Raw genomic sequence first — 72,089 nt, forward strand, 5'->3', positions numbered from 1 at the left:
ACCAGAACAAACAGAATAAACAGAATAAACAGAACAACCAGAACAAACAGACTAAACAGAACAACCAGAACAACCAGAATAAACAGAACAACCAGAACAAACAGAACAACCAGAATAAACAGAACAAACGGAACAACCAGAACAACCAGAATAAACAGAACAACCAGAATAAACAGAACAACCAGAACAAACAGAACAACCAGAACAAACAGAATAAACAGAACAACCAGAACAACCAGAATAAACAGAACAACCAGAACAAACAGAACAAACAGAACAACCAGAACAACCAGAACAACCAGAATTAACAGAACAACCAGAACAAACAGAACAACCAGAATAAACAGAACAACCAGAACAAACAGAATAAACAGAACAACCAGAACAACCGGAATAAACAGAACAACCGGAACAAACAGAACAAATGGAACAAGCAGAATAAACAGAATAAACAGAACGAACAGAATAAACGGAACAATCAGAATAAACGGAACAAACAGAACAAACGGAACAAACAGAATAAACGGAACAAACAGAACAAACGGAACAAACAGAACAAACAGAATAAACAGAACAAACAGAATAAACAGAACGAACAGAATAAACGGAACAAACTGAATAAACGGAACAAACGGAACAATCAGAATAAACGGAACAAACAGAATAAACAGAACAAACAGAATAAACAGAACAAACAGAATAAACAGAACAACCAGAATAAACGGAACAAACAGAATAAACAGAACAACCGGAATAAACGGAACAAACGGAATAAACAGAACAAACGGAACAAACAGAACAAACAGAATAAACGGAACAAACAGAACAAATGGAACAAACGGAACAAACTGAACAAACGGAACAAACTGAACAGATTGGTTTTATGCAACAGTGCAGCTGTCAGTAAATAGAACATGTTTCTCTCTGAAACGCAGGACAGTAAAAGTGTAAAGAAGCACGAGAAGAGAAATAAAGTACTGAAGTAGAGAAGTGAGTAAAAGTATACTCAGTTACTTTGCACCAGAAACAAACACAGTTGTAATCCCACTACTGTTGAAGGGGAGGACAGAGGGAACGGCTGACATCACACCTGCTGCAGCAGGGCTCAGTCTGTCGCCATGGCAACACCCACCACATACCTGTTGCTGTTTGTGACTTCACAGACCAACACTGCCAGGAGGAGGAGGAGGAGGACGAGGAGGAGGAGGAGGAGGAGGTGCAAAGTGACAAACAAGGAATAAAGACAAGATGGAGAAACAGAGAAGGAGCTTTGTTATTTATTGAATCTTATCACACAGTGTGAACCCTGAAATACTGAAACCACTCAGAGTGTGTGTGTGTGTGTGTGTGTGTGTGTGTGTGTGTGTGTGTGTGTGTGTGTGGTGCTAAAAGGCTGCAGCACAGTGAGACAGAAACCTTGCTATAAGACAGAAGTGTCAGGCGTAGATCTGCTGGCTTTCATGACGTCACAGGATGTTTAACTTCTTTAACCCCGTCAGTTGCTGCAGGACCAACACATCCGTCAGCTGACGGCCTGAGCAGCGTCACAGTTTGTGTTTTTGTCAAACATTTCAATTCACATCAGATTTTTGTCTCTGTTTTCTTAGAAAGACGATGTAACGAGAGCCTGAAGTGGAAACAGAGAGGCCCGACCTCCTCTAATCTGTTTCTTCTGAGAAGAAACTTTCTTTTTTTTCTTCTGCATTGTGTGAAAGCAGCACATGTATTGTTCATGAAGTGGAGTCACTCTGAAGAATTAGATATTTTGATACTAACTGTGCTGAAGGTTCCACTTAAAGGAACATTTCACTGAAACAATCAGTGTTGCAGCTTCCTCCTGAACAACAGAAGTATGTGGGGACAGAAATAACACGTCTCCCTTCAGCGACCCTCGGACTGAAACATCACAGCGTCACACTCAGCGCTCACATTCAGGATGACAGCAATCATCCCTTCAGTCCACTCAGAGACAACAGGCAGTCATTTCAGGTTCAAGTGAAGGAGACGTGACTGAAGGACTCTGCAGCAGGAGGCAGACCGGTGACATCACACAGTCCTCAGAGGAGAACGGAGGGTTGGTGGATCTGATGAACGTACATGTAATGTCTTTAAATCTGCTGTTGTTTTCTTCTTGCAGGTAAAGATGGAAGGCCAATCGTTGGGTCCTCGTCATCATATTTTAATCACAAATAAAGCTAATTTTCCTACCTAACCCTAATTTTCCTACCTAATCCTAACCCTAGACCACACCCGACACCACAGTTACATTTTTGTGAACCTGAGCTGATGGAAGTATTGTCAGGAGTTGGAGGAGATGATGTCTCACTCTCCACGTCTTCTTGCTCTGGCTGCAACTTTTTTTTCAAAGAACTAAACAGCAGGCTAATTGACGGCTCTGGTAATATCAGTGACAGAGGGGGGAAAGAAGAACACTGATGTTGAATGTGCTACGCATGATTCCGACTCTGCCCATATATGGGCATATGCCATAAGGAACGCAGGTCAGCTTCTGGTGACAATGTTGCATTTGTGGCTGCAGGACGTTTGATATGCAACCACATAAACACCTCCGGGGCTGTTTTCATCATTAGGTAATTTGTTTGATTTTTAAGGCACAGAGATCCGGGACTATTCCCCAAACATGCTCAGGTGCCCAGGTCTAAAGACGCGCCTGGGAGAAGGTATCATCAGAATCTCCAAGTTCTCGTCTGTCATTTAACGGCCTGAGTCACATCGTCTGTCGTCCCTCGACTATAAAACAAGTTTACTCATCAGAGAAACCTTGGACCAGCATCCTGAATGAAAACACACATTCTGCGCATGTTACAATAAAGATATCATTCAAACTCTGTATATTAAAAACTATGAAGAGGCGGAAACCTGCTTCACGCTGAGGTCTTCACCTTTTGTTTGGTACTCGCAGGTTAGTCTGACACAACAACAATGAAGAGAGAATAAATTCTGCTCAGCATTGAAGAATTTCCTTTGACTTGCTTTTCTGTACGCAGAGAATGTGTGTGTGTTCAGCTGCAGTGTGATTCTCTCTTATTGATTTCTTCTTTCTTTCTCTGCATGGATCCATCGAATGTAGTGAAAATAAAATGCCATGAAATCCAATAGAGAGGAGGAACAATAAACTGATATCCTGTTTAAGGGATGCAGTGTGGCAGCCGAGCACGGCACTCTGGGTAATAAATCAATGTTAGTGACAACTGTCCACACTGTGGCTCTAAATGACACAAACACAGTGAAAGCAGTGAGATCAGCTGGTGCTTTGACCCGCAGCCAGATCTATCTGATGCAGGGCAGACACTCTGATACAGTCTGCTGACACTGCCATGTTCAATGAGCACACACACACACACACACACACACACACACACACACACACACACACACACACACACCTAAAGGCCATGTGGTCAAATGAGGGTTGTGCGCACACACAGGCGCAAATACACGAGTGGCCTGCGAAAGGCCAGCCACGCCGATTAGGACCCTCCCCAGGGGGCCATGCATCTTATCTCCACCTGCTCGTGCACCGCCTGTTAGCTAGCTAACAGATACGGGACAGCTCGCAGACACCTGGAGGTTCACTGGAGACCAGATAAGCTGTAAATTAGAGGCGAGCGGAGGAATGGCCTGTGTAACAGAGCCGGGGGTCAGTCTGCATCAGCGGTTATCTCAGGATATGAGGGTCGCTGGAGGAGTGTGACCACCTTTAAAAGGAGCTCCAGCTCTGAGCACCATCACACAGATGGAGGTTTATTACATCCCAGAAATGGCACGTTGTTGCTCAAGTTATGTTTGGAGTGAAGTGGCACTTCTTACTGCTGTTACGACCGGTGAGCAGTTCTCATATGACATCCACCAGAACCACCAGAACAGCAGCAGCTCAGATATTAGATCCAGTGTAAAGTCTTTTTCCACACTCAGTCAGACCAACTCCTCTGCTCCTGATCCAAATCTCACCTCCCCTGCTGATGTTTTTTAATTTTAACACCCACCTGAAAAGGGGAGGCCACCTGAGTTTTACTGTGAATTGTTGCACTTTGTGCAAGGAGTAAAGGAATCTATAATCAGACTGTAATCAGACTACATAATACACTCTAATCAACTTACACAATACTTTGTAATCAAACTCCTCATGAGCTCTTTTGACCGACGGCCCGTCAGGTGAACTATAATGTACTTCCTCTCACTCAGGCACACTCACGTATGATGTCAGAAGAAGATCTGATATTTCCTGGTTTCTTGTTCGGTCCAGAGGTGCCACAGTGCTTCAGGTGACCTTTACATCCTAATGGTGCGCCGTCAGGTATCCAGACACCTCCAAGGTGGTACAGCAGGTGGTGTTAGTGTGGACGTGAACATTTAATTCGTGACATTTAGCTGACACTCTTCAGCAGGTGACTGTAAGAGAGAAGGGAAGTGTTTAGTCTCTGAGTCGAGGACGGAGCGATTCATCATACAGCTGTGACGGCGGGCTGAAACTTTAACCTTTCAGCAAACGGTCTGTTCTCGTCTCTTAGACCAGCAGGGAGCTCCTCCTGCTGCAGAACCCGACGGAGGAACAAGCCCCGATTCACACAGGAAGTTATTAAATCTTAAAGTTAGAATGTTATAATTAGATAACACAGTCACACAGTCTTCAGCCGGACGGTTCATGTTCACTTCCAGGTGTTTCTGTTGACCTTCAGCAGTTTCCATCACTGACAGCTGCTTCACTCTCGCCTCTGGTTTTTACTTCTGTACACTGTGTTTCTATGTGTTGGACACAATCTCATAAACCCAGAGCGATACGACAAACAGCAGTCTGATGATGCAACATCTGATTCTGCCTGAATTTCTTGCACCCTGATCTCTCCTCTTTCATCACCTCGTCTGTCAGCTAATAAACACTAAACGACCAGGGAGACGAGGGTTTTAGGGAAAAGTTCAGCTCTGACGTTTCTCATGACACCCAGTGCTGTCTCCCTGTTCTATTTAGAACCTGGTCCTCTGTAAACCACAGTTCTGTTGATGTTTCATTTGTTCTGATTAGGTTCTTGTTAGGTTCTGGCACAAACATTTAAAGCATTTAAAACAAATATCAGCTGGACATTTTCCTGCACTGAAGATGGGAATCAAATATATATTTTTGATTTTTGATTAAGTCTAATTTGTGTTATTTTGTAAATTTGTTGCAGCTACCTGAAACATATTCTGCTCATGTTCAGGTTCTTCATTCATTTCGAACATCACATCACAATGTGAACAACAACAGAGCAGCTGTGCTGAATCTGAAACTGTTACTGACAAAACTGTCTGCTCAGCAGAAATCATGTAAACACGTGACTGTGTGATGTCGTGTGATGTCACAAAGTCACTGAAGTAACGGTGGGACTACTGATGAGGCGTTCAGGAGCTTCTCTTTCAGGATCATTCATATGCACATGAACATTCACAGCACACTGAAGGACAAGGCCTCCTTTAACAACAATAGGGAACCGTGTCAGCTCGTTCCTGATACCTGAAATATAACATAAAGCACCTTGTGGAGGATGTTTTAGACCCCGGGTCAGTGAACGCACCTATAGAGGAAATAAAGCACCACACTTCATCTGCTTTAAGAATCAAGAGAATGCGTTGAGCTGCAGACGTCCTCCTGAATGATAACCCAGTTATTTCTCTTCAGGCAGTGTGTAGGAATGAAAATTTCATGACTATTAGAAGAAGAGTTTGCGCGTGTGGGAAGGCAACATGTTGAGATAACAGCACACGCTGCTGCTGAAAAGACTCCTACAGAAAGACGGGGTTAACACTTAGAAATCACGAAATGGAAGAAGATGAAGATAAAACGAGGAGAAAAGGATGGAGGAAGGGTGGAGAAGACAGAGAAGCATGCAGGGAGAATGCCCTGTGCTTTTCCCATGATGCCTCTGATGATCTCTGCTCCCACGGCGTGTTCCTTTGCTCTCGGCTACATGACAGTCCCTTCCTACCCTCAGCGGGGTGTTAGCCGTGATGAGAGGAGGCCGGAGGCGGCAGCTGAGATAGCGAGCGAGGGGGAGAAAGAGTAAGGCGGGAGAAAATGAGGGAGGGATGGCAGCACGAATAGCATAACGGAGGAAGGTGCAGGGGCTGAGAGAAAGGATCAGAAGCCTGGGCAGGTGGAGGACTGACGAATGGATTGATGGAAGGTGTGACTTGTGAGGAAAAGGAGGATGCTGAGGGAGAGAGGAACAAAATCAAATTTGGAAAAAAGATGAATGGAAGGAAGGAGTGAAGGAAAAGCCAGAGGGAAAGTGACACCGATGGAGAGCGAAGGGAAGGAGAGAAGCTGTGGGAAGTGAGAAAAGACAGAGAGAGAGGAAGTGTAAGTGAGGAGGGAACGGACAATTTTGTGCTAACCAGCAAAGTGTGAGCTGTCAAGGTGTGAACGAGCGAGAGAAGACACGAGGGGAGAGGAGGAGAGAAGCAGCTTGCAGAGGGTGACGCATGAGAGAATCCTGAGGAGCCTCCAGGCAGACTTCCACTGATGGCGGGTGAATTCCTTCATCCTACCGCCCGATGCCATGGCAACGCCACGCACACACTGGCTGCAAGTGGAGTGTGAAGGCTGGATGTTAGCCTCGGGAGCCTGGAGGATGTGGAGGAAAGGCTCGTTCGTCTTTGCCTGCTGTGTTTCAGACTGACTGAAGTCGTGTGACCCAGCCAGCAGCTTCAACCTCCTGAAACTGTCACTCTCAGATTGTTACGCTGACTTTATTTAAGCGAGTATCATCACTATTTCTAGAAATAATGTATGAATGACAAAGTGGAAACAGTTTGTTGGTTGTCTGTGACGACGCTCCGGGGAGTTGTATTATTATTATTCTCAGCTGAATGTGCAGCTCCCTTCAGCTTCACGCAGCTCGCTGTCCATCTGTTCAGAGTTAACAGCACAGTCTTAGAGAGAGAAAGCTACTGAACACCAGACAGACAGTCAGAGACGAGCTGCTGAACAGAACCAGGTCCAACACCTGTTTCAGTAAAATCAGATCCTGATACATGATGCCGGTGTTGAATTAGCGTTAAGATAAGCCCGGTCCTCCCTGGAAGGAGAAGCCTGCTGGAGTCAGACTTTAAACTGAGGTTCTGACCCGGTGTCAGCAGGCATCTGCTCCACTCAGATGACCTTGGACTCGACACTGCACTGCAGCTCTGCCGGCTCCACGGTGCTGTGCCTGGCCCGGTCGAGGAATTTGCCCTGTGGGGATGAATAATTATCACATTAATATTCCTTACCTCTGCCCTACAGAAGGAGATCCAGCCATGGAGCCAGAGGCCATAAACAATACATCTGCTGATGCTTTCAGAGAGAATTCTACATTCTGAATATCAGAACTCATGGAGGATCAGAAAGAGTCTCGTCTGAACCAAGATCCAGTAACAAAGAAGTACTTTTTATAACTATGAAGTGAATTCATTCAGGTTCCTAAAAGCTTTCTCTCTCTTTTACTCTTCTGATCGAAATCATCAATCTGAAGCTCCATTCTGAGGTGGTTCTGCTTCCAGTTAGCCTCACTCCACCTCTGGTTTAAATCCCGTCAGTTACCAGGTACGAGACAAACACAGATCATTTAGCTGGTTGATCAGACGCTGAACTCTGAGACGCTCCTCAGGAGAAGATGGGACTGGTAATCATACAGGAGTCGACCTGGTTTCTAGAACCTGATGGGCAGAAGAGGCTGAGGTCAACCAATCAGATCAACGGCTGGTACAGGTGGAGCCAGTCGGAGCCTCAGGCTGAACTCTGAAGGATTCTCTCCATGAAAACATCTGGTCATGTAAACTGTGACAGAAGCGATGCTACAGCAGCTACGCTAACCTCTGGAGGAGCCGCCATGTTGTTTTCAAGCCAGCAGTAGCTGCCAGCAGCTCCTCACAGGATGCTGAATGATGTGCACGCCAAAGAACACTTCAAGCTTGAAGTGTGGCAAAAATGTATTCACAAGATCACCTGATCAGGTGAAGAGAACAATGTGAACGCACCAACACACTGATGATCGCGGTGTTACTGTGGTCAGAGTCAGATCTATGTATTCATACAGAGAGGTGATCACATGATCTTTACGTATCAACTGTCCAGCTTTATCAACACCACCAGCAGTGTGGATGCATGTTTGTGTGACGTGTTCTGGCTGCGGTTCTGTTCTTCAGCAGGTCCAGTTTGTGTTCCTCCTCCTCAGCTCCTCTCTCTCTGTGGAGGAAGACGTTCCCTCGGTTTCTCTCTTCATGCCACACTGCTAACGAGCTCTGCGGCTCCATCCAGACAGTCGCTGCCTTTTTCCTCTGCGGTAAACAATTCTTCCAGGATGATGGACCAGACTGCATGTCACGTCCCAGTGGTTCACTTGTAAAGCCTTGTTTGAATTATAAAAGAAATCAATAGGAATACCATGCAGAGGTAATTAGACGCCACTAAGCAGTTTACTGAAGCTGCCGACACAAAGACAATAACTTACAGCTTTACTTGTGTCACATTCTCATTGTCATAGTCGTTTCCACTGGTCAGTCCCACTTAAATCACCTCGACTCGGCTTTCATCTAAACGTAAGACCTGGATGAACACAATAAATCCTGCTGCACAGAGCGATGACGTGCTTCCAACACGCTGTGGTGACGTGTTAATAAAGAAAGGCTTTGGGATGCTGTTTATCAAAGAGGTCATCTGACTGGACACAGTGTTGGAGGTGGAGCACTTCCCAGCGATCCAAACACCTGGATTGCTGACGGTTTGGTGCCTGGCTGACTTGAATGGGGATTAAATTATTAAATCGTGACTCTCTTCTAGACTTTCCAAATGTTAGTGGACCCAATGGCTCAAATTCAGACAGTGAAGCGAGTCGTGGCGCGGGCTGAGGAGGTTATCCACCGTTTCACAGACGCGTCTTTCACAGCAGCTCTGTTGTTTTCTCTTCTGTTACAACCGTTTCTGTGACGTGAAACGTGACGTCAGGCGTACAAGTGACGCTTCAGATAAAAATCACAGCCTTGCCTGAGGGAAGTTGGAATGGGGTCAACAGTTAAAGAACCCTGTACACCTGCTAATTTAGGTGGAAAGGTGGTATTACTGTCGCTCCTTTCAGCCATGACAGCAACAAAGATCTCTGGGTGACAGAAGAGTCGGGACACCACTGAAATATCTTTACAACTCTGCATGAATTATTAGCAGTGTTGTAGAGAGATTCATGTTCCCTCATAATGAATCCTACAGATTCTTCTTTCCACATGTATACAAAAAACATCACTAACAGCAGCTGTGAGGCAGAAAACAAGCGACCTCCATCACATTGCATTTCACTGCCGACACAGTATGAATGTCGTCCGCGTCATGGCGACGCCCTTCAGAGCAGACGACACATTTATTCAGTTTCCACGGCTTTAATCCTGATGATATAGGAGGGATTTAAAGAGCTGACCCCAGATCAACGTTATGTGACACCTGAGCTTTTAAACTAATACCCATAATACCCTGAACCTGCAGTCTAATCTTGTCTTCATAATGACCCGATCATGCCACCGACAAACGCAGCGTGAAGCGCTCTGATGCAGCACGCGGTCGACGGTTAATTAGGTTCTAATGCAGAATTTAAACTGAAGCAGGAATTCATTTAAAAATAATCAAGTATTCATCTTCAGCTCTTTAACATGTAATTTATGGAAAATCTATGGAACATTAGTGTTCAGCCCTCCATCACAACCACCATGTGAGTGTTTAACAGCAATCTGAACATTCGACGTACAAATGAAAATCTGAGGCTTCATCCGAACATCTGAAGCAGATCTGTGACTGAATCTGACCCACAGTGTTGGAACGACTGAAGAGACTTTTCTCTTTTCATTTAGATAAAAGAAAGAAAGAAAGAAATTAAAGAGCACAGATCGCAGGAACATCAGAACGCTGACAACAGATCTGATAGTGTATCAGTGTATCTCTCTCCCATTTATCATGTGTGAGTGTTTGTAGACGCTGGCCTCAGGTCAGGATCCACTTCTGTAATATTACTGTCATGATAAGGACTGCTGCTGGTGATGCTTCTGTACTTTTACTTACATATGACTGAATCTGCAGAGATTTAACTTGTTATTATTTTAAATGTGAGTTTCCTGCTTTAATTTAAAACACTGACATTTCTACAGTGTGTGTCGTATCACATTCACGTTCCAGGTTCACAGTGTGACCGGACGCTCATGTCGGTGTGACGGTGTGACGGCTGCAGCTCAAGACAGAGTTTTTAAAGACGTCTTCAGACATTTTCCAGCCGTATTTTATTCATGTATTTTAAGCCAATAAGGGATTTTTTCCCAACTGGGTGCTTATTGTGCCTCAACCTAAACAATCCGTAAGCACAGCAACGATACGACATGAAATGAATCAAACCTGAATGTAAAGTAGCAGAAATGTATATTAATGACTGAGTTTGTTTTCAGGTGTAACGAAGGCTAACGCAGATGAAGTGATTCAACCTTTATATTCATAATGTCACAAATGCATCCAGCTCTTTTTAAAATGCTTCACATCCGACAGAAGAGGGTTTGGATTGGTTGCTGGCTCCACACACTCAGGAAGTCACAGCAGCATTTCAAAATAAGAGTGTGATCAGACTGCGCAGTGTTTGCGATGCAGCATGTAGCTGTTGCTGTAGCGTCAGTTGTAGGTGAAGCAGGAATGTTCTGTTCATGCAGAGGACGAGCTGGTTCTACAGTCCAGTACACACTAAAACATTTTATTCATGACAGATGGTTTATAATGAGTCCAACATCCAGGTCATCAAATACTGACAGCTTTGGGTTGACATGTCAGGACGCTGGTCAGTACACAGGGAAAGACACACACACACACACACACACACAAAACAATACTATAGCCAGTGACGTGCAGTCAGGTGAGGCAGGGTAGGCAGTGCCTCACCTAGACCAATGAGAAAAAAGAACGAAATAATTTTTTTTAAAATAATTTTTTTAACCCTAATTTTTTTTTTATTGTGTTTTGATTGTTGATTTTTTTGCTTTAAAAATGAAAAATAAAAAGGTATAATGTGTTGTTTTAACGATATAAGGAATGCCCATAAAGAAAAGCGCGCTTTCCAGGCTTGCCTGAAGTGAACACAGGGGACGGAGGCAGACTCTGCCTCTGCCTCTCTGTGCCGTGTGAAATGAACGCAAACGGTTTAGGAGGTTTGCGCATGCGTAGTCTGTTCTCACACTGTCTCTAATGGGCATCCCTGAGGCACAGTGCTTCTCTGCTTCTGTGGGTTTCGTGGGTTTCGCGGGTCACCCCCCTCCTCCCCCCCAAGGTTTCGCGCTGCTGTTGTGGCGCGCAGTGATTTGATTTCTGCTGCTAGCTATGGAGATTACTTCGCTAAAAAAAATGTCTAGTCTGACATTTGTGGAAAAAAAAAAAAAATATTAACCGGGAGACCAACACCTGACCTGGAGAATTTAACGCAAAGGAAGGGACAGAAAATTGTGAGGACTTTTCAGACAGAATGGTACAAAAAGAAAGAGTGGTTGTGTGGATGCAGCCAAGCTAGCAGGCTGTTCTGCTTTCCCTGTCTACTGTTCTCGGTGGGAAGTGAGAGCGTGTGGGTGAAGGAGGGTTATGGTGACCTGCTAATTTTGACACTGATAAACTCAATAGCTTGTCAAAATACGCAAGATTCTTTGATCAAGTTCGATTACAGTCTGATTTGGTGGGATTATATTGCTCACAACTGGTCCAGGGAATGTCACCTGCACAGCTGCTCTCATTCTTGAAAGACAATGACCTCCAGGAGACTGTACCAGAGGCCACAAAGTTATTAAAGCTGGTCTTAACGATACCTGCTACAACGGCATCCGTGGAGAGGACGTTTTCAGCTTTAAAGCGCATCAAGACGTATAACCGTAATAGGATGCACCAGGATAGACTTTCAGCATTGGCGCTGATTTCCATTGAAAAGGAGAGACTCATGACATTACAGAACGCTGCAAACAAGGATGACTTCTACAACAAAGTCATCAACAAGTTCGTGCAGAGGGACAGGCGCATGGACTTCATCTACAAATAAAGTAAGCCCCCCCCCCCCTCACACAGACACACACGCTGTATGGTGCGCCGACACCAAACTCTCTTTTTCTCAGTCCGTACCACGGACAGCGCCGCAGTCTCTCTCTCTCTCTCTCTCTCTCTCTCTCTCTCTCTCTCTCTCTCTCTCTCTGTGGTAATAATAATATTAACGTTGTGAGTGACGTTTTGATTTTTAGTTGTAATGTTATGTGACCAAGAGCGGACGGTGATGTTGTTGCTTTGTTAATATAGTGTATCGGAGCTGTAAGTCCTGTATTGAGATACAGGTTTTTTTGTGCGTTTGTCTTTGGATGATGTAAATCCTGTAGAAATACAGGTGAATGTATGTCTCTGAAATTAATTGGCAGTAATTGTGTGCGTGCTATAATCCGCCGACGTAAATAACTACAGTTTTGACAGCGGCAACTTAATTGGCTTTGCAGTTTTAATACTGAGCTCTACCTAGTATATATTTTTGTATGCACTATGCGATTTAAGGTCTTGCTGCCTACCCAGCCGTGGACCTCACCGCACGTTACTGACTATAGCATGTTATCCTGTTGATGCAATCAGGTTAATGATAATAATCCTTTGTTTCAGTTGATTACTCAGACGGCCACGCGACCCCGAGCGGAGCTTTAATAACTGGGCCTGTATGGATCTGCCGTGAGCACGTGAAGCATTATGATGATGATGATGTACAGCGAGGTCTCTCTCTCAGATTACACTCTCATTAAAGTGCGTACAGTCAGATCTGGTATCCGGATTGTAACTGCGGGACAAAAAATGGGGACAAGCTGTTCTAAAAACAGGAAGTCTTCAGGGGACGAAGCGCAGATACACGTCCAACTGAGACGCAGCTCTGTCAGCAAGAAAGTTCCTTTATTACAGTTTATCATCGTATACTCAACTAATGGTCCCCAGCATAATGAATAAATATAACAAGTAGGCCGGGCTGAGATGTTGATAACTCTCACATTGTTTCATTTCTTGTCTGTCTGTGTACGTCCTGTCCTCACAGCTGAAGTCTGACTCGTCCTCTCACTAAACTGTTTGTCTGTTCTGTTCAATCGACTGCAACAAGCATTTCTTCTTTAAAATGAACATAATAAAACAAAACACGTGAAAAATAACTAATATACAATCAGTCTCAGTACAACCGGACGTGGAAAAATACAAATTGAACAAGTCGGAATAATTAAAAATCAAGTGAAACTAATCAAGACAGAAACAGAAAAGACCCACCTTCAATTATTCTTGCAGGAAAGCAGGTGGTCTGATTAAACTGTACAGACGTTTTGATTATGAAATTACAGTGGAGTTACTCTGCTGCAAATGGAAACACAGCAACAAGGCAAATCCCCAGAAATGACTTTTTATTTCAGGCAGTTCTGCTGTAGAAACGTCCTGCGTCCTCTCGAGACTTTTTTTATTCAGCAGACTAAAGAACACATTTCCTTCATCACTCTGTTGTTTCTTATTATTCACCTGTTGCCTGTCCTCATAGAAATCACTATAATGCAATATGATAATGTACAATTAGTTCTCAAGAGAAATACTGTCAGAGCGAGTATATCTGACAGTTCAAAGTGAAGGAACACATCATCCACAGTGTTTCTGTTGCTGACACGTTTCACAAGAGTTTGTTCCAGAAGGCAAACAGCCGATTATATGGAGATACAGACGTTATGATGGATATTATCTCCTGCAGTGCTGCAGAGACTCAGTCGCTCTGAGGGTTCAGGTTCAGTTTGAGCTCACTGATGAGGTCACATGAGGCCTTTCTGAAAAAGGAACAGTTCACTAAAATTAAAAAATATAAACCTCAGTCCTGCTCTCCTCCTCCTGAAGATATAAAGTCCTCCTCTCCTCCTCCTGATGATATAAAGTCCTCCTCTCCTCCTCCTGATGATATAAAGTCCTCCTCTCCTCCTCCTGATGATATAAAGTCCTCCTCTCCTCCTCATGATGATATAAAGTCCTCCTCTCCTCCTCCTGATGATATAAAGTCCTCCTCTCCTCCTCCTGAAGATATAAAGTCCTCCTCTCCTCCTCCTGATGATATAAAGTCCTCCTCCTCTCCTCCTCCTGAGGATATAAAGTCCTCCTCTCCTCCTCCTGAGGATATAAAGTCCTCCTCTCCTCCTCCTGATGATGATATAAAGTCCTCCTCTCCTCCTCCTGATGATGATATAAAGTCCTCCTCTCCTCCTCCTGATGATATAAAGTCCTCCTCTCCTCCTCCTGATGATGATATAAAGTCCTCCTCTCCTCGTCCTGAGGATATACAGTCCTCCTCTCCTCCTCCTGAGGATATAAAGTCCTCCTCTCCTCCTCCTGATGATATAAAGTCCTTCTCTCCTCCTCCTGATGATATAAAGTCCTCCTCTCCTCCTCCTGAGGATATAAAGTCCTCCTCTCCTCCTCCTGATGATATAAAGTCCTACTCTCCTCCTCCTGATGATATAAAGTCCCCCTCTCCTCCTCCTGATGATATAAAGTCCTCCTCTCCTCCTCCTGAGGATATAAAGTCCTCCTCTCCTCCTCCTGAAGATATAAAGTCCTCCTCTCCTCCTCCTGATGATATAAAGTCCTCCTCTCCTCCTCCTGATGATATAAAGTCCTCCTCTCCTCCTCCTGAGGATGATATAAAGTCCTCCTCTCCTCCTCCTGAGGATATAAAGTCCTCCTCTCCTCCTCCTGATGATGATATAAAGTCCTCCTCTCCTCCTCCTGAGGATATAAAGTCCTCCTCTCCTCCTCCTGAGGATATAAAGTCCTCCTCTCCTCCTCCTGATGATGATATAAAGTCCTCCTCTCCTCCTCCTGAGGATATACAGTCCTCCTCTCCTCCTCCTGAGGATATAAAGTCCTCCTCTCCTCCTCCTGATGATATAAAGTCCTCCTCTCCTCCTCCTGAGGATGATATAAAGTCCTCCTCTCCTCCTCCTGAGGATATAAAGTCCTCCTCTCCTCCTCCTGATGATGATATAAAGTCCTCCTCTCCTCCTCCTGAGGATATAAAGTCCTCCTCTCCTCCTCCTGAGGATATAAAGTCCTCCTCTCCTCCTCCTGATGATGATATAAAGTCCTCCTCTCCTCCTCCTGAAGATATAAAGTCCTCCTCTCCTCCTCCTGATGATATAAAGTCCTCCTCTCCTCCTCCTGATGATATAAAGTCCTTCTCTCCTCGAGCTCGAGAGTTTTAAGTTTGGTTCTTTTCAGCTCAGCAGCTACAGTGAAAATTTGGGATCTCTGGTAAGATCAGTTGATTTGTTAGCTTCAGGCTAACGCTAAGCTACTTTTGTTTTATCTGATGTGTAGCAAATAGTCGAGTTGGAGAGAAAAATAATTCAGGGAGAAATCACAGACTCAGCTTCGATCTTGATGATCAAAATTGAAAATCTAGTTTCAAGTTTCGAGGTTGGCCAGAATAATCGTTGTCCTTATTTCTTTCCATCTGTGAAAAGAAGAGAATTTCTTTTTCAGGGTGTGAAACCAAGAATCTGAACCAAGTTGAAATTGAAGGTTTTTCTCTTGGAGAAAAAATATGTCATGAGTGGAACTGAGTGAACTCTGAACAAGAACAGATCAGAGAAAATGGATCACCAGAAAATAAAATCTCACTTGCCCCTCAGGTCTTCAGTAAGATCCTGAGAGGTGTTGTGATGTATAACTCAGCTCGACTGAAGGACACCAAGAGGTCATGAGGTCATGAGGTTATACAGTCATAGGTTCATGATGTCATAAGTTCATGAGGTCATGAGGTCATGGGGTCATGAGAGATGAGATGAGCCTCTCACTTGTGTCTCCTGCAGCCTCTCAGACACTCGATCACGGCTCTGGAGTATTAGTGTTTCATCATCGGTTGAAACTTTGAGGCTGTTTCTGGGCACATTCGGGGCGTCTACAGTAGGAAGAGGAACAAGAGGAGAGACGGAGGCCGTCATGCATCAGAGGGTCCTCCGCTCACTGATCACATCATCGGTGTTTTAAAGCCCGCGGGCCACCAGGACCGAGAGGTATTCTGCTCGGCTCATGTGATGTAACCACATTGCATCAGCGTTGCTCTCCCAGGAGCTAATTGTGTTGCCTTACAAAGTTTTGCTCTGGCATATTTTTTGTGGGATGATATTGTTTCTACACACAGTACAGAGCAATATTACCACGATTATGAATAAGCATTGTTATCCATGCGTGGACGTCAGTGAATTCCTCTCAGCCCTGCTCTCTGCCCCGCTGCCTCGCTGGCTTCTCTTGTAAAGACATATGAAATTAATTTCAGGCCTCAATGAATTGCAATGACTTCCCCAACTGGGAATGTGTGCGTCTGTATTGTAGATTTTTGAGGCGGAGTAGGGGATATGTATCTAACGAGGTGTCTGCCAGATCGCTGCCTTCAGCCCTCTGGCAAGACGGGGACCGAGGGACGGAGAGGAAGAAGCTCCAGAGCCACTAAACCAGAGGAGGCAAATGTGGATGTGGTGCAATAATTTCACATGAACTGCCGTCAAAACCTCTGTAATCATCTGTGTCACAGCTAACTGCAGGAGAGTGTCCGCTACAGGAGGAAGAGACGAAAATGAGCTGCGAAGAAGATGAAGCAAAGAAAAACTCATGAACAGAATTACATCCAGAGTGACGCAGAGCAATCAGGCTCTGAGAGTCTCACTGGATCTGTGGTCACAACCTGCATCTGTTTCACTCCTGATGTACTTAACGTACTTATCACATCCCCTCATTCAATTACAGGAAACACAGCAGACATGAAGGTACACATTCAGTCAGAATACTGTGTGACGAGAGCAGGACGGACGGGAGAAACTGGAGAGGATTTATTTTCAATATTCTCAACTTTATATTCTATTAAAAAATATTCAGGAGGGTGTAAAATAAAAGTCTGACACCACCGGTCCAAATAATTCTGATTTGTTTTTGATACAAATGATGTCATCAGAAAAATCAGATCTTTGAAAAATATCCATGAAAAATGTCCATGAGTGTCAGAAAATATCTCAGTTTTTGTTTTGTCCCCCCTTCATGAACTTGCTGCACAGACTCCACAAGTGAGTAAAACCTGCTGATGTCACAGTGTTCCACAGAGCACTTTGTGATGTCACAGTGTTCCACAGAGCACTTTGTGATGTCACAGTGTTCCACAGAGCACTTTGTGATGTCACGGTGTTCCACAGAGCACTTTGTGATGTCACAGTGTTCCACAGAGCACTTTGTGATGTCACAGTGTTCCACAGAGCACTTTGTGATGTCACGGTGTTCCACAGAGCACTTTGTGATGTCACGGTGTTCCACAGAGCACTTTGTGATGTCACAGTGTTCCACAGAGCACTTTGTGATGTCACAGTGTTCCACAGAGCACTTTGTGATGTCACGGTGTTCCACAGAGCACTTTGTGATGTCACAGTGTTCCACAGAGCACTTTGTGATGTCACAGTGTTCCACAGAGCACTTTGTGATGAGACTGTGGTCCAGGTCGGGGGACTGTGGTCCAGGTCGGGGGACTGTGGTCCAGGACCGTCAGGACTCGGTGGTCTTCTCTGGTGACTACATACACACCATGTTTGAGGCAGAATGCATCATTTCTGCGTCTAAAGAAAATAAAAACTCCCTCTGAGCAGTAAAACTGGTCGAGGATGTTTTGGTGAGAGCGAGCGGGGGAAAGTCGGAGATTGAGCGAGAAAATGTTGTAATTCCTGAGAGACGTGTTTCCAATCTTGAAGGTGAGACAACCATCTGAGAGAGAGATAACAGCAGCATCGAAGGAAGTGATGATGTGTTCCAGGTCCTGGACTGGTAATGGAAGAAAATGCTTTGTACCTGAGGGACCCGGTTCTGTCTGAGCTCCGGAGAGGTGTGGGTGGCAAACGGACGGCAGAAGAGAAATGAAAAGGAAGAGAAAAGAAAAGGAGAGAGTGAGACATGATGAGGGAGAGAGATAAAAAGGGGTCGTGGAAAACAACAGTTTACTCTTTTCACTCCCCGTCAGAGTCAGCTGCAGACCTGCAGGGTCCACCACAGTCTGATCAATCATCTGGGCTTTAGACCGCCACCAGACGAGAGAAGAGCGATAGCGTTATCGTGAAATAGATGGAAAGATAGAAGGAAAAGCGGAGTGATAGGAATCTGTTAAATCCTCCAGACAGAGAGAATTAGTGAGCGAGTAGAAACAGATCCAGAGACAGACTGAGGGCGGTGGCAGAGATGAGAACAGTACTCCACACAAGTCCAACCTGAGGTACTTCTACTGGACCGCTTCCTTCATATACAGAGCTGTGGTTACTTTACATAATGAGGCAGCAGGAGCTTAAATTCAGTGATTTTTCCCTTTAAGAAATAAACATCATCATCCTCTGTATCTATATGATCGAGCCACCAGGAGCATCATGGGGTTCTTGTCCAAAGTCACTTTCTTCAGACAGGATCCGGTTCAGCCCAGCAGTGTTTGGGTCCAGAACCACAGGAGTGTAGGAGACCATGTCCTTCATCTTGTTCCAGATGTTGAAGCTCAGGTTGCCCAGGTGTTTGGCCTGGTCTATCAGAGCTCCTGAGGGCAGCTGTGGATCCTCCAGCAGGGGGCGCTGCTGGACTCTTTCCACTGCAGCCTTGTAGTTGTGCAGGAATGAGACGTCTTCAGCTCTCAGCTGCTCCTCTGTGGCTCTGACTGTGTGTGAAAGAGCTGCTATCTCTCTGCTCAGAGCCTCCATCTTCTCCTTCATCATCTGACTCTTCTGCTCCTCTTCCTCCCTCAGTGCAGCCATCCTGGCCTCCTCTTCCTCTGCTAGAAACTGGTGCAGCTTCTTAAACTGATCCTTAATCTGCCTCTCTGTGTGTCGGGCCTGGACCTTCATGTGTTCTGCTGTCTGAACGAGCTTCACTGTAACTTCTTCAGGAACCTTTAACTTCTCCTTTAAAGGCTCCAGAGTTTCCTGAAGTTCCTTCTTGTGTTGTCGTGCAGCTCCATTGATGGGTCTGAATCTGTGGTTGGTGTGTTGTTCTGAGTCTCTGCAGACGAGACACACCGGCTGCTGATGGTCCAGACAGAAGAGTTGGAGTTCCTCAGAGTGCCGACAGCAGAGATCCTCTGAAGCTCTCTGGTCTTTCTCCAACAAGAAGGATTCACACAGGTTCTTCAGCACCAGACTGACAGGCGGTTCTGCTGTTGAAGATATTGTCTTACACACTGGACACTCACATGATTGTTTCTCTCTCCACCAGCTCTGCAGACAGTCTTTACAGAAGCTGTGGCTACAGGACAGAACAACAGGAACTCTGAAGACGTCCCGACACACCGGACAGTAGAGATCTGCCTCTGATCTGGAAGCCATTTTGTCTGAGTGAAGCTGAAAACACAGCAGACACAAAGAACAGTGAATCATGGCTCCTCTGTCATCTCTTCACTGACGTTTACTCTGAGTGCTGTTTGTCACCACAAACAGGTGGAGCGTCCGCAGGTGAAGCACGTCCTCTCTCCTGTAGCTGAACTCGCTCAGAGGAAGTTGTTGGTCTGAAGAGGATTCTGATCGTCTGCCAGTCTGAGTCTCATGTCAGTGAAAAGGTTTCCTGCTGCTTCACATGAAGAGCAGGGGTGTGTTTCACTCCAGAGTAATGAGTCATTGCTGGCAGTGTAAACTGATAATGTGCTGCAGGCAGCAACTATGTTTATGTTGAACGGTGTGAACCCAGTCGGATGTCATGGAGGAGTTCAAGTGGAAGAAGAACTCCCAGGAACAGTCTGGAAATGGGGGAGCAGGGCATGAAGAGGTGAACTTGAGTATTGTTGGAGGGGCAGTCGGTACCGTGAGGAGCAGCACCGGGTCACATGGAGGTGTGTGGGACACCTCAGGTGAGGGGCGGAGTTGGATGGAATCATCAGGAGGCACCCGCAAACATGTTCTGAGCAACAATAATCTTTTTTCATCTTCCATTAAAGCTTCAAAACATCAAGTCCATGAAACACTGACGCTCCTAACGAAGATCGCTTTTATAAAGCATTGACCAATCAGAACTCGTCCCTGTTCAACTTGTCTGTTCTCTCTGCTGGGACACGGGCCAGCCGTGGGTTCTGTTAGTTTAGATGTCAGAACAAAAGTTATCACACGCTTTGAACTGCTGGCTAGTTAAGAGGTTTCCCTTCAGTGTGACACACTGCAGGGCTCAGTGTCAGAGAGCTGGAGCTCCATGTGGATATCTGAGCCTGGTCAGCAGCAGCAGCAGCAGCAGCAGCAGAAGGTAATTTCCTCTGCCATGCTCAGTCATTAGCTAAAACCAGAGTCATTCATTTATTTAATCCAGTTATTAACATTATTTTCTTCCCATTTACTGAATATGCATAAGATTTCTAGTAAAGACAATAAACTGTCTTCTTCTTTGTTTCAGAAAGAACTTCCAGCTTGTCTGCGGTCGGCAGAGAAGTGTTATCAGATGAAGGTGCAACAACAGCAGGAGAAACTTCATTACTCATTAAGACGCTGCAAAATACATGTGGAGAAAAGAGACGAGATGGACTGAGGGAGTGAACGTCTGTGAGAAGCAGACTTGCAGATACATGGAGGAGAAGAATGAAAGAAATAAAAATGAAAGAAACGCAGTGTATGAAAAAGGGACTTAGTGGGAAGAATAGAGCGAGGAGGAGAATGAGTGGCAGAGGCAGGGCAGGAAGGTTAGACTTTAATGCCACAACATGAAGAGATCAGCCTGCTGCTTTTTGTTGGCTGTTTTCATTGGATAGATGATCCAGTAAATCCTTCCTCTGTTGCAGAAAAATCATTACCGCTGGGAGACATCGCTCTGACTCCTCTAACAAGCACACAATGACGGAGAGCCGCATGAAAAGGCGAAATGTTTTGAAGGCTTTCTCAAGCAGAAAGTGTTGTAGCAGAGCTGCTGCTGGAAGAAAATAAAGAATGAAAAGAGGTGTTTGAAGCTAAAACGAGTCCTTAAAGCTGAATTCACTTTCACAGTGTTGCACAAAATATATCGTCCTGGAAGTTTTCCTGAAGTTAGCTTGTTTTTAATCAGCAGGATCAACTTCAGTGTAGCTTTAAATGCTAGAATTGTTGATTGACTTTAAAAACATTAGCTGTATTTATTGCAGATCGTTCTTTCAGGGCCTCTTCAGAATAATTCCATTGACTGAAGTATCTCTCAGTATGAATGGTTCAATCTAAAGTGGAAACACTCTGAGAGCACGAGACACAACCGAGCGATCTGAGTCCTTTGAAAAATATCAAAGCTTTCACATCAGCATCGCTCCACTTCAGACTGACTTAATGATGAGTGTGTGGAGGAGATCCTGTGTACCTGCTCTACATCATGTGGAGCACTGAGGACAGGTGGGAGAGACCATTTAACGGACTGAACCACTCGTCAATAATCACAGAAGCTCTCCACACGGACACACTTCCACACGGACACACTTCCACCGGACGGTGATGAGATCAAGACATTCATTGAAGCTCACTTTCCATGGGGTCACGGGGTGTTGCTGCTGGAGCCAATCCCAGCCTTGTCTCAGGGCGAGGGCAGGGTGCTCCCTGGACAAGTCGCCAGCTCATCGCAGGGCCTCACTGATGAGCAATGTGGGGTTCAGTATCTTGCTCAAAGACACTTCGACATGCAGCTCAGCCCTGCCCTGAGCCGGGATTTGAACTAGCGACCTTTCGATCACTAGTCGACCTGCTCTACCCGCTGAGCTACAGCCGCCCCACTGAACAGACGTGACTATGTCAACTAAAGCACTGCTGTAAACACTGAGTTACAACTTATAACATATAAAAATATCAACACCCACAAATCCAAACCTCATGCCAGACATGAACAGTCCTGAGCTGACGTTTGTTTCACGTACCTCCGTGTGTGCAGTCGCTCTCCACCCGTCTGTCTGCAGGCCAGAAACTTCCTCCAGTGTGTTGAACATCGGTAATGTCGGACATCTTAGATGCCCTGTGAGGAAGGACGCATGCATTAGCTAACTGATCACAGTGCGGTACAGTGTGCATGTAGCCGGTCTGGCCTGCACATTGGCTTGCTACAGGCTCTGCGTTGGTTTTGAGGGTGAGGGAACAATTTCTGCCTTGCTGACCAGCGGAACTGATCAAAATGAGTTGAGCAACTTCTCGAACAGCTTTCCTTTAAGCACAGCTTTAAAAACAGGAGACCACATCCACCTGCAGGAGAAAATGCCACGAGGCTACTTTAGCTTAAATTAGCATGCTACAGAAAAGTGCTGCACACTCCAAAATAATAAGAATAAGTGTGTGACATTTACCAAGTCACATTTGCACGTCTGTTTAGGGATTTTTACATCATTTTAACAGGCTACAGGTGGAAACACTCGCAACTCTTACCTCTCCTCACAGAGAATCCACAGGAAGTGACATCACAGAAATGTCAAAGGTTACACGGCAAAATAAAACCAACCTACCAAAATAAATTAAATTACCAAAATAAAAGCTCCCAAAAATAAACACAGAATTAGATGTGGACACATAAAAGGAACAACATCAAAATATGAACAAACATGAAAAATGGATTTAGTGGAAAATAAACCTACTACAATTATAGATCGGTTACACAAAGTTCGATGGTAAATTTATAGCTTTAAAACATATAGAGTGCATGCACAACATTAGTAGTTCTTATGTCATTTGAACTCCTCACTCATCTGTTACCAGGCAGATTTGAGCCTGTGTTTGAAAATTAGCTTCTGTTGAATGTTAGCGGTGCAGTTTTCATCCAGACATAACAAAACGTCCGTCCCTGCGTTCGTCACTACGAGCGTACGTGAAGGTCAGAGAAGCAGCTGACTGCAGCTTCTGTCAGAATATTTTGCTTTGTGATGAATCTTCTGTTTTATTGTCAGACATCTGTTGAGTTCATCACCACACTTTGTCTTTCAGTTTGCAGCAGGTGTCTCTGAATCTGCAAACCTTGAAGACTTGAAGTCCTGACAGAAGGAGGCAGATCTGATATTCACTGTTTTAGAAACCATAACAGTTATTACAGATATGACCTCCCTGTGTCTGTGTGTCTGTTCCCTCAGCAGTCTGTTCTTCTGCAGGATAATTCACGGTCAGCAGGTCGGTGAGCACGACCTTTGAGACTGAGCCGATCCAGCCACGAATCTTCAGCCTTCCAGACAGAAGCCGTGCTGCTGCCTGTCGACCACCATGAAATGATTTCCTTGTTAAAGGTTGAAAAAAGATTTGACTGACTAAAATCCAAAGTGACGGCAACACAAACAAACTGACTGACTTCACTTTATTCCATTTGATTTATGGAACATTGTTTGTGCAGCCTTGTTCAGTCAGTGCACTGTGCACCTTGTGTAACTGGCTGTATGACGATCACATGAGACATCTGCTCAATCAGTCCATCTTCTAATAAAATGTGGATGACATCTTCTCCTTTATGATCCCTGAAATGTACGTCAGATCATCCTGAATCTCCTCGCTGACCTGCGTCAGCCAGCAGAGCTCCACAGCTGCAGCTGATTACAGACGGAGCTGCGGCTCTGATTTCACCCCCGACACTCAGAATCCCTGTTAATGCTTCTGATTTCAGCTTGTTTGTGCCGGAGAGACTTAATTAACACAATCACAGACGGAGGCAGTCAGCAAGGTCCAACTGATCATATCAGTACATCAAACCAACACAATCAATATCTCACCAAAGACAAGAGATCAGATACAGTTCAGCCTTCAATTACAAAGCAAACATCAACTGACATATCAAATGGAACTCACAACTGAGCCACAGTGCAGGCAGTGACCGAGCTGATCTGATCACTGATCTGATCACTGATCAGCTGTGAGCAGCTCAATTAACACACCTGAGGCTGCTGCCACAGGTGCAGACCAGACAGACTGATCAGCTGGGAAACAACATGTGATCACATTTTAAAGCCTTATGTGGTCAAACAAGTCAAAACTGATGATATATTTACACAATTTATAACATTTTTAGGCGCCTGGCTAAAAAAGGCCATCTGGTGACCTGAGATTAACGAAGCATGAACCTGTCACAGTTCTGCTTTTGTTTCAAGTCACTGATAAACTCACATATTTAAAATAGTCAACAACAGGAGCGAAGGTGCAAAACTCTGTTGGTGTTAATGTTCTCAGATCTACTGTGTTCTACTGTGAAGTTTTCTGTTTCAACACTTTATTGTTGTGTTGACTCGAGCTGAGCCGACTGTCAGGACTGACGGTTGATCGTTTTCACTCAAGTCACATATCAGAATCTACTGAATATGGAATCACATCACTCTGAGGCTCTAATGCTTGTAATCCGTTTCCTCCACACACGACCCGTCCAGCTCTTCACAACTATCCTCAGTGAAAGATGGTTCATTGACTCGCTGCAGCGGCCGCTCTGCCTCTGCACCAACAGGGACTTCTCAAGGCTCATGTGAGTCAATGTATTGATATCAGCGCTCTCCACTGGGAATGTGGTAAACTTTGAGGAGCTGATTGAAGCGCGATGTGAAGGTCAGCTGGATGTGATGCTGTCAGACCGGAGCCCTCGCTCACTCAACTCCAGTAATTGGGCTCTCCAGCAGGAGAGCGGACAGACTTCACCTCAGCTGTTACTGTGACTGAAATATTCTCCCAACCTAAAAAGATAATAAACTACATAAAACGACCCTTTATGTAATAAATGGAAGCATTGTGCCGAGTGTGCATACATTCTTTTTATTCATCCAGTTAAAACACTTTCACACTGAGAGAACGACCATTTTGATTTGCTGCATCTTTAAGAATATTGACATGTTTATAATGAGAGTCAGTGGAATACAACACGGGCCTCTGCAGAACTGAACCGACCTGAAACAGAGGCTGCTTTTTTAATGTTTCTTCTCCAGAAACAAACGGTATTTTGCTTTGGAGACTTTCTCACAGGAGACAAATCACCGAGCAGACGAGCTCGTGTTTCTGCAGAGCAACATGTTAGGAAGCTGTTGAATGACTTTGCTTTATTTCACCTCTTCAGACTCTTCAGGCAGCTGCGACTGCTCGTCTTCCTACGTCCTGCTGGACGGAACTGTTCTCAGTTCTGCCTGCAGGTCCTCTTTTTCATCAACAGCACCGCTGTGCTGTCAAATCCACGACTGACCGACGGCTGCTGCTGCACCGAACACACAGCGGCGAGGTCTGAATCACACTGTTGCCTGCAGTGTGTGAACAACTGGACGGATCATTTCATCATGACAGGTCAGCTTGAACTTTGACCCTCTCGGACTTAATACCTGCCCAACAACATTTTGCTGTACGAAGAAAATATCTGGCGTCGTGACGCACGCAACACCGTGACGTATGTGACATCTTTTCCACGGTGCAGAGGATTGTGGGTCAGACGAGCCACAATAGCACTCTGGCTTTATTCTGCAAAATGCAACTGAACGTAGTTACACATCCTGGTATTTTACTGCATTTCATGTAATTTGTATTGCGTCACATCACACTGAAACTTGTTCTGGTGGTGTGGGTACTGACTGGTGCTGATCATCTGTCTCAGAGGCCCATCAGGCTGCAAATGGTGCCGACAGCCTCAACAAAATGATAACATGAAACTAAAAAACATTTGCACTTTGGTAAGTGGATCAATCACTTTCCCAGTCTGCTGACCACTCAGAGAACTTCACGAGACTCGTCCAAGGATAACTCAACATGCAGGAGGAGGAGCCGGAGTTACTGAACGACCCACGGTTCCTCCTGAGCACAGCGTTCAGGCCTGACGAGGTAAAATGGTGCAACAGAGGATGTAAAATAAGTAAATCTAAGAAAAGTTTTACAATCACTTGTGTTTGTGAATTGATGGTGACCTGAACGCTGCAGGACAGCTGGAACAAAGTGTCCTGATCACTTGTTATCAAGTCTCCTCCCACGAGCGCGAGGCTCCCTCACGTCTGACTGCAGTGAACTCTTGTTTCCTGACACCTTCAGTCTGTTAATGAAGACGGAACACTTTCAGTTTCACTCTCGACTCCATCAGGAGCCTCAGCAGGGGGCAGCTTCATTGATATTCTGTCTGGAGAACACGTAGATGATCAATAATCAACAACTGTGCGAGTCCTAATGTCGACCAATATGTCCACATTATTCAGACAACCTATTGTAACACACCAGCGACAGTTATTGATAATTACTGCGGCGGGAGAATAATGGAATGATTTAAAAAACGCGGCCTTTGTCTGTGGCTGCTGAGACAATAGATCTGCTGTCACGTTAAATTAAGCGTCTGTCAGCAGAAACATTTGTCTGTCAGCTCGGGAGAATCTAGACCTGCTCCCCTGATAACAGTTCACAAATGAGTTTGAGGTTTTTACATGCAAATGAGCTTCATCTTCCTGCAGCTGTTGACAGAGAAACATGATCTGAGAACCGTCTCCCCGTCTCCCCCACGCCGCCGTCAGCGTTCACACAACCAGCTCCCATCCGACACTCATTTCTTTCTGTCTCTCTCGACGGCTGCCAAGGAAGTTTTGTTCTCGCGTTCAGAGAGACCGACCGATGTTCACAAGTCTTCACTGTCGATCTGTCAGAGGTTATTAGAACAGGATGAAAATGGGTTTTTAATAACAGGCTGCAGATCTGTCTCCAGAGTCAGAGGAGAACCAGTGATTTCACCGTTGTGGATTGTATTTGATCTAAAATGATAATGTAGCTACTGCTCATTGAGGCTTTTTAAAAGAAAGTGAAAAACATTTGTGACAGTGAACTAACCCAAACCCGGCTGATGTCGGCTGACGTGTCGTCGTCTTATATTTCAGTCACTTCGGATGAAAACTGAGTAGAAACAAACAAATATCAGATAAAAAGCTCCTGATAAGCTGCGTGAGGAGGATGGAACAAAAGAAACATTAACAAAATATATGAATTATCTGTGAAGCCAACTGAAAGAAGAAAATCCTGGATCTGTCCCTCGATCTGGATCAGAACCAAACGCTTCATGGAAATCTGTTGTGTAGGTTTGTGGAGTTCAGCAGACAAACCAACAAACCAACAAATCAGTGAAAACAGAACATTGATTGATGCAACTGAAAGTGTTTCAGACATCAGAACAGAGCCGCGTTCTGCTGATTTATATAAAATACTGTAAAATAACGACACACGGCCTGTTTCCTTACTGTGACGAGCACTTTACTGAACACTGAAGCAAAAACACACACCAGAGTTTGTTGCATGATGCTCACACACCTGGTGGACCCGGCTGGGTTCTGCAGTGACAGATTAACACTTCACTCTCCCTCCGTTTCTGACTGCAGTGACAGAGGACAGGACAGGTGTCTCTCAGAACAGTGTGTGTGTGTGTGTTAGAGTCAGAGGAAGTCACACAAAACAAGAAGAAGAAGAAGAAGAAGAAGCAGAAGAAGAAGAAGAAGATACAGTGGAACAAAAGAAAGAGGACACATCGAGGGTCTGTTAGTAGAACTGGCCGGTCCATAATCATTGAGAACTTCTTTGTTGGAACAGATGATTGTTATCCATTAAAGTTAATATGAAACTTACTTTTGACCCGACTGGAATTGAACTCTCAACCTTCGACACCAGAGACCAGTCACCATCTTATTGAGCCATCAGCTTGGTGAGGAGCTCTGACAGACTCCAGATGTGACGGAGATCAAACTCATCCAAAACTTCACTGTCTATTTACGTTGTAGACATTTAGTCCAAAGTGACTTAATGTTGTTTATCTGTTCAAATTCTTGCCCAAGGACACTTTGATGAGCACACAAGAAGAACTGAACCTGCAACTTCCCAATAACAAGTCACCAGCTCTCCACCAGCTCATCAGCGATAAGATGTGCAGTCAATGTCAAGCTCAGCTAAACAGATCTAACACCTGACTGACTTCCCTGGAAATAATTAATTATTAAATTAAAAACACATCTCTCATCATCCTGAGTGAGCATAAACAAGTTGTCTCTGCACAACCCTGGACTTGAACCCACAACCTCTAACACAAAGTCAGAGAGTTATTGTGTTGAGCTATCTGACAGGTAAGACCTCGCTGACGGCTGCACATGATGAATCAGACGATCGACATCTTTCAGTTCAACAACAACAGTTGCTGAGTCTCAGTTCAGGTCTGCGTCCTCTGAAGGACTCGGCCTCTGTGGTCAGCCGTCGTTGAATGAGACGGTCTGGCCTTTAGAGCATTTCCTGGTTGATGATCTACATCACGCGATGTCGCCATGTTCTGTTCTTCTCTCTTCTTTTTCGGGCGCACAGAGAATCTTGGGATATGTGAGGCCACGAAGGATCATAGCTGTGCATCCTCTGGAGGAGCCTTCAGACTGGGACAGACTTCAGATGCTCCTCTGAAGGATGCAGACCTGAACTGAGACTCAGCCAGTGTCGTGTGTAAACTCACACAGAGAATAATTTGTTGTCTGCAGTAGAAAATCTTCACACATCAGAGATCAGTTTGCTCAGCTGAGGCCTCTGAGCTCCATCAGCTGTCACATAGATTCAGTATGAATACGTTCACATGTGGTGTTCAGGACTCCAGCCTGCAGTCTGGGCTGTGTGGAGTCGGGTCGGTCCAGTGTCACGTGGACTTTCCTTCCTTCAGTCTGACCCTCTTTGTCTCCCTGGTTGTTGGCGGCTCTCAGCGCTGAAGATGGTCCAGTGGTTAAAGACGCCGACCTGCAACCAGGAGACGTGGGATCGATGCTCACCTGGGACAAGGTATGTGATGCAAGTATGAATGTGATGTGCATGTGTGTGGAGCTCAAAACTAAAAATAAAACATCCGTTGCGTCAATAAAACTTCGATCGCGTCAATAAAACTTCCGTCGTTCATGCGTGCGCTCGTCGTTGTCGTCATCATCTCACCATGAGGAAGAGGATCCTGGAGGAAACAGCAAGCAGGTAAGTCCAGGTGTGTCGAGCTCGCTGGCTTGAACAAAGCCAGCTAGCAAGACTGGGTTTTTTTTTATTCCACTATAAAATTAGTTTCAGTTTAAACTTGACCTCAGAATTTAAAGCGCTCAGTGTGACGTGGTGGACTCCTTTTTATCTGCTCAGGTGTGAATCATTGATGATGTGTTGAAGTCTCAGCAGGTGTGTGTGGTCAGCAGGTATCTGAGTGAGATATCTGGCAGAGTGAGATCTGATTCCTGCCTTCAGTCCCGTTCATCACTCCAACACTGAACCTCTCCTGCACTGTGAATCACACAGATTTCTCGTGTTTCACTCACTGCTGCTGTTTCTCCTCGTGTTTAATACGATCATTATTACTCATTCTGCTCAGACACACTCGCTCTCCTCCAAGATGTTCTCTCAGTATCTCGGTTTTCCTCCGGGGGAAGTGGGGTGAGCGGTGGCAGCTTTAACATTATGACATTAAAAATCAGTCTGAAGTAAATAAGAGCGCGGCTCAGAGTCTGAGGCTGAACACTGGCTGTTTAAATACATTATTAAATGCACACAGCCCATTTCAGTTAATTGAAGGGCTCTGGGCCACGTCTTGCTTAGTGCGCGGATCACTTTCGCCATTGTCAGTAACGACGGAAGCAATAGTTTATGATTTATTATTTCCATTTATTCAACGGATATTTTCTTTCTTAATCTACCATATCTGTTGCCCGGAGCACCCGAGTGAGAAAGGGTTTATTTTAGCAGTGACAGTATTAGCCCGAGTCACAAGACTGTGAGAAACAAACTAAATCACAGATCACAGTATGATTGCTGCTTTAAGCAATGTGGCTGCAAACGTGTGGAATCAGCCGCTGACGACGTGGACAGGCTGAAGGGCCAGTCAGCCAATGAGGGGACGACAGATCGCGTCCATGTAGCCAATCAAAACTCTCCTGCTGGATCGTATTAGGATGATACTCTGTAGTTTACAGTTTTATAAAATTAGTCAGTGTTGATGAATGAAATGTCTTCAGATTATTAAACTTCTGCTCTGTTAGACAAAAATCCGGTTTCAACACTTAAATGTCGTTTTTCAACCTAACTGAAGTTAACTGAAATATTTCAGGCAGTAATGAAACTTAAACTTTCAGCTTAAACAGTGTGAAGCTGAAGCAGCTGCTCAGGTAAAGTAAATACTGTTGTCACACTTTTCACTTTTAGCCAAGCTGTGATATTTTCCTGAACCTGACCAACAGCTTCAGTTCCTTTTGAAAGTGTAAGTGAAGCATTTTTATTATCTATAAGTGTGTTTTACAGGCAGCAGAGGCTGCAGGTCTATTTACTGATGGTGTGATTCAGGGTTTAACATTTAAACGTATGTATGATCATAATAGATAAAGATAGAGGCCTAAATATTAATATTTAGTCTTAAAGTCTGGACTGACGACCTTCATGTGAAGGAGTTTCTCTCTATGGCGTCTCGGGGTGAAAGTGTCCTCTGGACCTGATGAGCGGATGTATACCTGCACATGAATTTACCATCAGCATCACCAAACCTGATTAGTTCCATCAGCCTCCACACAAAAATCAATTTAGATTCTTTTATTTTTATGTCTGATGAGAAGAAGAAGGGAAAATAAAAATTGAGTTAGAAGTTGAGTCTAGCAGCTCCTCATATCTATTCAGGCAGCCGTCGGCATGTTGATTTTTATTTTGTTTAAATTTTTATGACTCAGAAGGTGCAATTCAATCCCGTCTGCTGCAGTGGATATTATTTTCATACACTCAATCGCTCAAATCATTCTGTGAGAGAGTGTTTCTGCTCACATGCGTCTGAACAGCTGGTTAGGAAGTGAAAAGGCTGTTTTATCTGAATGATGGTTTTTTATATGTTCACTCATCTTGTCAAGAAAAACACTGATAGATACAAACTCACCAACAAAATGTGATTCTTTTCAATTTTCCACAACACCTGAGTGATTCTGACTGAGGTGTTTTCACAAAGCTGACAGTTTATGTTAAAATACTGCAGCTCTGTCTCTGCAAACTCTGGTTAACATGTTAATATGAACACAAATCTACGAACATTATCACATTATGGTTTAATAAACTTTATATATCCACCAAGATGTGTGTAACAGCAGCCTAAGATTCAGAGCTGAGCGCTCTCAACCGTTAAAAGAAAACTGGAAGATTTAATTTCCACCAACGCGATTCTCAGTGAAGAGGAAGAAGAAACAGTAATTATTCCGATCCATTATATCAGCTGGACTTCTGCTTGATTTTTGCAGCTCCCATCTGTGACCATTTCACAGGCAACAATTTGCTTCCTTCCTAATTAACATTCAGCTGAGGTCCATCAGGGCTGCACGCCGTCCCTGTAAAGCAGGAAGCAGATGGCTGCTGAGCCCACAATAATTTCACATTGTCCACACAGTGGAGCCGAGCTGAAGGGAGGCGAGGACGCTCGCTCCAAACTGGGCTGTGAGTGATGTCACCTGACAGCGCCATGACAACATTAAAGGTTCAGTAGCAGAGAGTCCTTTTAATCAAAGTGTCTGATTGTGCCATAACTCCTTAGAAACTTTAGATTCCTGTGATTCTATTCATGCAAAACAATATGAGATAAAACCACATCAGCCAGGTACAATCATCAAGCTAACAAGCAAGCTAACAAACAAGCTAACAAACTAGCACGTACAGAGTTTTGCCAGCTCACCATATAAGTGTCTGTGTGTGTCTCAGCTGTTTTCACTGACAGCTCATATGATCTTCTATGCTCACCTGAGATCCTGAGTGACTGTGACCCACTTTCTCCTCTCTCCTGAACCATCTACATGCCATCCTGCAGATGACTGATACATCATGTAGCCGATGAGATTTCAGGTTCAGTACATGAGTCATTTTGTTTCGGGAACAGTGACAATCGACTGTTCGTCGTTCAGAATGTGTCTTCTTCTTACAAACACACCAAGAGTTGCTAATAAAATCAACAGGCTGACAGGTAGAAAAAGGAATATTAGATTCTGCCATGCTGAAGTCCCACATGCATGACATATCCATATATATATACATATACATACATAATTTTAAAGTCCTGCATTTCTTCTGTTTATCTTTCAGGGACTGATGACATCACAAACTGCTCTGTAATGCGTGGTTCAGGTGCGTCAGCATAATAAAGAAACATAGGAACAAACAACTGTTAGAAATTGGACTGAAAATAATCCATTCTTTGTTTTACTGCAGATGATATAACACATTAGCATAATTCCAAAAGAAGCTGTTTTTGGAGCCAGAAGTTATCGTTAGAGAAAACATGCTGGAAGATTCACAGACACATAAATCTCAACCTTCACACAGAAGACAGAAGAACAACTGTGGTCATAAATCAAATGTGAGTCTATTACATCCGTCTACACGGGGACGAATTAAAGCTCTGCTCATGTTTGTTTTTTAACCCTCCGGATCTGAATATGAAAATAATGTGAATGTGATGATTTTGTAAATGTGTTGGAACACACTGGACCTCTCAGAGTGATGCAGCACTGAACTTCACACAGCAGCTGTGCAGTCGATAGTGTTTGCACATCACGCAGAGCTTTATTACACCTGAACCGTTCTGACTTTCCTCGTGTTCTGATTTGGGGAAAGATGAAGAAAGATGAGGGATCCGTCTTCACAGTCAGGGAGGGAGGAGGGACGTCTGGACCACCGTTCTCAGCCCGCTGCAGAGGAACGCAGCGCTGCAAACAGTTGGGTCAGAGCAGGTCAGATATTTTCAGACTGTTTTGGCTGTTTGGACCTAAATATGCACTCAAAGTGACGGAAGTGTTGCCAGTTAAGTCTTTACAAGTGTGAGTGGAGACTTCCATGAGGCTGACTGGACTTCAGTACAACACTCTGGAAAGTGGGCTGCCTCGCAATCAGACCCCAGAGAGTTCAGATTGACAGTCACACCTCCTCTACGTTAGTGTTCAACACTGGAGCGCCCCAGGGCTGAGTGCTCACCCCCTGCTGTTCACACCAGACACCATGACTGCACTCCCAGACGCCAGGAGAGCCGTGCTGTGAAGCCTGAGGACGACACCGCCATCTTCAGCCGCAATATAAACAACAGTGACTGTTTGTATCAGGAGGATCAACCATCGTGCAGAGTGGTGCACTGAGAACAATCTGCTGCTCAACGTCAGCAAAACCAAAAGCTGATGAGGAAGAGACAAAGAAATACACACCGTCTACATCAGTGGAGCCCAAAGACACTAAAAGACAACACCAACCCCACCACAATCTGTTCACCTGCTGCCACCTGACAACAGGTACAGAAGTGTCTGCTGCTGCACCTCCACACTAGACAGCAGCTTCACTCCTGAGGCTGTGAGACGCCTGAACTCCTCATCAACATTTTGTCAGGTTGTAAATGTGAATCTCTAAATCTGACCACAGATTTGGAGACTGGGACACATGAGAGATTATTCATGTTTGTATTTCAGTGGTTTTGAGATACATTCAGAGCTTTTAAAAGGAGAAATTAATTAGTGGACGAACAATGATGAAATCATGGTTTCAAGATATATACGGTAACTCGAGGTAGTTGAAATGTGTTTTGTTCAAGATTTCTAGTCACTGTGTTCACTCTTCTCTAAGATCTTGCATCAGCGTTACATTAATAAATGTATTCCAGTCTGTACAACAGCACAAGAAAGCTTCACTGTTCATACGTCCGTAACATTCAGCTCTGATTCTGTCTTCAGTCAGCTGCTTCACACGGAGACATTCGGTTCAGGATCAATCTGCACAGACACAAGAGCTGTTCAGGAACATGAATATGTATGTGTGAACGTCACTTCATTATAGTTTACAGTCTTGTTATTTTCACCATCCATTCATATATCAGATATTCTCACCGCCTCACTCTCAGCTGTGATGCACCTGAAAGCAGGTCTGGCAGAGACACAGTCGAAGATTTAACTGCTCTGCCTTCTTCCCGAGTGTATCACACACCAACTTCTTCATCACAGTCAATCAATTACCAGCAGAGCAGCACCCAAACTCTTAATATTGACCGTATCAGCCTCTTTGGAGCTGACACAGGATTGCTTTCTTTGTTGCAGTCTTATCTTAAGAACAGGTCTGCAGGATTTACTGTCTCACTTGATGGCTGGTGCTATTTTAGAAACAGAGTATTTCCTCCAGCTCTGCCAATCCGTCAGAATCACCTGCTGAAAAACCGACTGCAGAGGAAAGTAATACATACAGTAATATATCGGGTGTCTAAATGTCTGTGTTACGGCAGAGATTGTCTCCAGCAGGGCTATTAAGCAGGTGATTGACCTGCATTTACATTCAGCACAGATCCGATCGCTCCTCTGGTTGGCTGTCTGAATGCAGGCCGTGACACCGGGCGGCTCGTTGGCTCTGGGCAACAGTCAATAATTTGGAAGCGGCACGGCTGAATGCACACGGATAATCTGCTGTGGAAATAAGAGATCATTTAAACTTGGTGAGAAAGTGAATTCAGTGAGAACGAAGCTGATTCGCTCAAACAAAAAGAGACGAACCAGCGAATATGTGTGAACTACAAAACAATCTGTATTAATATTATTCAGATATAAACATTAAATACGTCTGAGCTGTTTGTTGTTAGAAATGAACAAAGAATAAACACCAAACTGTGAAGCTTGTTTTGGAATCATCTGCCAATAACAACAGTTCATTCAAACTTTCATTATTTCTGTTTTATTCACTGAACTGCTGATTCCCACTGTTCTCACCGATCACACATCCAACAGCATCCAACAGCATCCAGCAGCATCCAACAGCATCCAGCAGCATCCAACAGCATCCAGCAGCATCCAGCAGCATCCAACAGCATTCAACAACATCCAACAGCATCCAACAACATCCAACAGCATCCAGCAGCATCCAACAGCATCCAGCAGCATTCAACAACATCCAACAGCATCCAGCAGCATCCAGCAGCATCCAACAGCATTCAACAACATCCAGCAGCATCCAACAGCATCCAGCAGCATCCAGCAGCATCCAGCAGCATCCAACAGCATCCAACAGCATCCAACAGCATCCAACAGCATCCAACAGCATCCAGCAGCATCCAGCAGCATCCAGCAACATCCAGCAGCATCCAACAGCATCCAGCAACATCCAGCAACATCCAGCAGCATCCAACAGCATCCAGCAGCATCCAGCAGCATCCAACAGCATCCAGCAGCATCCAGCAGCATTCAACAGCAGTTACGAGCAGCTTTGCACAATCTGAAACATGCAGAGGAGGAAAATTTGACAGAAATTTACTGTCATCATGAAAAACTGTAGGATACTGTTTTATCACCCAACAGTCACAGATGCACTCTTGGGGACTTGAGTCCAGTGGAAGCGGATGTAAATTGTCCTGTGGTGAAATCAGCTACTCAGCAGCCCGTGACACACACACACACACACACACACACACACACACACACACGCGACAGGTCGCAGAGGCAGGAACAGATTGTGAGATGAAGGTAAAGACGAGAATTAGAGCACAAAGGCCACATGCTGATCTCCACATGCTCAGATAACCAGCCTTTATTTTACAGTGTTTACATGTATTACATATATTTCATGTTTCAGAACAATGTCTGACTAACACGTGTGTGTATGAGCATGAAACTCTGTGTACTTCTGTGTACATTCATATGCACACGTACATGTGTTTGAGTTGCAGCTGCATGCCTGCAGCCAACCAGCATCTCGGGCATCTTGCCTGGTCGCCATCTGAGAGTCGCCTCCAAACCTGCACCACGTATGTCTGCATCTGTCCTGTCGTCACGTCTCAGGCGACGCTGCAGATTCTTCTTCCCTCTCAGCGAACACAGACTCAAAGCCTCAGACTGACGACTGGCTCTCACCAGATGTGCATCACAAGCACGTGGATTCACGCTGCTGGAGGTCTGCAAATACTCATAATTCACTCATACGCATATACATAAATCCTTGATAATACCAAGAAATGTTTTGAATGCAGGACTTTTACTCACAGTGGAGTATTTTGACAGTGAGGTCTTACTACTGTTACTGCAGTAAAACCACTGCAGCTGTTGATGAGACCTGCTGTCAAACATCAACTCCAAAACTGCTATTAAAAACTTTATGTCATGTTCATCCACAAAAAGACACCTGAGGAAAAAAAAAAAGAATTTCAAGTTGTGTTGTCAGAAATGTGGCGTCGTCCATAGTTTTATCATAGAAACAGACAATATGAACCCCGTCAGTCAGCAGAGTCAGAATCACTCCCAGCGGATGAAGAACTGACAGAACATGCAGAAAATCTCTCAGTAACCTGGGCGGACATGACGCTCATGACTCTTAAAAGTTCATTCTGCTGTTGTTCTGTCCTGTTTGTAACTATGAGACAATAATGAAGACAAATCCGCTGAAATCACTCGTCCAGTTGCTGTCTGAGGTCCAGTGTGAAGTGCTTATTTACATGTGGAGCAGCGTGACACTCATGTAGAAGCTGTGTGAGATATCTCTGCTGCTCCGTCTGCTGCTGCCAGGAGGAAGACAGGAATAAAGAAACGCTCCCTGTCCCATCACACCGCTTCATCTCTGTGCCTTGCGGTTAGACGGCAATTAATCATCGGCAGCAGTCCGACAGACGGACCCGAAATTTACATAATTTAATAGCCCGGCTTTTGTCTCTGAGCAGCAGAGAGGAGCCTCTGCTGCCATCCCCAGGCAGTCCCGGGCCTCCCACAGGGCTCAGTGTGTGAGATAAACAAAGAGCAAAAAGTCCAAGTTCCAACTCCGAGAGGAGGATCTGGCCTCCAGAATCTCAGGAGCTTTGGGATCTTTGTCCCTGTAACTATGGCAACATCACACGGCACTTTGATTCGTGTAGCTTTACTGTAAATCCACAAAACAGCCTCTTCTCTCTCACAACAGCGATGACCTTTCTCTTTAGCCTGCTGGGATTTCTGCTTGCTTGTATTTGCAGTAGCCTCTGTGTATGTGAGTCCTTGTTAGGATAGCAGTATTGTATTTGGCTTTGCAGTTCCCCCGAAACCATCTATGGATATTATTGGCTGCGTTTTAACACCCAGAGCTGGAAGGTTGTTGTGTTTGCAGCTCACCGGGCCTCCAGCTCTGGCTGCAGTCTACAGCCCCTCCATTAACCCGCGCTCAGTCCTGCCATGTCAGCCTGTTTGTGCTTTTATTCAAGCCGAGCGGAACATAAGAGTTCACTGTGAGTCACATAGAGAGACTGACACCGAGCATGTCACCACACTAAGCTGAGATGTAAAGAGATGATAAATACATGAGCAATGTTTAAAGATATATTCTCAGTATGCAGCATTTTGTTTGTTGATTTAATTGAATATATTTATTTCCCAGATATTCATATTCGTCCCCAGAGAACAAGTCATGTGACATGTGACTCTGTCTTTCAGTCCCATGTGATGTTTTCTCCTACATCCAGCAGACGACCACAGCTCCAGTCACACAGCTGGATATTTTTAAACCCACCTGCAGACATTTCCAGACATGTTTGTGAAGACCAAGACTGGCTACTTATCACAGGACGTCTCATCCCTGATGGTGGAGACAGAAACAGGTATGTAAAGCATTAAACATGAACCAGAACAGAAACACAGCTCTGTGATGAGAGAAACAGAAAATTCAACCTCAAAGAAAATTCTTCACATTATTATCAGCGGCTCTGCAGAAACGTACTGGGCTTCCATTTGTTCTGGTCATCGGTTCGTTGTTCTGCAGACTCACTGACAGTATCTGGTCTCTGCTGTCAGTATCTGTGTAATTATTATGTTTTATCAATGACAATTAATCTGCATAATAATTCATTCTAATTATATATTTATGTTTAGTAAAATAAATGTAATAAATCAAAGAACAATAAACTTTATAAAACCATATGTATGTCTTCATTTCTTTGAAATTGCAAATACAGGAAACAAACACTGAGCTGGTGTCAAATAAAGCTTTAAATCATCAGACTAGGCCAAAAAAACAACAACATCTGGAGACTCAACCATTTCTGTCCAATGTGTAAAATACTCACAGCCACAACTAAAAAACTAAAAACTAACCTGGAAACACTGAACGCCTCATGACACATGCCCCGCCCCTTCCTCCCAAAACCCAATCAGGGAAACATATCAGCCAATCGTGTTGCTGCACAGCTGAGATTCACGACTGATTTGTAATGAGCATGAAAAGAGAAGGCTGCACAGTGGCCCAGTGGCTAGCACTGCTGCCTCACAGCTAGAAGATCGCCGGTTCGCGTCCCGGTTGGGACGCCTGGGATCTTTCTGTGTGGAGTTTGTATGTTCTCCCTGTGCAAGCGTGGGTTTTCACCGGGTACTCCGGCTTCCTCCCACAGTCCAAAAACATACTGATTGATCATTCTAAATTGTCCGTAGGTGTGAATGAGAGTGTGGTTGTTCGTCTCTATGTGTAGCCCTGCGATAGACTGGCGACCTGTCCAGGGTGTCCCCTGCCTTCGCCCTAAGTCAGCTGGGATAGGCTCCAGCCCCCCCGCAACCCTGCAGAGGATTAAGCGGCGTACAGATAATGGATGGATGGATGAAAAGAGAAGGACATCATGCTAACACACATGAAAACCAACCAAGCTGAAGTTACCTGACGTGACAGATCGTAGGCTGAGCTGTAACACGGGTCGGTGTCGGTGTTTTTGCTCTGAGGAAAAGTCTCTGAACGTTTTCATCACTTTCATCAGGTTTTACTGGTGATTTTTTACATGCAGCTGAGAGTCGGGTCGGGTCGGGTCTCAGAAACACTTGGCTCCAGGACGTCTGCCGAGTGGACTCGAGTTAACGGGACGTTGACCTGTCTCTGCTGCTCAGGGTGGTTCTTGTACAGATCGTCCTCTGTGGGATTGAGGCAAATCACACTGAGCAACAATTAGTGAACTCAGGCAGTAAGAAGAAGAGAGAAACGGATGAATTTAAACCAGCTCTGCTCATCTGAAGCTGCTCAGTGACAGGCCTACTGACAGAGCGTCAGTGAACGCATCACGAGGACACGAGGACGCTCTACACTCAGCCACAGTTCACTGTCACACACTTTTCCCTGACACCTTGTTTTTGCTTTCATTATGCTGCAGAAATATCGGTAATTTGTTGGGAGCCCAGCTTGGTTCCTGAATTTTGATTAAGCCGGCCCTAATGAGCTGTGACTCTTAACGAGCCAGCTGCACCAGGCTTCTTTATTCTGCTTGATTATCTGCTTTGTTTTGTTGCTTAAGTTTCCACATCACGCTGAGACGTCACAGTTACTGCTGCTGCTGCTGCTGTTCTGAAATATACACTTCATCTTCACATCTAGATATGAACCCTACACAGAGCACTGCAGTGGGTTTTAACATGCATGCATCATAAAATAAAGAATACAAGTGTGAGATTCCAGAAAGCGCCGACCGGTTCGTGTCACATCTATCTTTAATTACAGGCTTCACGCTCTGTGGTTCTCAGCTAGGAAACACTCGAGGGAACAACGCATGTGAGAAAACATCAAAACCCACCAGGACTACCAGCAGTGACGGGCGGCGGGGATGATTGATACTCCTTCAGTCTGTCAGTCATCAGCAGCACGGAGCAGTTATGGTACTGTAACCCGGTTCTGAACCTGGTTCTGATCCAGGAATCAGAAGCACAGTCTGCAGTTACTGAAAACACAAAATACACTATGAGGGACAAACTGCTGCGTTTTCATTCATTTTAAAGGCTTAGTTCTATATCTTAGAAAATACACTTGTTCTTCTTCCAGCAGTTTGAGGAGAAGAATGATAAAACTTTCATTTGTGTCTGTGAGATAGAAGTTGACATGATCCACCTTCCAGCAGCTGTGAAGCTCGCTGATTATATCTGGTTTGCTTGATTTAATTTAATTGTGTCAGAGTCCATACTGGATTATTGCAGCAGGCTCTAATTAAATTGTGATATCTCATAGTTCAAAGATAAATACGCACAGTGACAGTTTCCCGCCTTGTGTAACTTGGAGCTGGACTTCTTCCCGCTCGGCGTTGTGACACTTTCCTGACGAGCTTCGCTGCTGCAGGACGTCAAACTAGATTTATTTTTTTACAACTCGGCTGTTTTTCTCCCGCTGGTTATGAAAACAGATCAGACCAGTAACCAGAATAATATTTTGTAGTTTTACATTCCTGCAAACCAGCGATGTGTTGACATGTGTACGTGTCATACAAACATAAATATTTCATATCTCATTCAGAATAAATGAACATGAGCTGACGCTGATGTCAGCAGGGGAAGAACGTGACGTGACAGGCGACTGATCACGGTGGTGTTTCAACAAACCACTGGATATTTTTAACAAGACAGAACCAGGTATTCAAATCCAAACCTTGATGTTTTACTGAGCCTGACCAGAGTATAAACACAGTGCTGCTGAAACATCATCATCATTTTAAAATTCAACCTAAACAAACAAAGTTGGAACATACAGAAATGGAAAGTTTCATCTGAGATCTCATCAACAACTCTTAAATCAGATGATTTGTGAATGGAGTCTGGTTCAGTGGCTGGATGAGTGTGATCACAGACAGCTGCTGATGACATCATCACCACCACATGTCATTACATCACAGTGAGGCACCTGTGATCCATCCTGCCTGATGTCTCTTCTTCTTCTCCTCCTTCTGTCTTGTCAGTTGAGTGGGCGGGCCCTCAGTGTGGCCCAGGACACACGCTGGCGCCCGTCACCATAACAACCATCACGTCCTGCACTGATGACCTCCCTGCAGGAGACGCAGCAGGAGGCCGGAGCGTTGTGCACTACAGACTTCATGTGGTCATCGTGAGGTTTGATGGATGCTCACACTTGTTTTTCAGGGACTCTGTTGTGAGGCAGAGAACAGGCTGAGGATAACTGGCGCCTGTAGAGAACGGCTGGCAGGATGACAGAGGCTGTGAGCTAAACGTCCTCAGGACTCAATGATGTAAAACTTCTCAAGCTTATCTCCATATTTTTATCACATGATGTCGGGCCGCTCGGTTCAGAAGCAGAGATCCTCAAACTTAAAGACACAGATGAAATGGGTGAGGTGGAGGAGGCTGCTTCTGATTTCAGGCCTGACATTTCGTCATTGTTGCGCTCTGAGCTCCTCCGAAACCACTCGGTGCAGTTTTATGATGAATAATAAAAAGCAAGCAAAATGCTAATTCCAGGTGAGCGCGGGGGCAGACATTTCCATTTCATGTTGCTCAACCCTTTATGTGTTTCAGGTTAAAGAACCTCTCGGCTCATCACTTTGAAGGAGGAGAGTAAAATATTTATAATAATAGAGCTCTTGTTTGCTATTTTAATCCGGTTTACTTCACCCAATTTAACATCCACATGAATATCTCAGGGAGAATCTTAATTAGCTTGTTCTTCCTTGTGAGCCATTAAAACTCACCATCACCTGCTTATGCAACTCCTCCAGAGACGCCCCTGTTTTATTTGTACATAAGAGCAGAAACGTGTTGGCTTTGTTACGCTCGGTGCTGTCGAACAGACGGCGAGGAGCTGAGCTTTAACCAACACCTCCGACAGCAAACGAGCTCATCACATCACAGACAGAGTTCATTAGAAAGAACGTGACAACATGACCTGATAAACCCTGCGGCTTTAAAACAAGACGACAACCACCGACGTCAGGTCTCATCAGCCTTTAAGTTTAGGTAAATATTTCAACCATGTTTCTGTGTGAATCCCAAAGTACTGAGTGGTTTGGATGGATGAACAACATGTAAAGCAGTCGTGACCACACAGTGTTTGTCTGCTCCACCGCTGTGCTGCACCACTCCAACCGCTCGAGACGATTCAGTCCGACAACAACATGTGATTAACTGTGAGCACACAAACAACCGCCTGCTTTTTAGAGTCATTACATCCAGATGCATCAGGCCCAGAATGATCACTGTGGTTGGAGTCTCCCCTGAAGGTTTGCTGTCTCCGTTATTTTGGAGGATTTGTTTCATCATGTGGAAATCTCTCCTCTCTCTCTCTCAGGACTTCCACTGCGGCTCTATTGAAAGAATTCCAGTTCCCTCGTCGCGCCGCTCGGCTCTTTGAAGCGAACGGGATGAGAGCATTGTGTGAAACCTATTTTAGGAGACCGGCTCTCAACTGAAGCTCATTGTTGAGGAGTTCTGGCGAAGCTTCTGCTCACAGCTCCTGAGTGTGGAGCCTGCGAGAAGATTCAGCACATCACACAGTGCATCGTCCTCATCGAAGTCCTTCATTCAGCATTTTATCAGTGCAGCGAGTCAAAGACAAGATGTCAGCGAGGGGACGGGCCTGCAGTGACCTCACATCACTGTGATCATATTATATTTGTGGTGTAACGTGGACAGCAGCCTCCTCAGCCGAAGTCCTTTGCTCGTCTTACGTAATCGATCTCCCCCACATGGACTCACCTGCTGGGTTGTTATTCTGATGAGGGACCAAGAATAAGTTGTTGATGTGGGTCATGTAGAGGCATCAGGATTAAGCTGAGACTGTTTTACAGACAGTTTAAAGTTCCTTGCAGTGTGTTTGAGCTTGTCTCCAGTCTGCTCCTCACGTACGGAGTCACTGATGTGGAAGATACCGTAGGCTAAAGATTTTCAGTGGCAACAGATTGAGCTGAGCCCAGAGCAGCTGACTGAACGGTCCCTGCCTCTGAGAACAACAGAGATCATTAGGAGGGTAAACCGCACTGGCTCTGTTCTCCCGGGACCGTCTGCCTGCCCAGTCGCAGGGTTTTTGTTGTGCCATGCTGAACTTTGTCTCTGCAGTTAAGCAGTCTGGCCCGTTTGAAAGAACTCCAATGAAGCCGGCTCGCCCTGCCTCATTACACCGTCTGGCTCTTTGAAAGTAAATGAGTACAGGTTCATTGTGAGAGGCCTATTTCAGGACGCCGGCTCTCTGCTGGGGAAGTGAGAGCAGTTTACCTAAAGCTGACAAATCGTAACGCACAGTCTGAGGACGCCGGCTGTCCATTCACCACACAGATGACTAATTCTGAGGGGAATTATTTTCTTGACTGTCAGTGCATGAAATATTTGAAGGATTTATAGAATACCTGTTTTATTCCACTCCAGTGATCCAATCTTAAAGTCTCCCTGTCTTTGGCTTCACATCCTGATCCCAGTCTGGACATCCACCTGGACCCGACCCTGTTCTGTGCTCGGCGAGCGGGCCGGCTGGAAATGACTCATCAAAGACACATGTTTTATTTATTCCTGCGAAATGACAATCAGTGACTCCCGAGCTGCTGCTGAGCTGAGTGTGTCGCTTCATGTGTCTGAGAGGATTCACTTTAATGTTTCCTATAGTGTTGCTGTGTGAGCGTGGAGCCGCTGCTGCTGCTGCTGCTGCTGCTGCCGAGGCATTTGGACTCAACATGGGGTGCATGCCTGCATACATTACCGAGCTTTGAAATGGGCCTTTGTTGATTTGCTTTTCATGAATAATTTCCACTTTATTCAAGAGTACAGAAAACATATTGGAACAGGGAGAAAACAGGCGGGGGTGAAGGCTGAGGAGGAGAGCCGGGAGTGAAACCGCCGCTCGCTTTGTTTACAATAATCTCGTGTGGAGTCACAAACATCACGCTCGGCTCCTGAACAGCCATTTTTCCTCATACACCAAGAAATTAACTGCACACCTGCTCGTAGCTGTAAAGTCTTTACTCCTGTTTTATGTAAAGGATTTAAAAACTTTGTCATTTGTTTGCTGGTTTACGTCTCTTAAGATAACACGAGAGTATCGACGACGCTCAGGTGAAACATCTCACCTGTCTGATTTATTTCATCTCGTCTGTCCGGATACGATACAGATCTGTGCTGGTCGATACTATCGACCTGCTGCTGATCAGCTGCTGATGATCACCCTCTGGTGTTCCTGCTGCTCTGTATCTATCTTTATCTATAGTTTATATCATTCTCTGAGTATGTGATGTAAATACTGACGAGCTCTCTGCTGTCAAACTACGTCACTTTAATATTGATTTTGCAGAAATCAACCTATAGAATCTGTCGCGTAGTGATGAGTTGATTGAATCGACTGTACGTGAGGCGAATTCAGATTTCAAAACATTCCCCTGACAAAAAAAATGTTTTTTGGATATTCTCACATCACATTCACATCCGTGTTTAGCTTTAAAGGTTAAAACATGAGACTGTTTATTGAGGTCAGTCGATTCTCAGCCCGGCAGATTACTGCATCTGATATTCATCTTTCTGGTTAACAGAGACAGTATTTAGTTTTTGTTTTTTCTATGAATGCGGCACCACTTTGGATCTGATGCAGAATCTATCCTGTTAGTTAATGTGACCAACTTCAATTAATGTAGTAAAAAAGACAATATTTCCCTCCAAAATGTAGAAGAGTGGAAGTGTAAAGAAGCAGAAAATGGAAACGGAAGAACCTCCGAGTGTCGAACTGTCAATGTCTCAACAAATCAACATCGGTCTAAATTAATGTCACTGTGTGAATGGTGATGACGATAAGACAGACAGACCCTCAACAGAATACAGCTGCTGCGTTCATCTACGTCACAGTGAGTTAGGAGCCATTTATTAAATCATCACTGAGCTAAAGAAGCTGAAATAAGTTTCTTATCTCACGCAGTGACGTCGCTGTGTAAGAGCGACTCGTGAAGCTCCGAGTGCTTCACTGTTTACTGTCAACAGATACGACCGAGTTACTTTACACAAGTGAGTGACAAAGCCAGGCGAGCGGGGCCGGAGATGGAAGCTGACTGAATATGAGACGCATTTAAATCCTCTGTTCTTCAGGGTGCAACTCTCTCGTCTCAGGAAAAACAGCTTTTCAAAGTCAGACAAACGTCTTTGAGGAGGTCGGAGGTGGCGTGTCATCGTCGCTGTCGTTCTCTGTAACCTGACGACATGCAGAGAGCTGAGTCACAGTCAGCTGCTGTTACATGCTGTCACCGCCACAAAGAAACGGCTTTAATTGATGAAATTACAGAACGAAGGCACAGAAACACTCTGCTGGCCTCTCATTCCACCTGACTCCCACACACACTCCACACACCACCTGTCGCTGTCATCTGAGACGCTGAAAACATCCAGAGTGAGAGGGAGACCTTCAGTCAGCCTGCCGTCCAACAGACACACAGCGAGGTGGAGCAGAGCCGGCAGACACAGATGTTGGACAGTTAATCACTACGACGATGAGCGATGGAAGATCAATATTCTTATATGATCGCATCGATCCAACACATTTCACATGTTCAATTATGTTTTAGTGGATGTGACAAAACGTTTGACAGACAGACGGATGAGAGGATTTCACAGTCGACGCTGTGAAAATGAGGCTCTGAGTGTTGGAGCTGTTCCTCCATCGTCTCTACGTCCTGAACTATCTGACTTGTTCTCCCACAGAGGTCACGTCACAGACTTCAGGCTGGTCAGGTGAGACTGTAGAGGCCAGCAGGAGCCAGGTGGACCTGACCCGACCACACTGCCCCCAGAGTGTCGCTGTCCAGCTGTTCACTTCCTTCATCGAGCTCTGTTAGCTTGTCTGTGGAACAGAGTGCTGCAGGAAGGAGCCAGAAACCTGACAGTCAGTTTACTATCAGCACGCTGGGTCACAAGCTGAAGAGGTTTCATCTCCGTTCGTCTGTGAAGATGAACAGAACCTGGACGGATCAGAACCTTCATCAGAACACACACTTGTGGAGGACTCAAGTCAAACACAATGAGTGCAGACGCCCGTCCAGTCATTTCTTTCTTTCTCAGAGCATTTGATTATTGATTACTATCTTTAATGCTCATGAAAGAGACTCATGACAAGCAGGAGAACAAAAGAGGATCTGCAGCAGACTAATAGCAGCCGGTCTCCCATCGGACCGGGTCGGTCCACTTCAGGCTGCCATCAGGTGACTGGTCTCCGGCCCGGCGGCACCGCTGGGGAGGTTTGGAGTTCAGTTTCACGCCCGTGTTCCTCCGGTCAGATATCAGCCTCAGTTTTGTGTTTACTGCTCGCTCTCAGCTGAGTTAGAGCTGCGTTCAGCTGCTGCTGATGCAAAGTGAATCCTTCCTGCTGTTGCTGCTTCACATTAAAAGCTTTCCACCAGCGAAGCAGCTGGATGCTCGACCGGCTCCCCCGCTATGGAGAAACCTATTACAGCCTCACATCGATACCTTTTCTCTTCCACTCGTTCTGCATCTCTCTCTCTTTCTCTTCTTTCCCCTCTGCCTTCTTCTCTCGCTCATTAAATCTCTATCCCGTCTTCTGTCCTCAGTGTTTCCTCTCCTCTCCTCTCCAGCGTCGGCTCTCTCTCAGCAGCTCAAGTTAAATAAAAGATGTGATGCGTCCATCATCGATTCAGACCGATTGACTCTGCAGCTCAGCCTTCTCTCTTGATTGGAGCGTCTTCGTCTCAGCCCGACCTCTTCATCACTTTCAAAGTAAACAAAGTGAAATCGCATGGATGGCTCATCTGCAGCACTCTCGCTCTCTGTTCTCTCAACTTTTCACGACGGGAAGTAAAATCTCTCTGCTCTCGTCACAAGAGAATCCTGTTTGTGTGAAGTGTCTTCTTGCGAGGATAAAACATTTAATCTGAACATGAAGTGATGTTATTAAAACCCTGTATATTTATGTGTGTGTGTGTGTGTGTCTCCCAGTCTTCAGTAACATACACACTGACCTGCTTTCAGCTACCAGAATGTGACTTTCTTTCCCTGATGATGCAGGATGACGTCACCAAAACTGTCCAATCAATTAGTTCCTTCACCTGTCAGCGTCTGTGACCTGATGTTCACTGCTCTCAGCTTGTCGGAGTGAGAATGAATCAGACCGGAACTGAAACACATCGTCTCTTCTGGGTCTGAATCAAATGAAGCAGAGCAGGTGAGGACGAGGCCTCAGAGAGAAAAGTTTATTCACAGTTCACAGCAGGAAACTACTGACACTGAAATATCACCAGTTCTATTAAAACCATCAAGTGTTTCTTTAAACCATCAGACGACGATCAGAAACGTCACAATCAACAACAAACACACTGTGAACTAGCAAACACTGTTGCACTGTTCATAACTAACACAAAATAATGTGGCTGGTCGATGTCGAGCCGTCAGGACGCGATCAGTTCTACAGGACGAGCCGACTACAGGCCCAGCAGCCCAGTCGCTGTTCTGAGGTTGAAGACTTGATCAGATTTAGTTCATTTCATCGTTTCTCCTTCATGTTTGTGCTCCTCATGTCATTTCAACTTCCTCTTGTGACACAGATTGAACACATGATGCTAGAAGTAGAAACATATATGAAAAAGTTCTCTGGTGCTGAATGTTGATTTTGTGTGTTTCACCCTCGATCAGCTGACACTGAGGAGAGAAGCTCTACAGCACAGCAACCACAGGAAAACAATCATATAACATTGAAATTCAATATCCAGTGATCATCATCACATGAGAATAATACGACATGTTGGATATAAAACAACATACTGCTTCATCGGTGAGTTTATTCCTCTGTCTCGTCACAAAGCTTCAGAGGTTCAGAGCGTCTCTCAGGCTTCGTCTTGGAGTAAACAGAGCGTCGACGCTCTGCAGAGCCGAGTGGTTTTACAGTGAAAGGCCAAACTTTTCCATTAAAATTCCTCCGTTAACACTTGAGCCTGCCGCTCCCCGCTGCCTCCACAACAATCTGAGATCTATTACTGCGTGTAAACATCAATACGTCCCGTATTCCCTGATGGATGCAGCGCCGGCCGACTCTCTGAGCTATTCAAATCATTACCGCGGCAACAATGAGATTCACCTTAACCCATGTTGCTATGGCTACGGTGGAGCGCAGCGCCACAGTTCTGGTCGGGGTTTTATTACTGCACACACACACACACACCCAGAGGCATGTACAATACAAACACACACACACGGTGTTTGTGTGCTGACAGACCAGCAGGATGGAATGAATGTCAAAGAAAAACTAACTATCATGAGCAATTCACCGATTTCATGACACAAATGAGAATTCTGACATCCGGACTGACTGAGAGATCAGGCTGCATCCGGCTCGTAAAGAGCTCCTCCAGATGTTTTCTGTCTTAAGAGAGAGAATAATGGCACTTCAAACACTGCAGGATTGTATTGAAACGATGGTGCCGGAGGGAGCGACGCAGCAGCTCACCTGATCTCAGACAGACGTCTGATCTTCAGAGGACGGGAGCCGAGATTCAAACACCAGACCTGTCATCTGTCAGTGGTATGCTAGCTAACGCTAGCGTTAAAGGCTAGGGTTGTTTGCTGTCGCTTGGCAACACCGTCAGCTGCTCCAGGATCAGACTCTGATTGGCTGCAGTCAAAGTACTGAAGTAATGAAGAACACGACCGTCCAGATTTTGATTCCTACAAATCAAACATGACAGATAATCGTCAGGACGATCTGATGAGTCTGAGAGCAGTTCAGGCTTGTGACTGGATCAGAACAGCTCTCACATGAGCAGATCATCCGGGCCAACCTTCAGAACCGACCCAGCTCCTGGATCACATGTAGTTTACATGTAGTTATGTGTTTCATTTGTAGCACATTAGCAGATTAGTTCAGCATCAGTCTCACTGTTCACACAGGTGGCTCTCAGCTCAGTGGACCTGCGGCGCTGCTCATCATTTTATGGCCCAGCGTGCAAACTGTCCGTCTGACTGCTCATCTTCATCCTGACTGTATGAAGACAGCTGATACACCAGGATTTATCAGCTCATGCACAGTCAGAGAACAGGGAGGTCTGTGACACAACATCAGCCGTCCTGCACGTCACAGGATTCAGATCAGCTCTTATTAGCTTCAGTCTGCTGGAAACATTCATCGTATGTTCCGACCTCAGCAGCTGCCATCATGTTCTGAACGGAGCGACTCGCCATGTGAAAATGTCTGATGGAGACCAGCTTCAGTTTCCTCCCAGGATCCATTTTAACAGAGACATGACAACAGTTTAAATCATGTTGTGAACAATAATCCAAACTGGTGAAACTGACTGGAAGCATCATTTTACACACCAGGTTCATGATGAATAAACTGTAATCACAGTGTCCATTGTTCACACAACAAGAAGGTCGACGCCTTCAGTTATGTTGTTGTGAAAATCTGAAAAATCTTTCTGAACTCATTCTGAAAAAGCAACAGTTATTTTAATTGTTTTCTTTTCTGTGTGAAAGTTCTTGTGACGACAACAACAGTTAAAATGCTGACGTGCAAAAGAATCACATTAAAAGAGGAGCGTTATGTAGTCTGGCAGAAAATTTCAAACTCACAAAGATAACATTTAAAATATAAAGACGATAACACAAACTCAGACACATTTATTTTTTCCCTTACTGAACAAACAAACTGTTCTCAGAGGGCCACGATGTCCCCAGAACAGTTTGAAGTAAAACTGCGTGAACACGTTTTGTCCTTTAAAGACATTTTGTTTCTTCAGTCACGATGATGATGAAGATTTGTTCTCACTCATAACTTCATCCTGTCAAAACACGAGGAGGTTTAAATGCTGCAAAGAGTTCAAAACATGAACAACACACAAAACCACATGCAGCATTAAACATGTGTGGATACAACAGAGGTCAAAATATGAGTACACACACACACACACACACACACACACACACACACACACACACACACACACTGCAGCTCCGCTCGGATTCGTTCCTCATTACATAAATGTGAAGTCAGTTTTATCTCGCAGTCTCGTGTCTGAAGAAGCGTCAGAGTCGATTCTTCATAAAAGTCCTGACGTCAGTGTGACAAGGTCGCAGATGTGACGTCTCCGTAACACTTTCAGCACCGGTGTGAATTTAATGGCGTGGGATTATCTGAACGTGAAGGCTGCAGCAGCTCAAGGTGAAACTCACCGAGAGAAAATAAACACACGTCCCGATCGGCTGACAGACTCGCTGAGGATCGCTGAGGATGGATGGTGCATGCAGAGACTCTCCCAGCTGAACTTCAGCAGAGGGCATCAGGTGTGACGAGAGCAGAGGACGGGCTGACTGACACTGACGTGAACATTTGAATCCATGAAGAGGACGCAGCTGAAACATGGTGCAGCGACTCTGATTCATTAACATGCTCTGACTCCACGCAGCAGCAGCAGCATGATCTGTGTGTAAACTCTGACATGTGCTGACGTGCTGCTGGTTGTTGGTGTTCATGTGACGGAGTTCATGTGTCAGACGGGCACAGAAACTCCAGCGTCTGCAGAGAAACATGGAGACGAACACACACCTCACAGGCTCTCATCACACTTCCAGCACTGGAGTGTGTGTTCATGGGATTTCCCAGCAGGAGTCATTTAGAGATGCAATTCAATTTAATATCCTGGAAAAAAAAACCCCTCCTTGATGTTCGCCGTCTTCAGAGTTCCAGAATCGACCCAGTCAAGTTTCACCTGGGTGCAGTTTGGATCCACTGAGTCCCAAACTGAGAGGAATTTTAAAACCCCTGCCAACACTAATCTCCCTCCGTCTCCTCTCACAGATTTCATTCTCACTCTGCAGGGTTGTTTCTTCGCCTCCTCCCTCCTCCTCTTTACTCCTCCTCCGGGTACCTTCAGCTGCTCCTCTCTCCCTCCTCCCTCCTCCCTGAGATCATCTGGATGGTTTGCAGCTTCTTGTCTTTCATTTCTTGTGATGAAAGTTGAGATGATGTCACACCAGCTGCACCACGGACCAGAAGCCACATGTTTAACCATCACACACACTTTCTTCAGGAGATGTAAAAGTTCTGGTTTCAGTCCAAAGCTCCAAAGTTTGTATCTGCCATTTTATTCAGTTTTCCTTTGATGGAAAAAGAGTCACCACCGACAACTGATCAGCTCTCAGCTGTCCACCAGGTTCAGTATTAACCAGGTTTACCCTCTTAGTTTAGCCTGCATACATTTAGTGATAAGCAGCCAACTAACCTGTCGTCATCAGAAACACGGCAGAACAGCTGGACTGTGAAAGCAGCTTATTTCCAGCCATATTAACATGTGTTGTCAGGCTGCGACCTCTAGTGGCCGAAGTCATTATTATAGCTGCAGAGACGGATACATAACATAAAGAGTCAAGGAGCCGACGTGTAGTGGAGCTCAGAGGTGATGGTCTGGTGTTTGTTTAAAGAGTTATATAAGTTACTAACATAGTGAAGCTTATCACTGAAATAACACAAGCAGATGGGCTGGAGATAACACGAGGAATCAGTTCAGAGAGAAGAAGGAGGTGCAGCGCAGGTGTGGAGGGAAAACACAGAAAATGAAACTGAGCTGAGGAGAGGAAGGCGACATGTTGTGTCCAATAATCACTCCGTCTTTGGTCGCCACCACCTCGTGAGGGGAAATCAGCTGTTTCAGCTTCTGTGTGCAGCTCATGTGTGGTGACTTTTTACAGCTTTCTCTAAAACCAATGCCATGACTCACACACACACACACACTCACACACACACACACACACACACACACACACACACACACACACACACCTCCATCTCTGCTCTTTTTGCCCAGTCTGTCGCTTCCTTTCTCCCGTTCTCCTTTTCACGTCCTCCTCATTATTTAGTGAAGTAAATAAGTAATCAACATGCAGCAGGGCCTCTCGTCTGCGTTCTCCATCTCGCTCGTAAAACAAATGACACACTCTGTTTACCACACGCATGTTTATCTGCACCACAAATCATATTCATACCACGGGGTGCCAGTGTGCATGCTCTCACACAGAGATGCATTTGTAATTCTGTGTGTACGACGTGCTGCGAAGGGGGAGATGAATAAGTCCAATTGATCAGGTGTGTAAACTGTCACACACACACACACACACACACACACACACACACACACACACACACACACACACACACAGTGCATGTAGGAACATGAAGGTACAGGCACAGTAAACATGTATAAAGAGACACACCTCCCTGCTGTGCTCCGACACTGTGCTTCAGCTCTGTTTATCACCATGTCTGAAGACTGAATCGGAGAGGAAAGGTCAACAAGAATCAAATGGAAGTGTGAAACTGAAGGAGTGAACCTGTTCAGCCCTCCTCCTCACACACACACACACACACACACACACACACACACACACACACACACACACACACACACACCACATTACAACACACAGCACAACATTAATAACCAGACATGAAGATGGAGATTAAAGCTGGGATTTACTGCGCTGCTCTGAGCTTCACCTCAGCAGGATATGATATATTATATATAGATGATGTGTTTCATGTCTGACACAGTAAATTCAGTTTCTTAAATTTCAGAAATAATTCCACATGTACAGTAAATGTGCAGTAAGACTCTTAGTGGTGGTGTGACCGTGATGCTGTCTGTTTGTAGCCTAACATTAGCTTCTTACTGCTACACATTTCTTTGAGCTTCAACCATCACAGAGTGGAGTTCATCTGATGAACTGATCTGTGCTACGGAAGACAAACTGCAGAAGATGATGAAAGATGTTCCTCTGGGTGACAGCCTCCAGCACCACAGTGTGACTTTATTCAGTCAGTCGGTTACAGAGATGTGGAAGCAGAGCGAGCAGGTCACCAGCTGGTTACAGCCAGTCGTTAGCACTTCTGGCCAGGAGAGGTTGACGCTAACGTTCAGAGCATCTGTCCTCATCTTTTTTGTATTTTGGGAAGTTAACTCTCCAGCTGCTGCAGAGTCACATGACACAGATGTTAATCAGTTAGTCCTCATTGGAGAGCCTTTTCTCTGTTAACACTTCAAGTGAAAACATACGAAAATATGACAATAAAGTTCAGTGAAAGGTGAGTTTCACAGGTGAGAGCAGGTGCATCATCTCGCCCCTCTGTTACAGTGAAAACAGCCTCTCTTATCGAACTGGGTGGAAATGCAGTTTCTGAGGTTTTTGCCAGTTTAATATAAAACCTTAACGATGACAGCAGGTGACATCACAGCAGGTAAACATTAACCCACCTTCACCTTTGCTCCTTCAGTCTAGTGGAAGCTTCTTCAACCTTCACAATCTAAATGCAAAGCTGAACTCTCGTTAGAGCTCCATGTTTGAAACGTTAATATGAAGAAACGTCGCGATAATCTAAACACCAACATCCCTGCTGAGCTGTGATTGGGCGACCAGTTCTCAGGGGCGGGGCTTAGCAGATGTGTAGAGTCGTGTACAGTGGAAACACACAGTGACTCATCGGTCATTCAGACTTTTTATATTTAACAGAAGCAGAAACAAAACTGCTCGTGGACACACACACACACACACACACACACACACACACACACACACACACAGACTCATCCTCGTCCCTCCCAGCCCCGCTGAAGCACAGAAATAAAAAATTCAATTAAAATGCCAGGAGTGCCGAGTGCTGTGGAATCACACACATTCATTACTGCCACAAGCTGCCAGGCAAGGACACGACGGAGGGAGGAGAGGGAGGAGAGGAGGCAGGGGGGAGGAGAGGAGGCAGGGGGGAGGAGAGGGAGGAGAGGAGGCAGGGGGGAGGAGGCAGGGGGGAGGAGAGGAGGCAGGGGGGAGGAGAGGGAGGAGAGGAGGCAGGGGGGAGGAGAGGGAGGAGAGGAGGCAGGGGGGAGGAGAGGGAGGAGAGGAGGCAGGGGGGAGGAGGCAGGGGGGAGGAGAGGAGGCAGGGGAGAGGAGAGGGAGGAGAGGAGGCAGAAGAGAGGAGAGGTAGGATACTATCCAGGGGAGAGTAGGCAGGGGGGAGGAGAGGAGGCAGGGGGGAGGAGAGGGAGGAGAGGAGGCAGGGGGGAGGAGAGGGAGGAGAGGAGGCAGGGGAGAGGAGAGGAGGCAGGGGGGAGGAGAGGGAGGAGAGGAGGCAGGGGGGAGGAGAGGGAGGAGAGGAGGCAGGGGAGAGGAGGCAGGGGGGAGGAGAGGAGGCAGGGGGGAGGAGAGGGAGGAGAGGAGGCAGGGGGGAGGAGAGGGAGGTGAGGAGGAAGGGGAGAGGAGAGGGAGGAGAGGGAGGAGAGGAGGCAGGGGGGAGGAGAGGGAGGAGAGAGAGGAGAGGAGGCAGGGGGGAGGAGAGGGAGGAGAGGAGGCAGGGGCGAGGAGAGGGAGGAGAGGAGGCAGGGGGGAGGAGAGGAGGCCGGGGAGGCAGGGGGGAGGAGAGGGAGGAGAGGAGGCAGGGGGGAGGAGAGGAGGCAGGGGGGAGGAGAGGAGGCAGGGGACTCTGGTTCTCCTCCCTCCGTCTTTGTATCCGTCCATCTTTCCCACCAGCAGCATCACTCTGCAGAGAGAGAGGGAGAAATTAAGAGGCCAAAGTCATAACAGTGATAATGGAGCCTTTGATTGTGACGATAATTCAGTGTAATTATAGAAGACAATGTACTGTGTGTGTGCGTGTGTGTGTGTGTGTGTGTGTGTGTGTGTGTGTGTGCGTGTGTGTGTGTGTGCGTGTGTGTGTGCGTGTGTGTGTGTGTGTGTGTGTGTGTGTGTAAGAAAGACAGACGTGTTAAGGAGGAGGTCGTGTGTCTCCTCACTTTGTTCTGGTTTTGCAGGATCTTCAGAACATTAGAGTTGAGGTGAAGCTCTGAGTGAAGTCACTCAGCAGAGACTCTGGTTCTGGTTCTGGTTCTGGTTCTCTGTCTCCTCTCTGGACTGTTACGTTTGAGAAGTAAAGTCCATTTCCCCTCCAGACTCTGTCCACCAGAACTGGAGGCTCTGAACCCTCGATGCTCAACAAATGTCACGTTTTGATGGAGAAATGAGAAATGAGTTGGTTTGTTAAAGTTACTTTAGATTATATTACAGATCAGAAACCAAACAACATATGAAATGATAAATCCAAACTGTCATTTGTGGAAATCGTCTGAGGTGGAGTTGCATCATGGGTAGTGTAGGCAGGGTTCTGACTGTTCCAAAGTGGTTCTGCTGCATCAGCAGGTTCTTCAAATAAAAACTGACAGAACTCACTGATCCAATGATCCAATGAGTCTGACGGTTTCTTCTTTTCAAAGTTTTGGACTTCAGCTCATGAAACTTGCACCACACTTGCTCTCCACAGAAAGTTTTCCACAGAAGCTACATTTCTTTCTGCCTCTGGCCTCGTTATCCAACCAGCAGTGACACATTGTCCAGATGTGGGATCTTCGCTCACCGTTATGTCAGCTCAGCTGGTGCTCCTTCCTCCGCCGGCGTCGTGACTTGGTGACTTCGTGGCTTCGTGGCTTCGTGACATTACCTCGCTTCAGAAGTCTCTGCTGACTCACACCTGCTCTCCCCACAGAGCTGAGCCTCCGTCTCTGCTGCCGATCAGTGACCTCCCCCATTGTACGTTCATTAGATGCTCGTCTTTGAATGTGTCATAGAGGCTTGTTAAGAATACGGAGGCAGCCGTCTTTATGACTCACGGTACGTAGGGAGTCCCTCTGCTGACAAGACGTCACCTGTGACTGATGACACCTGATGTATCATCACGGCTCCAAACTTCTCCATGTGTTGCCGTGGAAAAAGGTTTCTGAGCTGACGTTGAAAACCTGCAGACGTTCTGCACCTGTGCTCACCTGCATAGCACAACCACAACACACACGGAGACAAACCCACAGAGAATATCACCAGCTTTTACCAGCTTTCTGCTCTTTTAGGTGAATTTACTGTTTTGATCCAGCCTGACAACTTTAAAACCTGTCTGAATCCTCCGTACAGTCACCTGCACGCCTCCACAGCTCCGACAGCCCGACGTCTCCCTCAGGTTTAGTAGGAAAACAAAGTAAGAAGAACAAAGACTGGACCTTCAACCACTCTGACACCAGCACCGCAGGCAGAAGAGACATGTGGAACTGTGCAGCACATACTGATGTATATGTTGATATAATACATTAAACATAATCTATTCAGAGGCCTGTTAGCTGATGAAAAAACATAATGATAATCAACTCTGACTTTTCTTCTTCCGGCTGCAGACATTAAGCACAACCTGCTGATCTGCATCTTCAAATTCTGGCCGTGTTTAAAAGAACCACCTCTCTATGAGAACCATCTGGGACTCAGAGAACAAAACACAGAGTGGTGTAAATCTGTCCTGAAGCCTCTCGGGATGCTCTCCTGAGTGTTAGCTGACATGATTGTGGTGTTTCACCAGAAGATTACAGAGCTGCTTTGATTTCATTGTTTTGATGCTCATCAGAGGAACAGTCGGTTCAGTCCTGGCCGGGTCAGACGGCTTCCTTCCAGACTGAAACCTTCCACTTCAGGTTAAGTGTGATGTTGAGAGCGATTCATCACGTTCAGCTCGCCCTTTAAGAGAGAAGAATGGCTGCTAACTGGATCTCAGATCATGGACGACTGCTGTAACTGCTTTCATTGAACTTTACATCCCAGATCACCCGGCGCCTCCTCCACCAGCTGTAGGTGACGATATCTCCAGCTGTCAGGATTCACTTCATTAATTTGACATACAGGAAAAAGCGTGACATTAAAGAATATTGCACATATCTACACTTCTATCACGGCTACATCTCATTCTGTTTGGAAGCAGCACTGTGGTGTCTGCTGACAAGCTTTAAGAAACTGTGACAGGTCCAAGCCCTGTCAGCTCAAAGCCCCGTCCAGTCTCTAAATCAGTCAGCTCACGAGGCTGATCATCATCATCCAGACACCAGATGGGTGCAGCATTTGAAATTCAAAGGACCAGTCCAAAAATATATCCTCTTTGCATCCCTGTTGAATCTCTGGGGCCGTCGCAGCATCACACGACTTCTGTGTGGCGAGGCAGCGAAGGAAGAGGAAGAGGGGGGCGCAGTTTGTATTTCCTGTGTTTACCACCAGCTTTGAATCAAAGGATGTAAAGAATCATTCAGATGGTGCGACAGCAGAAGAACAGAAGCATGAGGAGAAGCAGCAGAAACTCAAAAACAGATGTGCTCCTGCAGTCTTTGGCACACCAGTGCGACTTCTGCTCCAAGTGGAGTAAACTTAAAATATATAACACCTACTTATTATAACTAACAGAACGACAGACGGCATTAAAGATATCTAAACGTGGTGACTGTAAATGAATCCTGTTTGCATCTTAGTGTGAAAGAAATCTGTGTTCATCTGCTGAAAAACAGCCGTACAATCGAGCGTGCAAGCAGCTTTACAGCCTCATGTTTGGTGTTAAACCTGGTGGCTGTAATGATGACGGCAGCAAAGGAGGACGTCAGACATCAGTGAGTCTGCTGTGAAACCAAACAACAGCGCTGATTTATTTAAACTTTCATCCACACTAACGTACGTTTAACTGACACATCGTCTTTTAACTGACTTGATCCAAGTAGTTTGTCTGAACCGTTACGTCACACTGATGTTAAGCCCTGAACTCAAATAAAGTATTTGTATATATTTTACGCTCCATCTGTGTTCCTGTCTGGTATCTGTTCATTTATATTCCAGATACGTTCCTGCCAGAGAAGCCAGAATCCTTCCTCTTCCTCCCGACTCTTTTTCATTTGTCAGTGTTATTTCCGTCACTGTCTCCGTCTCGTCACAGCGTCTCTTTCCTTGTGAGTGGGTTTCTGCTGTTGTACCCAGAGGTTGATGTAGGTATGCATCATGTTAACCACCTGTCACCTCCCTGTTTGTCTGCACGCCGCCGCTTTCAATCAGACTGGTCACCAATCAATGGGCCAATTACCACAGCCTGACCTGAAGGACTGTCTGATGATGGAGAAGAGGAAAAAGGAAAGGCGGGTCGGCTCGTCCTCATCCTGCACTGTCACAAGGTCGCTCAGAAAATGTCACTCAGAAACACTGAAAGTGACAGAAAATACCTGAGACCGACAGGTGAGAAACAACATCAGATGTGTTTTTATGCATCATGGCAGGTAGGACATGAACAAAATAAATGCAGCGTCCTTGAATTTGAACAGAATTGATGCAAACATCATTCAGAGTACCAGCGAGTCCCGACCAGAGTTCAAACACACGGCGCTCGCCAGCTTCCAGCCGCTGCACGGTGAACCGATCCGGGAGAATAAACACGAGTCAATGAAATGATGCCGGGACGAACAACCAGCGCTGATGGAAACCTCAACAACCTTTAAATTTCATCTGATTGTAATAACATCCGTCTTTACATGTCTTTGACCTTCAGTGTTTAATAAAGCAATAAGCAACATTTTCATATTAATCTTCGTTCCTTTATGGTCGTAACTTATAGATGAGAAATCAAACTGATAGATTTCTGTTTCTTCACTTCAAAGCATCAGCGGTCAGCCGCCCTCGCTCACGTATTCAGGCAGCTGTCTATATTCTGGAAGCAGATTGAAAGTTGATGTTCTGGACTGGAGCAGTTTCCTCTGAGGAGGAGCCAGACCGGACTCCTCCTGACCCAGCTGGAAACTCTGCAGCTTCTAATGAGGACAAGAGAATCCTATTGATCTGGTCCGTCTCTGGAGCCCGCCCAGACCCCACCCCCTGACACATAGACCACACCCCTGACACTCAGACCCCACCCCTGACACATAGACCCCACCCCCTGACACACAGACCCCACCCCTGACACTCAGACTCCACCCCTGACACACAGACCCCACCCCTGACACTCAGACCCCACCCCCTGACACTCAGACCCCACCCCTGACACTCAGACTCCACCCCTGACACTCAGACCCCACCCCCTGACACACAGACTCCACCCCTGACACACAGACCCCACCCCCTGACACTCAGACTCCGCCCACTGACACCAGCTCCTCCTGCAGCTCTTATGAATGCTGAAGCACAGACTTGATGTTTGGCACTCCTCCACCCTCAGATTTGACAGTCAGGTAATAAACTCGGACACAAACTAATCTGGACCTTTGTGTTTTTTTCAGAGACTCTAGCTGGAAACATTTGATCCTGTGTCAGGGCTGCAAACGTTGCAGATTTATTGTATTTAAATTAAAAATCTTTTTTTTTTGGACATTGAAATACGCGCAGAGAGAAGATGAGCTTTGGTTTGGCCCGTCTCGATGGATCATGTGGGTTAACCCAATTCACCGTGTTAATGTGTCTCCAGGCTTCTGTCCTCCTTTCGTCTGACCTACATCGCTGATCTGACACCAGGGGAGAGATCGAAGGGAGAGAAAGGGACAGACTGGAGATGGGAAACAAACTAAAATCAAGGGGAACGCAGTTGTGGAGACGGAGACAATAATGAAGAGGTTAACTGTGGAGGTGAGACAGGAAACTGTCAGGTGACATGATGTCGTATCTTCAGGGGACCAGGAACCTTTTCTGACTCGACGTAAACAGATAAAGACTCTCAGCACCTCAAATTAATGATCTCCACAACATTTATCAAAGGCAGCGTCACATTGTATTCATGTCACACAGCTGAGGGGATTTCCCTCCTCCATTAGATTTCTTCACATGTTGTATTTTTAATGGCGGCGTCGTTCGTTTGCATTTCGTTATTTTCTTCCCTCTTGAACACTTTATAGGTCCACACAAATAAAGACATTTACATCATTAATGAGGGGGCTGGCTGCGCTGACTGCTGCATGCATAATTAATAACACATAGATTAATCATTTTATGTCATTTTCAGATAACACATCCTGCAGTACCGTGAGGTTAACCACACAGCAGCGGGAGCACGGCCTCCGAAACACATGCAGCAGCTGCTACAGGACAGTTTGGGGGATTTTGGGGACGTAAACAGGAAGTAAGATGTCAGCTTGGCTCCAGCTTCAGTCCATGTTGTTGTATCAATGTTTCAGCACAATGGCAGAATTAATCGTACGTTGAATTAGCTGTTAGCCACTCCTGTTAGCAGCTTCTGTTAGCAGCCTCTGTTAGCAGCTCCTGTTAGCAGCCTCTGTTAGCAGCTTCTGTTAGCAGCTCCTGTTAGCAGCTTCTGTTAGCAGCTCCTGTTAGCAGCCTCTGTTAGCAGCTTCTGTTAGCAGCTCCTGTTTGCAGCTCCTGTAAGCAGCTTCTGTTAGCAGCTCCTGTTAGCAGCCTCTGTTAGCAGCTTCTGTTAGCAGCTCCTGTTTGCAGCTCCTGTTAGCCACTCCTGTTAGCAGCTTCTGTTAGCAGCCTCTGTTAGCAGCTTCTGTTAGCAGCCTCTGTTAGCAGCTCCTGTTAGCCACTCCTGTTAGCAGCTTCTGTTAGCAGCCTCTGTTAGCAGCTCCTGTTAGCAGCCTCTGTTAGCAGCTTCTGTTAGCAGCTCCTGTTAGCAGCTTCTGTTAGCAGCTCCTGTTAGCAGCCTCTGTTAGCAGCTTCTGTTAGCAGCTCCTGTTTGCAGCTCCTGTAAGCAGCTTCTGTTAGCCACTCCTGTAAGCAGCTTCTGTTAGCAGCTCCTGTTAGCAGCCTCTGTTAGCAGCCTCTGTTAGCAGCTTCTGTTAGCAGCTCCTGTTAGCAGCCTCTGTTAGCAGCTTCTGTTAGCAGCTTCTGTTAGCAGCTCCTGTTAGCAGCTTCTGTTAGCAGCTTCTGTTAGCAGCCTCTGTTAGCAGCTTCTGTTAGCAGCTCCTGTTAGCAGCCTCTGTTAGCAGCTTCTGTTAGCAGCCTCTGTTCGCAGCTTCTGTTAGCAGCTTCTGTTAGCAGCCTCTGTTAGCAGCTTCTGTTAGCAGCTTCTGTTAGCAGTGGATTCATGGATGTACAGTTTTATTTTGATAATGATGAAAAATGTAGAAATATCAAAGATGCTGACGATGTGTAATTAGCTCTGAATCTAATAATGTTTATGGCAGTTATGAAACGAGTTATTTGTTCTGAGATTTAGTTTCAGCTGCTCCGTCCTCGTGTCTCTGCCTTCACACCCTCTCCAGCTCCTCACAGTGAGAAAACCTGATTGTATTCAGAATTTGTGGACAAACAATGGACGGATATGAAAGTCGGTCTTTGTAACTTAGAGTATTTCCAGAGTGTCTTTATTCTAAGAGTTCAGTAGCAAGCGGCTGACAGACGTTTCAGTTTGTTCCTCTCATGATTGTTTGAGTAAACGCACAGTTTGTTCTGACAAATTTCCAGAAATGACTCTCACATACGTTCATACTGAATCTGTATGACGTGACGCTGAATTAAAATGTTTTATTGCTGCTACATTTGATACATCTGAACCAATTAGTCAATAAATTGATTTTTGCAGAAAATGTAAGTTAGTTTTCATCTTCAATCTGAAGATTTGTAGCTCTGAATTATTTTCACAACTTCCATTTATTTTTATTTTATTTTTATTTAAATGTTTCAGTCAATCAACAATCATCAGTTTGGCTAATGGAGGAAATAATCAGCAGATTAATTCAAATGCTACAAAAATATTACTAACAGAGTATTTTTACAGTTTTACTTCAGCGCAGGATCTGAATACAGAACAAGCATCGCCAGCTGAATAAAACCAAGTCATGTAAGCAGGACAGAAAGAGACGAGGAGGAGGAGGAAGAGGAGGAGGAGGAGGAGGAGGGAGAAAAGAGGAGGGAGAGGAGGAGGAAGAGGAGGAGGAGGAGGGAGAAAAGAGGAGGGAGAGGAGGAGGAGGAGGAGGAGGAGGAGGGAGAAAAGAGGAGGGAGAGGAGGAGGAGGAGGAGGGAGAAAAGAGGAGGGAGAGGAGGAGGAAGAGGAGGAGGAGGAGGAGGAGGAGGAGGAGGAGGGAGAAAAGAGGAGGGAGAGGAGGAGGAGGAGGAGGAGGAGGAGGGGGGAGCTTTCAGAGGTTCCTTCACAGCAGGGAGAGCACTGCCCTCTATGGCCAACATGCACATTCAGCAAAACATGCAGAGAATAAAAGCCACAGAAAAACTGTTAATGTAGGAGTGAGAGGAGGGAGTACCTGAAGGATGAAGGAGACGCCAGGTGAATTCTACAAAAGGAGGAGAGATGTGAAAAAGAAAGAATGCGACAGGATGAAGTAATGAAAGGAGGAGGACAGAAACTTCACGTGTCATGCAGGATGCAGCTTCCATCATACTGAAGACGACGTGGACGGAGAAGGAAACAGAGATGAGCTGGACATCAGGACGTCTGCAGACTTCTGCCTTATGTTGTTGTCAACGATCCTCCAGAGACCGACGGTTGGTATTTGATCAGAACGACGTCTGCAGGACAAAGAAAACATCGTTACATGTAAAAGTTCTGCATCCAGATGTTCTGAACTCGAAGTCGAGGTTCTGACTGAAACCTCTCTGTCTGTCCACCAGCTCAGAGAGCAGAGCCGATAAAAACACTGATCCTCATCTGAGCTGCTTTTAACTCCTCATTTTTACATGGTGACATATTGATGAGGACAGTTAGAGCGAGCCCCCCAGAGAGCGCCGTGCTTTGAAGCCAGTTTTACAAAGCACCAATAATGACACTGTGAAAGAGGGAGGTTTAGTTCTGGAGCATTAAGGCCTCTGTTACGTTTCACTGGTCCAATAAAATCAAGTCGAGCTTTTTGTCTTTAAGTGCCGCTGAGCAGCTTTCATAGTAATGAACGAGGCTCCGATACTGAATCAAGATTGTCCTTGTTAGCTCTTCAGCATTAGCTTACTTAGCGTAGTTAGCTGTGCAGCTAGCGGGGGTCACCAGGAGAGTCCACATTTTTGCATCATAACACATGGACGTGTCTGATATAACAACACTGTTTTCTTCACATTCTGTTGGAATTTTACTTTATTTTTAAAATGTTTTTCTAACTCTCTCTTTGATCTTTATATTTTTTACAGTTAGTCGACATACATATATCTTTTACCAAATCCTTTATTTTTACTTAGCGTACCCCTGCAACACACAGGTGGATGTAGCATCTCTGTTGTTTGTTACAGCAGGTTGCTGTGCACAGAGAAAGAAGTGCTTCTTGTGTCTATGACAACAATATATTCAGCATGTTCTCCTGTATGATGCACGCTGATCCTCTGAGGTTTAATATGTTTGTGTTTTATCTGACATGTGGACATCAGAGGAGCAGGATGTGGGTGATCACATGATCCATAGGAGACAAGAATACATTAAATATTATCGCCGAGGCCTCGAGAGGAGAAGAGCCACGGTGACGTCAGCAGAGCTTTTCTGAAGAGTCCACAGATTTTAAACTGGAAGCACTCGGAGCGCTGTGACAAAGAAGCTGGTGCTGATTGAACTCTGATATGTGGACCGGGCCCTAAAGCACAATATTGTCCTCTGGACTGTAGTGAAATATAGTATGAACTCAACATGTCACCGCTGGCCTCCTCATATAAACGGGGATCACGCTGTTTTCACAAAATGGATCAGAACAGTGTGGTCCTGCCCCACAGCTACACTCCTGTTTCTCATCTGCGGTCCAAGCTGCTCCATATAATGCAGCCACTATAGGAAGACATCTGTGTGTGTGTGTGTGTGTGTGTGTGTGTGTGTGTGATGAGCCGGCACGCCTCTCTGGAGTGCAGCAACTGTTGCTATGCTACCAAAGAGAAGCGAGTCAGAAGACGAGCGCTGTGCTGAAGTCTGCACACACCGACACTCCAACACTTCGACTTCCTGCGAGCGGCGGCGCTGTGAGAGCGAGTGTGTGGGCGTGTCTGTGAACCAACGAACACTTGAAACATGAAACATGAAACATGTTCAGTTATCCTGTTAAACCACTGCTGAACTGCCGTTCACGCACTGACAGGTGAGGAGAAAGAGAATACACACACACTGTAAACATCCAGATAAAGTCATGTGATTACATGGTGCAGAGTGTTGGTCTGAGAGCAGCAACATCAGGCGTCAGAGGACCAGAAGGTTATTTTGTCTGGAGGACAAAGTGATGAGTATGAGCCCTGTTCTGTTCTGTTCTGTTCTGTTCTGTTCTGTTCTGTTGGGCCCATCGGTGGAATCCAGGCCATTGTTGCGTACCAATCCAATCAGTACAAGTTCGGTCCCATCCATCAAACTCAGCGCTATCAGTCCAGTCATTAGCGGTGCTACTGAACCATATTGCAGTTTCTGTTAACCCAAATGAGATGTCTGCAGCGCTGCCACGTGTGTTGTTCCCCACCAGCTTTCTGATCCGGGCCTTCATTTCCTGCAGGAGGACGAGCTGTTTCGCCTCAAACCAGAGGACGTGGAGGATTCACTGCCAGTGTCATGAGGACTGGTGGCACTGGGCAGCGAGGACGAGAGGGAGACCCAGGTGAGGATTTTATTCTGGTCACAGCTCATCATGGTCACCCTCTTATACATCCACTAACGGGATCCCTGTCGCGCTGTCGCAGGACGTCGTGCAGTCCTACAAAACTCAATCTGCTCATTTGTCTTCCCACAGGTGAGCTGCAGGGGATCCGCAGGTGAGCTGCAGGGGATCCGCAGGTGAGCTGCAGGGGATCCGCAGGGGGTCTGTGATGTCCTTCAGGCGGGACGATTCCAACGATTCATACGATGTTATGAGCACAGAGTCAGAACGACGTGCCGGTCGTCACTGAGTCCTGAGACTAATGCTTCAAACGTCTCCTCGTGCTTCAGACTGTAAATGATCTCTGGCGGATGGCTGGAGATGGTTTTATTCATAGTTAATAAGTAGGAGATCTCAGATATTGTCCCTCCACTTCTGTCTCAGAGCAGTCAGAGGTGAAGGGCATCAGCTGCTTCAAACTCCCAACAGAACAGAATCCTCTCGGTGAGACGGACCCAGCAGGTTCCATCAGTTTCTCCTGTGTGATATTTATCCACTTGCTGCTCTCAGCGCTCCTTCAGCTCAGCACTAACCTTTTGTTTCATTAGCACCCTGCATGTGTGTTATTACTCTGTTCCCTGTATGCACACAGATCATGAGTGGAGTCGTCAGGAGGCTCTGCCATTTACAGCTTATACATTCATTTCTTTTTTTTCTCCCTCGCCCTTAATGGACCAGAAATCACGACAGCACTGGAAAAGATTTGATTTATTGGACGATGTGACAGAAACTGACAGGTTTCATTCCACTTGCCTTCTCGTTCACCCACACGGCGTCTCTCTCGTTCCACTCCCCTGGGTGCAATTTCAGTCCTCATAAAATCCAAATGTTTCTTTTTCCAATTCCACAAAATCTTAAACTTTTCTGCGTCTTTCTTTTTAATGTCTAATTCACCTGATTGTGCCGCCCCCTCGTCATAAACCCGCCTGAAACCCTCTCGTCTCATGTCATTTCTCCTCTGTTAGATCACGACCGCTTTCTCCTTCACTTGGAGTTTTTAGTTTCCATTTGTGTGTTTTTTCCCCTCGTTGTTTGAATCCTGACTTCTGTGCACTCTTAATGCTGCAGTGGACGTTTTCCCAGTTCCTCAGATGAACCGTGTTCTGGCCCACAGTCTGAGCCGGGTCAGTCCCTCCACGTCATCTTGTGCCGCCTCATCTGTATGAACCTGGTGTCTTGTTCCTGCTCTCCTCTGACCTTTGCAGCACGCCGCTGCACTGGGCATGAACAGAGGAACAGGAGAAGCACATTTCAAGGTTCAGTAAATACCAAGTAAAGATCAGCTGAATGGAATCAGTCTCAGAAACAATCTGCAGCGTGTTTAATAATGTGTGAATGTGCAACATGTAGTGATTCTGTCACTGCTGAAAAGGTTTTCATCTTCTGAGTTCACACATATAAAACACACACCGTCTTTCATCCTGTTACTAATTGTATCACTCAAACCAATTAAAAGGTGTTTTTGTCAAAGCTGAGACAAAGACTACACACACACACACACACATGCACACACACACACACACACACACACACACGCACACACACACACACCCACACACCCACGCACATGCGCACGCACACACACACACATGCACACACACACACACACACACACACACACACACACACACGCACACACACGCACACACACACACACGCACACACACGCACACACACACACGGGGGCAGTGGTCCAAAGACACTGATAACAGCGTTCCTCCATCTGTTTGCTGAAGGTGTTTGGAGGAGGCTTAACATTAACTGTTAATCCTTCATGACAGAAATCCTTCCTCGCTCTCTTCAGACCTCATCTCACTCTATCCGAATCCACAGGCTTTGTTAAACAAATGCAGTGGAGGCAGTCGGAGATCACGCCGTCCAAGCTGCACCTGTGGGGGAGCCAAACTCTAAATTCCCAAGTAAGTGATTTTAATACAATGTAGAGAAGAGAAGAGCTGGACGAGCTCAGGGCGACGATACATGCACGACTGCAAAGTGAATAAGCCAACAGCAGTGTGGAGACATGAAGCATGTCTAGCTTGGACCAAAGACTCGTTTATGTATGTAATGTAACCCGACAAACCCCAAAGTACTGAAGACTACATCCACAGACAGCAGCTGAGAGTCAGGAGTGACTGCAGCAACAGACACGGAGACGCTGGAGGAGGGTGTGATGACGGCGTCGCATCTTCAATCGTAGCATTTAAATGTCTTTGTCACGTCGTTACCCTTCATTTCTGGTGGTAACGCTCCGTTTAGTCTGAATCTGATGTAGATGAACTCAACGCAGAGTTCGGATGTATCGCTGTGTTTTTCTGACATTACAGTTTCACAAAAATAAAAGTTACTCCACTCAAACACAGTTCCACCTCATGTTTATTCAGCTTCACAGTTGAAGTTTGTTATTTATCTCAGCAGCTCGACTGTCCCTTCTTCTACAGACTCCACCTGTGCTCTCGCCTGCTACAACAAACAGAAAATGGCAAAACATACTTCACTTCCAAGAGAAGTTCTCTGTTTCCCTGCCTCGTGTTTCTGCTACTGAAGGCAGCGTCTGTGAGGAAAACAGGGATTATTTCATTCCTGGACTGAACTTTATTTAGATCTCAGTACGTGTGAACAGAACTTGACCTCTGTGACAGAACCAGGATACCACCGGGCTCTGTATATATCTAATGTAAAGGAGCCTGAGCACCAACACGGAGCTGGAGAGCTTGTGAAGGTCTCTGACAGCACGAGAGCTCAAACTGAAACCAAGAAAGCTTCTTGTGAGAAACAAGAATGAGTCCAATACTGACGAGGGTCTGATGTCATGTCCTGTCCAGCCTCTGTCCTGCTGGCTTCTGTAAGTCATCGTGAGCGTTTCTGAAAAAACCTGGACAAGGTCTCAGAGGAGGCGTGTATGTGAGCAGGACTATTTGTGCTGGCACAACCATGAATATGTTGGCAAAACAACTCAACTCTTTCGAAGTGTTTGCAGTGGAACAGCTGCTGCTCTTCTGAATCGTTTCCAGTGAACACGGAGCCAAAGCAGGACGGCGACACAGCCGGATGCTGCCTTATATTCATTTTAGTGTAGAATGGCTGATTGTTCAGCAGCTGACCTCGGCTTTCAGTCCGTCTGTGGGGAGATATCAACACACTGCTTACACACAGACAGACACACAATCCACACAGACACACAACCAACTTCTTCATGTATGTCTGGGCTCCACACTGCCACCTATCACCCACGTCTGCATTAAGATTCTGCATCACTGCATTTGGGAAGTATTCAGAATTTCTATAGACCAACATCTGAAGTCGTCGTCTACATTTCACCAGTCAGCGTCCAGCGAACACTGTGGGTCTGTAAAACACTCAGGACACTGAAATATCTGTGGGAACTGCTAAACTTCCATCGTCAGGTAAGGAGAAGAAGAAAAAAAACAGCTGTTTTCTTTGTTGGTTTTGTAGTTCAGCTGCCAATTATTAAGTTATATCAGGACATGATGGAAAATATGTGACATTAAAATTGTCTAAACTGCTGTTAGAGAAGAAAACAGGCCTTTTATCTTAATTATTGTTAAAGTTTGGTTATTAAACACTGTTTGTCATCTCCTGTTCACACATCCTGAAATGATTTATATCAGACGTGGTCTTTAAGGAACAGTGACGGTGTCAGCAGTGTGAGACAGAAGCCATCAGTCATCAGCCTCCGTTTCATTTGTTTATGGTCGTTACACAAAAGGTATCAGTCAGAGTGACGATGACAAAGTGGTCATTAAAAACACCATGCACAGCACATTAACATTCATTTCAGTTCAATTAAGTAGCGGGTGAATTTTACAGGATGTTTACTGAGGTCAGCAGCCCATGTGAGTATCCAACACAACAACACAACAGTAACACAAGAGCAAACGTCACAAGCAGCAGCACCAGTTGCACCGTCACAAACACCAGCAGCGAGTGGAGGGAAGCCCAGAGGATTTAAGCCGGTGCTGATGATCAGATGAGCTGCAGGTGTGAGAGGGAGGAGCTCCAGTCAGCAGTGGAAGCCACGCCCAGCACCTGCAGAGCACCTGAGCACACAGAAACACAACAGGAAACAAGAAGCACAGAACAAATATCACACATGACGTCCAAATCATCACGTTTGCCTTATTTTCAGAAGTAAAACCACACAAAACCAAACTGATCATAAGACAAAAGCGCCTGACGCTGGTCCACTGCTGGTCGGGTTGTTCTGGATCAGTGATGTCATCAGCAATCATTCCGTTCAGTAGTTTAGGTTTGGAGGAGGTGACAGCATAACTGTGACCTCCTCAAGCTCTTTCACACCGAGCGTGGATCTTTGTTTGAAAAATGTGCACGACATCCTTTGTTTCAGCTGATGTCTGGGTCAGAATGAAGGAACACAGGTCAGTTTTGTGACTGAGCTCAGACAGCAGCTGGAACACAATGAAGATGTGAAGCAGCTGATGTTCATTTTGTCATGCTGGTCACAGAAAGGAGCTTCTGAGGCAGAAATTACTGGACCTCATTCACAAAGAAAAAATGACCAAGACTGACGGTGAAGTGAATGATTCTGTGAACGAGGGGACTGGGACATAAAATGTAACAGGACACTGCTGGTGATTTGTTCTGGACCCAGTGTGCATAGTTATGGAGCAGAAAAACTGCATATGGATGTTCCTCCTCGCCGCGCTGCACCGGTGGAAAAAGGCTTTAAGATAGACACCTGCAGACAGCAGCAGTAATGTGTTGCACCTGCAGTCTTTAGTTTTTAAATACACAGTGCATCATTCTACACACAGCAGGTGCCTTTATTATTTACATCTTACAACATAATCAGATCCACCAGCAGATGATGTGAAGTATCTGTGAACCACATTTCCTCTGGATGGTAAATCTTGTCACTGATCAGATGAGTTTCTTTTACACATATTAATGCACATTCACTCAGATAATAATGAAAACTGTGTCTTTAATAATGTGTAAGTTCACACAGTCACGAGTTTCAGTCTCTCCTGAAAACTCAACTTTGTCCGTTCTTGAAACACATTTTTTCATGTTGCTGTTTGATGCTCTGTGTAAAATTCTCTGTACAGACAGAAACTCAGAGGGCATAAAAGCAGGTAATGAGAATACAAAGCATGACGGCTGCCACGCCCGTGTGTGTGTACATTAGTTCTCTGGGGACGCCTCGTATTGACTTGACTAATGTCTGTTTTATAGACAACATCACAGCAGCGCCTCAGCAGCACCATTACAATCATGGCAGCCAATGCAAGTGACGAGGAACCTAAACACATTTTTATGACACTCGTACATCTTCATAAAGCACTCAGCGGCAGCTTATACAGTCATAAAAGAAGAGAGGCAGGAAAATAAATGACAATCGAGAAGCTTTTAAAGGTTTATTAAAATGAAAATGGACTCCCTGCCGTGGCGCTGGGCGATAACTCCGATTAAACAGTGTGTATTTGGACAAGATCACGTTACCGCTGCTGTGATTCGACCATTAAGCTCACGGATGTGTGGTATAGACTGACAGCTTGCTCCTGTTAGTGTAAATCTCATCATGCTCCAGGAAGCCACACACCCGCCCACACACCCACCATGTGGACACTCGTGTGTGTGTTTTCTAAAGACTGAATACAAGCAGATGGATTTTTGAACAGGTATGACAAACGCAGCATGTCTGTGTTTGTGTAGGAGGAAATAATCTGTTTTTTCAACCTAAGTGACATTACGGTGGTGTGTTTGTGCATGTGGGTGTAAGTTTTAGAGACAATGTAATGAATAAATCAAGAGTGCTGGCGGGTGGGTAGCCTATTTATGAATGTGAGAACATGCATAAATTGGTGTGCCATGGTCTTTAACAGTTAGCAAGACGGCTACGTAGCTTGATGTGTTTTTCCCTTCTGTGAAGATCCGCAGATGAGAAGGAAGGTAAGAAACAACAGCGTTGAGTCAAGTCTACTGTTGCAGAGATCGACTGATATCTCAGCGAGCAGAAAGATTTTCAACCATGTTTTTCTGACTAAACTAAGAAGTAAACCAAACATCTGAATTCAAGTTTCTCTCTTTATCAACTCAGACAAGCTTCATCACCTCGTTCACTCGTAAAAGTCACTTCATTAAAACTGGACACAAACAGAATCAGAGGCACCAGAACAGTGTTGGTTTGTGTCCTCTGGTTCGGTCCAAATGAATCCTCAGTACACAGAATAATGGGAGAATATAATAATACGCTGATGATGTCCGACTCTCTCTCTCTGTCCTCTCCTGTCCCCACCTGATGTGTCTTCTCGTCCCCAGAGTCAAAGTCCTGGTCAGAGCAGCTGTAAATCACCTCTGTAGTGTAAATCACCTCTGTAGTGTAAATCACCTCTGTAGTGTGTCCCCTGTCTTCACATTGATCCTCTGTTCATCCTGGCTTATGGTGAGTGAGTATGGATGCAGTCTGATGAGGTATGATTTGTTCTCTTGCATATTCGTAATGATGAATGTGACGGACCAGAAATAATCAAATCAGACTCTGAACACACGAGACAGACTGGTTTATTTTCTTGATTCTTGATTAAAAGCTCTGTTTTTGTTGTCTCTTTGTGGAGTTCGTCATGTGAAACGTGAGTGTTGATCTGCTGTAAGGCAGGAGCAGCTGCACCAGTTATAATTGTAATACTCATGTCAACATTTGATAATTCTGCATGTATTATAAGTTATAGTGTTGGTGGAATGGCCTCTGGGTCCAACCCCTCCATCCTGTGTTATTGAACATGCAGGAGGAAGTGGTGCCAGCACAGCCCTCTGGTAAGCTGTGTAACCACACACACTTTCAACAAAAGCTAACAGGCTCACCAAGCTTATCGTTAGCAAGCTTGTTAGCTCCAGAGCTTTTTTCCTTCTTCAGTAAGACTTCACTGGATGTATCGCGATCCAGCAATAACACAATAATCTCTTAAGCTTTAAAAAAAAAAAAGAAAATCATGCTATAAGACATGTGACATTTTGTCTGAAGCCAAAGTCTAAAATCGGCGACTGCTGTTTTAATCAGCAGACTCATTTCTGCTCTGAGCAGGTTGCAGGTATTTCTGGATCACTTACATTTACATTGCAGACATTAAGTCTGCACTCTCCTGCTTTTTAACTTCACTTGCAGACATTTAGTCCGAGCTCTTGAACCGCCGCTGAAATGAGTGCGGTGGGTGAATAAAGTGCTCTCATTTCTGGATCACCCAGATTGCTTCCAACACATCAGGTCAGGGAGCAGAGAGGAGAAGCCAGGGAGACATGCATAGAAGAGAAATAACGGCTAAAGAATTCCTAAAGAGATTTTGTTTGGCTGTTGGGGAGCTATCAGCAGAAAGGGCTGATGTCTTCTTGAAATCATGAGAGCTATTAGGAGCGTTTCACACCGGGCGAGCCTGTGGAGGTGGAGTTTATCTCTAAAGGACAGTTTGACCGGATTGTGGCTGATGATTAATAACCTCCCTGTTTGTTCTCCTTCCTCTCTCTTTGTCTCAGCTCTCCAACCGGCACAGAAAAACATATTGGTGTAGCGTTTAGCTCCGACCATCTGAGCCTTGCTAGAGGTGCAGCATCAGCCACTTCAGTCCACACTGAAATATCTCAGAGACTATGTAATGGATTACCTGGGCAAGACAACAACACAGGGGAATGATGTGTGTGTGTGCTGTCTGGCTTCCTTATATGCAGTCACAATAAATAAATACATACAAACCAAGCAGCAAAAATGGCTGTTAAATTTCAGTTAAGGTCAAGTTTGTAAAAGCGTCTCAGTGTGCATGTGATTTACAACAGATCACACTGAAAATGGGGGAATAAGAGAATCCCTATATTTAAACTGTCAAACACACAAACACACACAAACAACAGCTGTGGTTTTGTGAAGCTCTGTGCGAGAAATGGTGCGTTTCATATGGAAATAAAGGAGCCTGCAAACAGACACCAGCCTCGGGGAGGCAGAGACACGTTCCCCGCATGTGTCACCACTAATGTGTCTCGCTAAGCTCTCGC

General features: G+C 45.5%; 1 protein-coding gene and 4 long non-coding RNA genes across 7 annotated transcripts; 2 read left to right on the forward strand and 3 right to left on the reverse strand.

Annotated features, from left to right (window-relative positions):
- Positions 1-888: 888 nt before the first annotated feature.
- LOC119020754 lies at positions 889-22,137 on the reverse strand. The gene is made up of 3 exons (XR_005075410.1): positions 21,942-22,137; positions 4,217-4,413; positions 889-1,170 (listed from the first exon to the last, which is right to left on the reverse strand). It is a non-coding gene; the product is annotated as an uncharacterized LOC119020754 (long non-coding RNA).
- On the reverse strand, positions 18,436-19,419 carry LOC119020750 (tripartite motif-containing protein 35-like). The gene has a single exon (XM_037100324.1). The coding sequence runs from the start codon at positions 19,417-19,419 to the stop codon at positions 18,451-18,453; it is 969 nt and encodes a 322-aa protein (XP_036956219.1). The 3' UTR covers positions 18,436-18,450.
- Positions 22,138-37,420: 15,283 nt separating the features above from the next.
- Positions 37,421-47,764, reverse strand: LOC119020480. 2 transcript variants are annotated; one of them, XR_005075337.1, is made up of 6 exons: positions 47,463-47,764; positions 46,664-46,843; positions 39,521-39,664; positions 38,620-38,867; positions 37,693-37,769; positions 37,483-37,551 (listed from the first exon to the last, which is right to left on the reverse strand). It is a non-coding gene; the product is annotated as an uncharacterized LOC119020480 (long non-coding RNA). The 2 variants fall into 2 exon arrangements; XR_005075338.1 differs by lacking the exon at positions 37,693-37,769 and having other exon boundaries at positions 37,421-37,551.
- A 10,874-nt stretch (positions 47,765-58,638) lies between these two features.
- On the forward strand, positions 58,639-59,737 carry LOC119021649. Its single transcript, XR_005075711.1, has 3 exons — positions 58,639-58,741; positions 58,975-59,132; positions 59,506-59,737. It is a non-coding gene; the product is annotated as an uncharacterized LOC119021649 (long non-coding RNA).
- A 3,614-nt stretch (positions 59,738-63,351) lies between these two features.
- On the forward strand, positions 63,352-65,480 carry LOC119021472. 2 transcript variants are annotated; one of them, XR_005075593.1, is made up of 3 exons: positions 63,352-63,521; positions 63,894-64,025; positions 64,180-65,480. It is a non-coding gene; the product is annotated as an uncharacterized LOC119021472 (long non-coding RNA). The 2 variants fall into 2 exon arrangements; XR_005075594.1 differs by having other exon boundaries at positions 63,924-64,025.
- Positions 65,481-72,089: the final 6,609 nt, after the last annotated feature.

This window comes from Acanthopagrus latus, chromosome 6 (assembly GCF_904848185.1).
Source record: "Acanthopagrus latus isolate v.2019 chromosome 6, fAcaLat1.1, whole genome shotgun sequence".
In the NCBI taxonomy this organism is placed as follows: Eukaryota; Metazoa; Chordata; class Actinopteri; order Spariformes; family Sparidae; genus Acanthopagrus; species Acanthopagrus latus.

Excerpts from the sequence above, each read along its gene's own strand:
- LOC119020750 (XM_037100324.1), bottom strand. The coding sequence starts at position 19,419 with ATGGCTTCCAGATCAGAGGCAGATCTCTACTGTCCGGTGTGTCGGGAC.